Source organism: Eubalaena glacialis, chromosome 8 (genome assembly GCF_028564815.1).
Source record: "Eubalaena glacialis isolate mEubGla1 chromosome 8, mEubGla1.1.hap2.+ XY, whole genome shotgun sequence".
Taxonomy (NCBI): Eukaryota; Metazoa; Chordata; class Mammalia; order Artiodactyla; family Balaenidae; genus Eubalaena; species Eubalaena glacialis.
The window spans coordinates 119476957-119549045 of NC_083723.1; positions in this window are offsets into that span (position 1 = coordinate 119476957).

A 72089-nucleotide genomic window follows, 5' to 3' on the forward strand; every position below is an offset into this window, starting at 1 on the left:
TCTAAGATAGTGTTTGGGGACCCATTGCTGATCAATCTCACATGATCTGTCTGTAGAAATGTGCATGCCATTAAAGTACTTGCTACATCAGAGGATAAGTGAACCTATGGCATAGTGTGCCAAATATGTATCCTACAACAGGCAGAGAAAGGAATAATAGCTTGTCCCATGTTATTCCATTTGTAACCTTTATCAGAAATAATAAAGTCTTGTTTTAAGAGTATGGATATCAAAGCATACCCTAGAACAACCCATGTGATAGGTTGGGGGAGGAAGTGAAGTTGCACCACTGGAAAGACAAGTATGCCTCCGTTTTCCTCTCTGGAAGGATCTGTCATTGAATCTATTGTCAGAAGTTCAGGAAAGCCACAGTGAGAAAGCTCACTTGAGAATTAGTGGCTATGAGAAATGCCCAGGGTCCTCAGAGGCACCACTAACAATAATGTTTGGAAATCAGACAGGGGCTCTTTCTGAATGTCTCCTACACATGAACTCAGCTTCTTCAAAGTGACCAATATGGTTCCTACCCTTGACATACCCCCCCCCCAGTTCACAGCACCCCTCGCCAAACACACATACTTAGCTGCCAAACCCAGGATTCCTTCTAGAACAGATACTACAAGCTTAAACTAAAGAACTAAGTAGTTATGAAAAAATTGCTTTAAACTTTTTGAGGAACCTTGTTCATTCATTTCCCTCACTCTCATTTTGTGAAAATTAGGCAAGGCAAGATGTCTTTCTTACAAAAATTAACATCAGATCCTGAGTGAAATGCACGTATATATATAAGCTGAACATATAAATTACATATAAGTGTATATGTTTAAGTGAACTCTTAATATTTTGTGCAGAAATGGGTGTTTATATTTGAAATGAAGCACAGAATAGCATATCAGAAGCACTGATCTATAATAAGGATGGGACTGAGCCAAGATACCTAGAGTATAAATTTTTCTTCTACTAAATATTTTTCTCATATAGCAATAAGATGAATAATTTGGACTTTGTGACCTTGGGTTCTTTTTCTAGTTGGTTTTTATAATTATTAGATAGTAAAGCGGACAGAAGAAATGATAGAAGTAGTGAATAGCTTCATATGGGATTTCTTGTTTACTGCATAAAGCCCAATAGCTTTTCTATTGATCAGAATAAAGTCTGAAGGCCACATATAAGTAGTTTCATTGAAAATAAAGCCATAGTTGTATTTTACTCATAAAATGCATAAGCATTTAAAGTAACGCTGAGGTGACCTTGAAATCATCAAAGGTTTAAAGTTTCCTTCCCCACAGAGATGTTGGAAAAGTTAATTCCAATTTTTGAGAACTGGGAATTCTAAAAGTGGAAAAATTCAGTAGAGCACAGACAATTTTTGATAAAACTCTAGGCTGTTTCTTTTTTACCACCTGGAAGTCATTAAGAAGTTTAAGATGGCAGAATTCACCTTCTTATACCCTTCTTTTAAGTGATTTAAGTGGAAACAGGTGTTTGTATCTTATCAGATGTAAATGACCCTTAGCAAACACCTGCCAACTGAAACCCTGAGTGATCCCTGAGCTTTGCTTTGCTACCAAAACTTATCCAAAAAGTTAGTCTATATTTAGTATTTTCCAGTTCATCTAACTCTCTATAGATTTTCATCAAGTGTATGTGAGAAAAATGGCTAAACATCCATGAACGCATCCAGCAGACTCTGGAGTCATTGAACATGTCTGGAAAAATCATCCTGTTGTCGCCAGAAACCCACAAACAGGAATTCTGTACATATGGATAAATCATTTTTAAAATGCATACTTGATGGTAAAAACTATTAAAGTGATGAATAGGCCACATATTTAAGTCTGTCCACATACACTCAATACTGAAAAACCAATTAATCAAGAAATAGTCACTGAACTACTATAGGTAGATTGCTGTACTCAAAGCCAAAATGTGTTAAGAATAGAAAATATGTTAATTTGAACAATGCCAAAGAAATTTGTAAGGAACTTTTATCTTTACTCTGCAATTTTATTCTCATGATTATCTAAATCATGGAAAGTTATATATAGATAAAGATATGGATACAGACATAGATATAAATATATAAACCAATGTATACAGAAAGAGACTATCTAAATATATCACTTTTCTACAGTCTGTTTTACCATGCTCTACAAATATTATAATATTTTGGGTCAGCCTAGGTTACAAGGGTTTTCAGCTCAGTAAGAGGATATAAAGGTCATTTTTTAGCTATACGATAAATCAAAATCATTCTGCCATAAAATGCCCCCAGGAGTAAATAGAGAAGTTGTCACATTTGAAATTTTAAACTTCACATACTCAACCCCAGTTCATTGCTAATTTTATTTAATTTTTAATGTATTAACCAAAATGATTTAATTTTATGTTTTAAATTTTAATACTAGATGTTTACATGTTAGGGCTGATGTATTTCCATACTCCTCAGTGCCCCTTCTAGTGAAAAGCTCCACCGCTGCATTGACGACAACTATTCAAATTTCTGTTCCCATTACAAAATATTTGCCTATTTTTGAACTTTACATATGTGGAGACACATAATACGTATTCCTTTGTGTCTGGCTTCTTTCATAATTTATAGTGCTTTTGAGATTCATCCATGTTTTTGCATAAATGAGTAATTCGTTTTTCTTATTGTTGAATAGTATTCCACTGAGACACCACAACTTGTCCAGCCATTCTCCCATGGATGGATATATGGGTAATTCCTAGGTTAGGTTCTTATGAATAAAGCTGATTTCATTTTATATGTTTCTTTTTGAGGATATAGGCTTGGTGAATCTAGGATTGAAATTGTTGGGTCACAGGCTTAGCATATGATTAATTTCATTAGCAACTGAAAAATACTATTCAAAAGAAGTTCCATTATTTTGAATATGTACTAGCAATTTTTGAGATCCATGCCTCTACCATATCCTTCCCAGCAATGGATATAGTCAGTGTGAGTGTGTATTTTTAATTTTAGCAATTCTAGTGAACGTGGGATGGTATCACATTGTGGTTCAACTTTCAATTTCATGATGATTAATGATGTTGAGCACATATTTAGTTATGTATTTGGAATTCCGACAACCTTTTTTTTTTTTTACATAAAGTAGATGTTAAAGGTTTTTGTGCATTTTTAAATTGGTTTATTTGATTTTTATGATTTGTAAGAGTTCTATATATATTTTGCACATGAGTTCTTTGTGAGATAAATGTATGATATGTATGTCACAGATATTTTCTTACACTCTATTGCTTTCATTTTCACTTTCTCCATGGTGCCATTTGCTGAGAAAATATTTTTTCAATTTTGATGTGAGGTCCAATTTATAAATTTAGGGTATTTTTTCCTGTTATGGTTAGTATCTGTATTAGTTTGTTCGCGCTGCCATAACAAAGTGTCACAAGTTGGGTGATACAAGTAAGAGAAATTTATTTTCTCACAGTTCTGGAGGCTAGAAATTTGAGATAAAGGTACCAAAAGGGTTCATTTCTTCTGAGGCCTTTCTCCTTGCCTTATACATGGCTCTCTTTTTTCTGTGTCCTCACATGGTCCTTCTGAACATGTCAGTTTCCAAATTTCCTCCTCATATAAGGACATCAATAATTTTGGATTAGTGCCCACTCTAATGACCTCACCTTAATTTAACTAATTACATGTGCAAAAACTTTATTTTCAAATAAGGTCAAAATCTGAGGCATTGGGGATTAGGACTTCAACATATGAATTTTAGGAAAGGGGACACAGTTTAATTCATAACAATGTCTTCTGTGTCATAACAAATCTTCGCTTACCACGGTTTAAAAAAAATATTCTCCCATGTTTTCTTCTTAATGCTTCAAAATTGTAGCTCTTGTGTATAGGTCAAGATTTATCTCTAACAATTTTTTGTTGGTTCCAGTTAGAAATTAAGCTTCATTTTTTTTCCATAAAATATCCAGTGTTACAACACCATTTGTTGAAAATAATTTTCTTTCCTCATTGATTTCTTTTGGTGCTATTGTCTAAAATTAAAATTAATTAGCCATGTTTATGATATTGTCTAAAATTAAAGTTGGCCATATATTTGTGAGTCCCTCTCTGGATTCTCTGGTCTATTCCTTTGAGCTATTTTTCTATCTTTATGTCAATAACCACACTCTCCTAATTGTTGTTTTACACTATAGCACAGTAGCTTTATAGTAAATCTTGAAATCCTCTTCATTCCCATGTCTTGTAAATTCTAGCTGCTTTAGCAGTTCCTCACTCCATTCTCTGTTTTCTCCATCTACTGAGATTGCTCTTGTATTTTATTTCTCTGCATCAGAGTTTAGAAAATGCTCCCAGGCAAAAAGCTGCAGTAAACGTGGAGCTTATTCCATTTCTCTTAAGACTTGCAGTCCTGCAGGATCTGCTGTATAGTAACTGTGTCTTCATAAATTTTTCCAGTTGTATAATTGTTTACCTTTGGAGGTAATCTGAAACCGGCTACTCAGTTGCTAGTCAGCCTTCAGTTGCTTTGATCCATCAATTATTCTCTTCCAACAACTTCAGGAAATAGATTTTGTTTGTTAACAAATAATAGATTTTGTTTGCTAACTCTGCATTCTTACTTCCTACCTGGAGTGACAACCTTAGAGATTCCTCTTACGCTTGGACCTTCTATAGTACTAAAAAATGGGTGTGATTATTAACCAGATTGGTGTAGCAATACAAGCTCTCAGTAGAGAGACTCAGGCTAGGTGGATGTGTTAGGCATTCAGTAATTTATTTGAGCAGAAACACACCCATCGTGATCACACTCTAGATTTCAACGAATAGAGAGGCCTTATACATAGATAGCTTGCAAGGGCTGTTTTTTGAATAACTTTTTTTTTTTTTTCCATGAGTGATAATGCAATGAAAAGAGCAAGTCTTTGGAGACATACAAACCCTGTAGAAACCAAGTTTGAGGCTTTGTTACATCTACATTATAACCACTCAAACTATCAATCTCCTCATGGGTTGAAATGATATCATAGTGATGTTTTTTAATGTTGTTTCCAGGATTAAAACAGTTAATCCATGCAACGTGTTTATCAAAGCATCTGGCTCTGACCGTCTCCTTAATAGAACGCTAGAAGTCAACAAATGCCATCGCCTCCTGGCAAATATTCAGAATGGCCTGATCATTTAATGACGTGTGCCAGCACATTAAAAGGTAACAGAGAAACAAAAGAATTACTTGGAGGTAGGTGTCAGGGGAAGAAAAAACCAAAATTCACCTTTGGTCCCAAACAAACACTGGTATAGTTTGAGAAAATGATCCATATGAAATTTACTTTTCTAGCATAACATAAATTCCCTTCACTTCCTGTATGACTCTAACTTATATCTGTAGCTATTGAATGAAAATAGGAAGAGAAATTTAACATATTGAATGTGTGGAATATCTGTATGAATATGCATAGAATCAATACATGAGTAGTTTTGCATTCTTGTCAATTTAATATTTATCAACTTTTCCACTTCAAACTGGTATAATTTAATCATTGAATACAGTGCATCTTAAGAATCACAATGTTATTCTGTGGTTGTAAAAATTCTCTATCCCCTATGTTGTTGGGAAACTTTTACACAATAATAGGAAAAATATACTGCCTTAGAATCTTAGTAAGGTTTAAAGACCGAGTAGATGAGGGAATGTTTTTAAATCACTTGACGTTTCTTAATAATAATGTTTAATTTAACAAAATATTTAGTAAGTATTCACATTTTTCTAGGCACTCTTAAACACACACACAAACAAAGAAGTGTAATATACTATACCAGGTTCCCGAAGGTCTCACACTCTTGCAAGGAAACTTACCTGTGAAACCACTGTAAAATGTATTGCTAGTGTAAAAAATTTTTTTAAACCCAACAGTACCTATTTTCTTTTCTGGAAACGTTAGCAGTGGGCTCACAGGGAAAGTGGCATTCTTGCTGTGTCTTAACATATCTGGTATATTCTCTTAGGAGGTCAAGTAGGGGGAAGAATCTTCTAGGTCAAGAAAAAAACACAAGGAAAGGCACAGAATTTTTAAAATGTATGCCACATTTAGAAAATAGGTTAAGAGCATAAATTTTATGGAAGAGAATGACAGAATGTGATACCAGAAGGACAGGTTGGGAACAGATTATGAAAGGTTCTAATGTCATCCATTCTAAATCTGCTTCAGATTTTTTTTAATATGAGATATGAAATATTTATAGATAATATGTAATATAACATAAAATATATAACAATATATACTGTATGTACTATCGATATTATATTATAAAATATTCTATAGATAATTTTTGATATTAAAAAATTTTTAATTACTAGGATTTGAGCAACATGCATTTATTTATTGCATGGAGAAAACCATAAAACCACGACTTTGTATCATTAAAATTATACATGCACTATATGTCTTAAATCTGGACTGAGGTATCTTTATGACTTTAATTTTTATAGATCAAAAAGCATTTCAATACAATACTTTCTTCTGTATTGCCTAGATTTTTGTTTCAGCATCTTGAAGGTACAGAGTGGATACTGTTTTTATTTCTCTATATTATATGAACGATTTACTGATGTTTGGGGAATTACCCATCTTATAAATCTTGAGCCTGTCTCCCATTAGCAAAGCTATGTCTCTGGACAGCTCGGATTTACAGGTGACCTAGGTACCTGCCTAGAATATTGCTTCTGGAGTCAGTAACCAAAAAACACAAAAAAGCAGGGACAAAGAGATTTACGGTAGCTGTTATTTGTTTGTTATATTTGAAGAGGTGTAGTAGTTTCTAGAGGAACAGCTGCAAAAGTGTACCAGCAGTGGTGGTATCACTGGACTGCTTCCTGAACTGTGATGTTTTGACTGTGGATCTGACGTGACAGCCTCCCTTTTTTCTGTTCTCTGAGCCTAGTTCTCCCAAGTGAATAGGCTTTCAGAAATGCTTTGAGTCACCCAAATTTTTTGCAAACATTTACTTCCTGCATATGCCCCACACAGACACATTTTGTTGCTTGCAAATCAGATCTCAAATGCGAGGCATGTCAGCTCTTTGAGAGTAGGAGTGTTGTTGCTACCTTTGCAATCTTTAGCACAAAATCTGACAGTAGTAGTGTAACTGTTATTGAAAACATATGTTTAATAAATGAATGAAGAATGGTAAGCATTTAAATGACATTTATAACTTGAAAATTATGGATAACACTTGCAGGCTGCTTTACTAGAAACTTGGAATGCTTTGAATAAAAGAATGTATAAAGTACTTTTGGGTCCAAGGAGATATCTAAACGCTTCCAGAATTAAAACAGCATCTTAGAATGGAAGACCTTTTGATGAGCTATTTAGTTCTGATTAGTCTTGTTCTACATAATTTGAGTTTCACTGTGAGGAAGTGCCATATAGTGTCGGTAAATAAGTCTTCAGCGTGTTCACTTATCTTCTGAAATGTATATAAGAAGGTCAATTATCTCTAATTGTCCCAATTTTTTTGGTAAGGATGTGTGCATTTTTCTAATCAAGCACCCAGGGAGGTTACTGAGTGTTTCTACATGGCTGATTAAGGACATGTCAAAGATATGAGTCAGGAGAATAGTTGAAATGCCTTGATCTCTTAAAAATTATATACTGGGGTGTTTTTCATATTATTACCACTCTTTCATCTACTTCTATTAAAATCTTCTTATCAAACCCATATACCTCTCCTCACCTAGGTTGATAGAATATAAGAATAATCTAGAATAGGGTCATGCTACATCCCTTCCTAAATCCACAAGAGCACATGGAATGAGCTAAGAAACAGTCCTTGAGAGAGGAGAGCAGGTGCAGGCTGTAGGGAATTAAATCACACTGGTGCCAGGATGGAAAAAATGGGGCTCTCAAGGAATCTAGGGGAGCACAATTGTTTTGTGTTATACTCCCATTGCAAGAGCTTAGGGAAAAGAAAATCACTTCATTTTAAAATATGCAATAGAAAAGGGTTGCATTCGCCCTGATGTTCATAGCAGCACTATTCACAATAGCCAAGATACGGAAACAACCTAAATGTCCATCAACAGATGAATGGATAAAGAAGACGTGGTACTTATATACAATGGAATATTACTCAGCCATTAAAAAGAATGACATAATGCCATTTGCAGCAACATGGATGGACCTAGAGATTATCATACTAAGTGAAGTAAGTCAGACAGAGAAAGAAAAATATCATATGATATCACTTATATGTGGAATCTAAAATACAACACAAATGAACATATCTATGAAACAAAAACAGACTCACAGACATAGAGAACAGACTTGTGGTGGCCAAGGGGGCATGGAGGAGGGAAGAACTGGGAGTTTGGGATTAGCAGGTGCAAACGATTATATATAGATGGATAAACAACAAGGTCCTATTATATAGCACAGGGAAATATATTCAATATCCTGTGATAAACCATAATGGAAAATAATATGAAAAAGAATATATATATATGTATAACTGAATCACTTTGCTGTACAGCAGAAATTACCACAACATTGTAAATCAAATATACTCAAATAAACTTTAAAGAAAAGAAAAGGGTTGCATTCAAACACCATATTAAAATAGGCTAGGAAAATTTGTATACAGACAATGAAGGAATGCCAGAAAGCATACTCCACAACAAATGAAAACTATGATTTAACATTTTTTTAAATGAGCTAAAATAATTAAGTAAAACAATAGACGATATGAAACCACTGCAAAATCCTATTTAGAAAAGTTAAGAAATGCCACAGTTAGGCAGGAAGAAAGATTGAAAACAGAGCTAAGAGAACACAGGGAAAGAATAAGAAATTAAACTGTATTACATAAATTAAAACTATGTAACAAAGAATAAACTAGAAGCAGCACAAGAGTGGATAAGACATGATAAACAAAATAATGCCACAAAAATACAAAATGAAAAAAAAAAAAGAAAATGCTCAACATTAACAAACAAAGAAAGACACAAGAAGGATTAAAGGAAATACAGAGAAATAAGAGACAAAAAATGAAGAGAAAGAATAAAACTAAAACAATAGAATAAAACAAACAATAACACAGAAATTCAAGAAATACATTCTGAAATAAAATGAGACTTAAGGCGTATATATAAACAACAATAAAAGTTTTCTATTGGAAGAAGGAAAGAATAGAGTGAAAGGAACAGGAATAGAAACTAGAAATTGCTGAATATACCATGTTTTTAGATTCGACTTTGGATATATGTAAAAGAAGTGACAAAAAAATTAAGTTAAAAAATCAACCCCTAATAATAAAAGACATTAAAAAACCACGTTTATTTAGTTGGTAGCATATATATCCAAAGAGAATCTATGCCAAGTGATTTTACACACAAGTAGGTTTACTGTACATCTCTTGATAGGATATGCCTTAGAATAAACAAAAAGTACTGCAAAAACCATTATACTGATAACTATTTCTGACAATACATGATTGATGGTACTGTTGATAGCTTTAATTCAAGACTTCTTTTATGTGTATTATAAAAGAAAGTTAATGAGTATTATGTTTATTTCATTGAGACTAGGGATTAGGGCAATGGAAGAAAGATGGTACAAAGGTAAGATTGTTGAAATTAGCTTAATTTTTTTTTATTTTAAAAATTGTCCTCCTGATTTTACATCAGAAGCATCATCATGAACTTATATTGTACTTTTTTGAAAAAGGAAAAACCACATACTTCCTAGCCCTCTCCACTAAACACATTAAAAAACAATGACAACACACTGAGCTCCCCAACAGCCATACTGCTGACTCTGAATAGCATTTTATAGTAAATAAACAAGGACTCCTCAGAGAATATGTCTCATTCTACTTACAGGGAAGGAAATGTGTTGGATGAGTTCAGATTATTCTGTCATTTCAGAAAGCAAACAAATATTACAGATGACAGGGAGGGAGTTCCCTGGTGGCCCAGGGGTTAGGACTCCACACTTTCACTGCCGTGGCCCAGGTTCAATCCCTGGTTGGGGAACTAAGATCCCACAAGCCCATGGCAAAAAAAAAAAAAAAAAAAAAGGTTAAAAACAGAAAAAATGGAAAAACCCATGGTGGTTACTTGGCGAGAGGACCACAGTGTTCACAACAGCTGAAATGGCAGGACTTCCTTTGAAAAACAGGAAGGCATCACCATCAGATATGAGAGATTGGTTCAAGATGGCAGAGTAGAAGGATATGCGCTCACTCCCTCTTGCGAGAGCACCGAAATCACAACTAACTGCTGAACAATCACCAAAAGGAAGACACTGGAACTCACTAAAAAAGATACCCCCACATCCAAAGACAAAGGAGAGGCTGCAATGAGATGGTACCAGGGTCGCAATCACAATAAAATCAAATCCCATAATTGCTGGGTCCGTGACTCACAAACTGGAGAACAACTATACCACAGAAGCCCACCCACTGGAGTGAAGGTTCTGAGCCCCACGTCAGGCTTCCCAACCTGAGGGTCCAGCAATGGAAGAAGGAATCCCCAGAGAAACAGACTTTGAAGGCTAGCAGGATTTGACTACAGGAATTCAACAGGACTGGGGAAAACAGAGATTCCACTCTTGGAAGGCACACACAAAATAGTGTGCACATCAGGACCCAGGGGAAGGAGCAGTGACCCAATAGGAGACTGAACCAGATCTACCTGTTAGTGTTGGAGGGTCTCCTGCAGAGGCAGGGGGTGGCTGTGTCTCACCATGGGGACAAGGACACTGGCAGAAGAAGTTCTGGGAAGTACACCTTGGCATGAGCCCTCCTGGAGTCCACCATTAGCCTTACCAAAGAGCCTATAGCCTCCAGTGCTGGGTCACCTCAGGCCAAACAACCAACAGGGAGAGAACTCAGCCCCACCCATCAGCAGACAAGCAGATTAAAGTTTTACTGAGCTCTGCCCACCAGAGCAACACCCAGTTTTACCCACCACCAGTCCCTCCCATCAGGAAGCATGCACAAGCCTCTTAGATAGCCTCATCCACCAGAGGGAAGACAGCAGAAGCAAGAAGAACTACAATCCTGCAGCCTGTGGAAGGAAAACCACATTCACAGAAAGACAGAGAAAATGAAAAGGGAGAGGACTATGAACCAGATGAAGGAACAAGATAATACCCCAGAAAAACAATTAAATGAAGTGGAGACATGTAACCTTCCAGAAAAAGAATTCAGAATAACGATAGTGAAGATGATACAGGACTTCAAAAAAAGAATGGAGGCAAAGATCAAGAAGATGCAAGAAATGTTTAACAAAGAACTAGAAGAATTAAAGAACAAACAAACAGAGATGAACAATACAATAACTAAAATGAAAAATAAACTAGAAGGAATCAATAGCAGAATAACTGAGGCAGAAGAACGGATAAGTGACCTGGAAGACAGAATGGTGGAATTCACTGCTGTGGAATAGAAAAAAGAAAAAAGAATGAAAAGAAATGAAAACAGCCTAAGAAACCTCTGGGACAACAAAAACGTACCAACATTCACATTATAGGGGCCCCAGAAGGAGAAGAGAGAGAGAGAAAGGACCAGAGAAAATATTTGAAGAGATTATAGTCAAAAACTTCCCTAACATGGGAAAGGAAATAGCCACCCAAGTCCAGGAAGTGCAGAGAGTCTCAGGCGAGATAAACCCAAGGAGAAACAAGCCAAGACACATAATAATCAAATTGACAAAAATGAAAGACAAAGAAAAATTATTGAAAGCAGCAAGGGAAAAACAACAAATAACATACAAGGGAACACCCATAAGGTTAACAGCTGATTTCTCAGCAGAAACTCTACAAACCAGAAGGGAGTGGCACGATATATTTAAAGTGATGAATAACAGTCATCACTTTAAATATATAGTGATATATTGGTTGTAGGTTGTAGTAATCTTGGTTGTAGGTTCACCCCTACAACCAAGATTACTCTACCCGGCAGGGATCTCATTCAGATTTGACGGAGAAATTAAAAACTTTACAGACAAACAAAAGTGAAGAGAATTCAGCACCACCAAACCAGCTCAACAACAAATGTTAAAGGAAGTTCTCTAAGAGGGAAACACAAGAGAAGAAAAGGACCTACAAAAACAGACCCAAAACAATTAAGAAAATGGTAATAGGAACATACATATTGATCATTACCTTAAATGTGAATGGATTAAATGCTCCAACCAAAAGACACAGACAGGCTAAATGGATACAAAAACAAGACCTGTATATATGATGTTTACAAGAGACCCACTTCAGAAGATGGTGGAGTAGAAGGACATGCTTTCAATCCCTCTTTCGAGAACACCGGAACCACAACTAACTGCTGAACAATCATCAACAGGAAGACACTGGAACTCACCAAAAAAGACACCCCACATGCAAAAACAAAGGAGAAGCCACAATGAGATGGTAGCAGGGGTGCTATCACAATAAAATCATATCCCATAACCGCTGGGTGGGTGACGCACAAACTGGAGAACACTTATACCACAGAAGTCCACCCACTGGAGTGAAAGTTCTGAGCCACACGTCAGGCTTCCCAACCCGGGGGTCTGGCAATGGGAGGAGGAATTCCTAGAGAATCAGAGTTTGAAGGCAAGCGGGATTTGACTGCAGGACGTCGGCAAGACTGGGGGAAACAAAGACTCCACTCTTGGAGGGCACACACAAAGTACTGTGTGCATTGGGACCCAGAGGAAGGAGCAGTGATGCCATAGGAGACTGAACCAGACCTACCTGCTAGTGTTGGAGGGTCTCCTGCAGAGGCGGGGGGCAGCTATGGCTCACCAAGGGACAACGACACTGGCAGCAGAAGTTCTGGGAAGTACTCCTTGGCGTAGGCATCCCAGAGCCTGCCATTAGCCCCAGCAAAGAGCACTGGTAGGCTCCAGTGTTGAGTCTTGTCAGGCCAAACAACCAACAGGTAGGGACCCAGCCCCACCCATCAGCAGACAAGCGGATTAAAGTTTTACTGAACTCTGCCCACCAGAGCAACAGTCAGCTCTACCCACCACCAGTCCCTCCCATCAGGAAACTTGCACAAGCCTCTTAGATAGCCGCATCCACCAGAGAGCAGACAGCAGAAGCAAGAAGAACTATAATCCTGCAGCCTGTGGAAGGAAAACTACATTCACAGAAAGATAGACAAGATGAAAAGGCAGAGGGCTATGTACCAGATGAAGGAACAAGATAAAACCCCAGAAAAACAACTAAATGAAATGGAGATAAGCAATCTTCCAGAAAAAGAATTCAGAATAATGGTAGTGAAGATGATTCAGGACCTCGGAAAACAAATGGAGGCAAAGATTAAGAAGATGCAAGAAATGTTTAACAAAGATCTAGAAGAATTAAAGAACAAACAGAGATGAACAATACAATAACTGAAATGAAAAATACACTAGAAGGAATCAAAAGCAGAATAACTGAGGAAGAAGAATGGATAAGTGACCTGGAAGACAGAATGGTGGAATTCACTGCTGTGGAACAGAATAAAGAAAAAAGAATGAAAAGAAATGAAGAGAGCATAAGATACCTCTGAGACAACATTAAATGCAACAACATTTGCATTATACGGGTCCGAGAAGTAGAAGAGAGAGAGAAATGACCCGAGAAAATATTTGAAGAGATTATAGTAAAAAACTTCCCTAACATGGGAAAGGAAATAGCCACCCAAGTCCAGGAAGCACAGAGAGTCCCATACAGGATAAACCCAAGGAGAAACATGCCGAGACACATAGTAATCAAGTTGGCAAAAATTAAAGACAAGGAAAAATTATTGAAAGCAGCAAGGGAAAAACAAAAACTAACGTACAATGGAACTCCCATAAGGGTAACAGCTGATTTTTCAGCAGAAACTCTACAAGCCATAAGGGAGTGGCATGATATACTTAAAGTGATGAAAGGGAAGAAACTACAACCAAGATTACTCTACCCAGCAGGATCTCATTCAGATTCCATGGAGAAATCAAAAGCTTTACAGACAAGCAAAAGCTAAGAGAATTCAGCACCACCAAACCAGCTCTACAACAAATGCTAAGGAACTTTTCTAAGTGGGAAACACAAGAGAAGAAAAGGACCTACAAAAACAAACCCAAAACAATTAAGAAAATGGTAATAAGAACACACATATCGATAATTACCTTAAACGTGAATGGATTAAAAGCTCCAACCAAAAGACACAGGCTTTCTGAATGGATACAAAAACAAGACCCATATATTTGCTGTCTACAAGAGACCCACTTCAGACCTACGGACACATATAGACCGAAAGTGAGGGGATGGAAAAAGATATTCCATGCAAATGGAAATCAAAAGAAAGCTGGAATAGCAGTACTCATATCAGATAAAATAGACTTTATAATAAAGAATATTACAAGAGACAAGGAAGGACACTACGTAATGATCAAGGGATCAATCCAAGAAGAAGATATAACAATTATAAATATATATGCACCCAACATAGGAGCACCTCAATACATAAGGCAACTGCTACCAGCTCTAAAAGAGGAAATCGACAGTAACAAAATAATAGTGGGGGACTTTAACACCTCACTTACACCAACGGACAGATGATCCAAACAGAAAATTAATAAGGAAACACAATCTTTAAATGACACAATAGACCAGATAGATTTAATTGATATTTATAGGACATTCCATCACAAAACAGAAGATTACACTTTCTTCTCAAGTGCATACGGAACGTTCTCCAGGATAGATCACATCTTGGGTGACAAACCAAACCTCAGTAAATTTAGAGAAAATTGAAATCATATCAAGCATCTTTTCTGACCACAACGCTATGAGATTAGAAATCAATTACAGGGGAAAAAACATAAAATACAAAAACACATGGAGGTTAAACAATACGTTACTAAATAACCAAGAGATCACTGAAGAAATCAAAGAGGAAATCAAAAAATACCTAGAGACAAATGACAATGAAAACACGACGATCCAAAGCATATGGGATGTAGCAAAAGCAGTTCTAAGAGGGAAGTTTATAGCTATACAAGCCTACCTCAAGAAACAAGAAAAATCTCAAATAACCGATCTAACCTTATACCTAAAGGAATTAGAGAAAGAAGAACAAACAAAACCCAAAGTTAGCAGAAGGAAAGAAATCATAAAGATCAGAGCAGAAATAAATGAAATAGAAACAAAGAAAACAATAGCAAAGATAAACAAAACTAAAAGCTGGTTCTTTGAGAAGATAAACAAAATCGATAAACCATTAGCCAGACTAATCAAGAAAAAGAGGGAGAGGACCCAGATCAATAAAATTAGAAATGAAAAAGTAGAGGTTACAACAGACACCACAGAAATACAAAGCATCCTAAGAGACTACTACAAGCAACTCTATGACAATAAAATGGACAACCTCGGAGAAACGGACAAATTCTTAGAAAGGTATAACCTTCCAAGACTGAACTAGGAAGAAATAGAAAATATGAACAGACCAATCACAAGTAATGAAATCCAAAGTATGATTAAAAATCTTCAAATGAACAAAAGTCCAGGACCAGATGGCTTCACAGGTGAATTCTATCAAACATTTAGAGAAGAGCTAACACCCATCCTTCTCAAAGTCTTCCAAAAAATTGCAGAGGAAGGAAAACTCTCAAACTCATTCTATAAGGCCATCATCATCCTGATATCAAAACCAGACAAAAATACTACAAAAAAAGAAAATTACAGACCAATATCACTGATGAATAGAGATGCAAAAATCCTCAACAAAATATTAGCAAACAGAATCCAACAACACATTAAAAGGATCATACACCATGATCAAGTGGGATTTATCCCAGAGATGCAAGGATTCTTCAATATACGCAAATCAATCAATGTGATACACCATATTAAAAAATTGAAGAACAAAAACCACAAGATCATCTCAATAGATGCAGAAAAAGCTTTTGACCAAATTCAACACCCATTTATGATAAAAACTCTCAAGAAAGTGGGCATAGAAGGAACCTACCTCAACATAATAAAGGCCATATATGACAAACCCACAGCAAACATCATTCTCAATGGTGAAAAACTGAAAGCATTTCCTCTAAGTTTAGGAAAAAGACAAGGTTGTCCACTCTCACCACTATTATTCAACATACTTTTGGAATTCCTAGCCACGGCAATCAGAGAAGAAAAAGAAATAAAAGGAATACAAATTGGAGAAGAAGAAGTAAAACTGTCACTGTTTGCAGATGACATGATACTACACAAAGAGAATCCTAAAGATGCCACCAGAGAACTACTAGAGCTAATTAGTGAATTTGGTAATGTTGCAGGATACAAAATTAATGCACAGAAATCTCTTGCATTCTGATACACTAATGATGAAAAATCTGAAAGAGAAATTAAGGAAACACTCCCATTTACCACTGCAGCAAAAAGAATAAAATACCTAGGAATAATCCTACCTAAGGAGACAAAAGACCTGTATGCAGAAAACAGTAAGACACTGATGAAAGAAATTAAAGATGATACAAACAGATGGAGAGATATACCATGTTCTTGGATTGGAAGAATCAATATTGTGAAAATGACTATACTACCCAAAGCAATCTACAGATTCAATGCAATCCCTATGAAATTACCAATGGCATTTTTTACAGAACTAGAACAAAAAATCTTAAAATTTGTATGGAGACAAAAAAGACCCTGAATAGCCAAAGCAGTGTTGAGGGAAAAAAAATGGAGGTGGAGGAATCAGACTCCCTGACTTCAGACTATACTACAAAGCTACAGTAATCAAGACAATATGGTACTGGCACAAAAACAGAAATACAGATCAATGGAACAGGATAGAAAGCCCAGAGATAAACCTATGCACCTATGGCCAACTAATCTATGACAAAGGAGGCAAGGATATACAATGGAGAAAAGACAGTCTCTTCAATAAGTGGTGCTGGGAAAACTGGACAGCTACATGTAAAAGAATGAAATTAGAACACTCCCTAACACCATACACAACAATAAACTCAAAATGGATTCAAGACCTAAATGTAAGACCGGGCACTGTAAAACTCTTAGAGGAAAACATAGGAAGAACACTCTTTGACATAAATGACAGCAAGATATTTTTTGATCCACCTCCTAGAGTAATGGAAATAAAAACAAAAATAAACAAATGGGACCTAATGAAACTTAAAAGCTTTTGCACAGCAAAGGAAACCATAAACAAGATGAAAAGGCAGCCCTCAGAATGGGAGAAAATATTTGCAAACGAATCAACAGACAAAGGATTAATCTCCAAAACATATAAATAGCTCATGCAGCTCAATATTAAAAAAACAAACAGCCCAATCCAAAAATGGGCAGAAGACCTAAATAGACATTTCTCCATAAAAGACATACAGATGGCCAAGAAGCACATGAAAAGCTGCTCAACATCACTAATTATTAGAGAAATGCAAATCAAAACTACAATGAGGTATCACCTCACACCAGTTAGATTGGGCATCATCAGAAAATATACAAACAACGAATGCTGGAGACGGTGTGGAGAAAAGGGAACCCTCTTGCACTGTTGGTGGGAATGTCAGTTGATACAGCCACTATGGAGAACAGCGTGGAGGTTCCTTAAAAAGCTAAAAATAGAATTACCACATGACAGCAATCCCACTACTGGGCATAAACCCAGAGAAAACCATAATTCAGAAAACACAGATGCACCCCAGTGTTCATTGGAGCACTATTTACAATAGCCAGGTCATGGAAGCATTCCATTGACAGACGAATGGATAAAGAAGATGTGGTACATATATACAATGGAATATTACTCAGCCATAAAAAGGAATGAAATTGGGTCATTTGTAGATACATGGATGGACCTAGAGACTGTCATACAGAATGAAGTGAGTCAGAAAGAGAAAAACAAATATCGTATATTAACGCATATATGTGCAATCTAGAAAAATGGTACAGATGAACCAGTTTGCAAGGCAGAAATAGAGATGTAGAGAACAAGCCTATGGACACCAAGACAGGAAAGTAGGGGGTGATGCGGGTGGTGGCGGGATGAAATGGGAGATTGGGATGACATATATACACTAATATGTATAAAATAGACAATTAATAAGAACTTGCTGTATAAAAAATAAAATAAAATAAAATTCAAAAAAGAAAATGAAAAGATGACAGCGATAACGTCAAAAGAACTCTGGGACCAACTTGAAGCTCCTAATAGTCAATGCTGGATCAGTTTGAGCATCATTAGGAATGAGAACTACAATGTATTAAAAATTATCAAAATGTTTAAATACATGAATTCACAATTATTATATGTATATTACATAAATAATGGATCATAAATTCCATAGAATATTTTGCAGCATTAGTAATGATGTTTGGAAGGTTAGTCAACAAATTGGAAATGCTTATGGTTTTATCTTAAGTAAGATAATAAGCATTCTGACTACTACATGATTGTATATAAAAGGTAATATACGTGTATATATGTACATGTACAAGAATACAAATGTGGAGAGAGAGGAGAGACAACCAAAGATGCATTTTATAAAATGATGAAATTGTGAATGTTTTTTCTTCCTTGTGATTTCTACTTCATGGTTTCAATGCATTTTATTCTATGAAAATATTTTAGTGCAATAAAATCAAATTATAATTAATTGACATTTAAAATATTTTGCACCCTGATTGACCTCCTTTTCCCTTCAATGAGGACAGTATGACATGATGAGAACAAAGTTCTTAAAGTCAGTCATACCTGGGTACAGATCTCAGATCTGCTATTATTTTAAACCCTGGTGTCACATCCTAATATAATTTAACCCTTTAATCACAATGAATTTCTTTAGGAATTCTTTGGCAGGTCATCTGGTATCAAATTGTAGATCAATACATTCTTAATTCTCTTTCTATTCCCTTGTTTGATCCTCAAATTTGAGAAACTTCTGTCTTATTTTCTACCATTTACAAAAAATCTGTTAAGATCAAACCAAGTTATATTTGAGATTCAAGTGAAAATGTTTGCATCGATTCAATTTTCTTTCACGAATCACTTATTGATACTTTATTATTTTCTATACACAGACTTCTGCATGATCTATAATTCATTTTCACCAGATGCCCCTTGCAGTCTTTCTGATATTAGGAAACATATTAAGAACAGTTACATTCTTGGTATTCATTTTCTGCAGTGAAAATCCAATTTGGTGTCTAAATACGGTCTTTTTATTCTTTATCATTTCAGTGTTGAGTAAATTACAGCTGTCCTCATCCTTTTACCACATTAAAATCCCTCAGCCTGTCTCTTTTAAAGGACAAATGATAGTTTGCAACATAGATTTTGCTTTGGCTACAATTTAATCAGCCCCCTAAATCCTGCCATTCACCTTCGAACTAAAACACCTCTTCTGTTCAGATCAAAATATCACCTTTAGTGCCCGTCTATCATTTCAAGTGCAAGCCATTGCAAGTCAAGACGGTGTCCTTTGTCCCTCTCCACCCTGAGAGGATTTTAAGGAGTTCTTGATTGTATTCTGCTGCTTGCATTTCAGACAACTTCAGACTACTTAAAACGACCTCTCGTTCTGAATTCAGTACCGACTTACTCTTCTCGAGGCCCTGTGATTGGCTCTCCGTAAGCAGTCCAGGACACTTCGAACTCATCCTTCTCATCCCAATATCTTCCTCTTCACCTTCCTCTTCATATTTCAAGGGCTACTTTCAGATCTGCCTCGGAATGCCATTTTGCAAAAACCCTGTACTGTATACACTGCCTTCAGTCATATATTACAGATCTGGGCTCCTGGCTGAAAAATTGGCTAATAAGTACTGATCACTGTTAATTAAACTAGATGGTCAGAGCTTAATTCCTTACTTAGCTTACTTCCTACAATTTCCTGGAAATACTGCATTTCTAACTAAATTTGAGTGTTTCAATTCATAGGAATATGTGTTCACAAATTAATTACTGATCACCCTTTCCGTGGAATCTGTGTATTTCCCCTTTGACCTGTACTCCCAGTCTTTCTATCCTGCCCTACTTTTTCTTTTTTCCATAGCATTGTAACATCCTAGATAATGCTTTTTGATTAGGCTAATTTTACATGGTCTTCTCTCTGCTAGAAATTATGCTTCTCTAGGGTAAGGGTCTTTATCTCTTTTATTCACTGATATATGCCACGTGTCTAGAGCTGCGCCTGGCACATGGTAGATACTCAACACTTCCTATCATGGAATCAATACATATTTTTTTCTTTGTTTTGTTTTGTTTGATAGGGAAGAGGATACAGAATGTTGTATGTGTACACTGTGTTTTCTTTCATTCAGATTACTTGGAATCTGTCTTTCCATCTACTAACGCATTTGTAGGAATGTTACACTCACATGTACACTAGGACCTGATCAGATGATCCCTCACGTGAGTTCCATGATTTGTAGTTATGGAACTGAACAGGATGGAACAGCCAAGGTGATGCACAGTACACCATGCTCATGGATAAAGGTATCACACTTCATATAAAGGAGGTAATTAACTCAAATAAAGTCTTGAGCAAAATTTTAATGGAAGGGTACCTTGTCTTGGGCTTTCTTATCATTCCTCTCTCCGGCTCTTTGCCCCTTTGGCATTGCTCTCTTCTTTCACTCACATACATTCAATTATTCTTCACTATACAGACTCTCAGAAAGTGCTTTTAGATGCCCATGCAACACAAGGCTGCAAAAACTGGTAAAACTTTATCTGTAACTTCTGCAAGAAGAAATTGAATTTTCATATAGAACAAAGCATTCAACTAAAGAGATGGAATGGAAAAGTTTATTGATAGAATTTGAAATACATAGATGGGAAAATCAAAAACATTTTGGCACAATGACCATTCCTTTGACCTGACATCATTTAAGTTAGAAAACAACTATTGCGATTTTGACCCTACCAAGCCCCTCCCCCCAATCCCCAATACAACTTGTAAGAAGTATTATGCTCCTATACTTACTAAGAACCTTATTTAACTGTACTTGGCAGGATCATTTTCTTCATATACACATGAAAAGCCAATCTCTGGCAAAACCCTAAAGGAGAACCAGCATGTTTCTGCAACCTTCACATTCGCCCTTTTAGGATCCACTAGGAAGAGGGAATGAGGAAATTCAAAGTGCTCTGTACTGTACTCAGCATCCCTACTTCTTTTAAATAAACCTATTTGCTCTAAGCAGACAGTCCAATAGTCCATTATTAGTTAAAGTCACTAAACCTTCCAGATAGTTACAAATTTAGAGAGCACTCCTGAACAAGGAGTTCATTTTTAATAGTGAATTTTTCAGAAATGAGTAAGAATTTTGGGTCAGGGTGTCTACAGGAGTCAAAAGGGCTATTAAAATTTAATTTGTTCTGTGAACCCGGAGAAAAGAATTAATTCAATGTATAGGAATTCTTTTTCATTTTAAATCAAGAATTGCCTTCCCTATAAAATGTAAAGCACTATATACATGTTGGCTACTATTACTAACAATAATTACAGTGTATCTGTAACTCCGCATCATGTAGTATTTTCTCAACCTCTGATATCTACCATACCTCTTTTTAGCCATTTAAAGAGCTCTCTTTAAATGATGGTATTGGCATTTATTTAGCTACTAAAATTATTTACAGCATTCTTTTAATTGATAAACTTTATTTCTTAGAGCAGCTCTAGGCTCACGGCAAAACTGAGCAGAAAGCACAGAGTTCTCTACGGTTAATACAAAGGTTGCTTTGTTTTAATTTGGGCTTTTCTTTTCGATGTATCAGAATTTTATGAAAATAGGGTCCTGATGGCACTTGCTAAAGAGGCACCAGCTTCTGCTTTTCTCCCATGTATCCTGTTGGTATTTATTCCACAAGCATAAAGTGGGGCAGATTAAGGCAGCATACATTTAGGTGCTTCTGTAGGCTGGAAGTATTTTTACGTAATGGAATACTGGAGGTGTTTCTTTCATAAAAACTTCCCAGGAAAGGTTCTATAAGTTAACCACTCATAATGCTGGTGGGAGTGGCCTTTAGTCCAGCCCTCCAAAGGTTCATTTGAAGAAGCACACCTCCATAAGGAAGCTTCCTTCTTCTCTCCAAGATGATGGTTTTTTCATTGTCTAGGTGCTTTTCTTTGTAGAACTGTAGTGGAATCAGTTTACCACTACCTAGAAAAAACTCCTTACGTTCACAAACAGCTGGGTTAAGGCAGGAGGAGTAAATTTAAGTTATTCAAAATAGAGAATTCTCTAAGGAAACATTAGGGTTAATTTAATAAAAGAACAAAATACAGGGGCTTCCCTGGTGACGCAGTGGTGAAGAATCCGCCTGCCAATGCAGGGGACACGGGTTTGAGCCCTGGTCCAGGAAGATCCCACATGCCGTGGAGCAACTAAGCCCGTGCACCACAACTACTGAGCCTGCTCTCTAGAGCCTGCGAGCTACAACTACTGAGCCCGCGTGTCACAACTACTGAAGCCCATGTGCCTAGAGCCCGTGTTCCGCAACAAGAGAAGTCACCGCAATGAAAAGCCCGTGCACCACAAGGAAGAGTAGCCCCCGCTCACCGCAACTAGAGAAAGCCCGCGAGCAGCAACGAAGACACAACACAGCCAAAAATAAATAAATAAAATAAATACATTCATTTTAAAAAAAGAATAAAATACAAGTGCCAGTAGATATTGCATTATAATGCTGTTTCTGATAGTGGGTATTGACTTACTGACATTAATCCCAGGATTGTCTGTTCTTATTTTTAATATAAGATTCTGTACTTCATAAACAACCATATATTAACCAACTTTCTTCATATCTTTCATCTTTGGGACATTTCTGTGATCCAGCAAATGTCATTCTTCCTCCTGATTTAAACCTTGGTTATTGAGGTTTTATCAATACCCTAAAAATGGGATTGGGAAATACTTTAGCCAGTCAAATGTGATAACTTAATTAGGGTTTCACACTTATAGCTATATCATCAAAAAACCTGCTTTAAACTGTGAGGAAAATGGTAGTTTACAATTGCATTAAAAATACCAAAATGAATGAATCCATTACTCAAGACACAGCCATGGCAGGTCTGTAGTTGCTATTATTCCAAGTGCCTGGCAATGTTATCTGTCCTGGACTTAGATTCTACTATTGGCTGCCTGAATTAACTCCTTCAGTTCCAGCTCCAGATGAAACACCATTTCAATTTTAATGTGCTCAAAATTACAACTTTCTTGTTTTTAAATTATAGTTGAAGGGGAATGGTTATTCTTTAAAGAAAGAATTTCCCCTGATCCTGTTTTTCACCTTCACATTTATATACTCTGAAGTATACAACAGACAAGTTAATAGGTTAATAAAAGATCTGAAAAATGACATTTGAAATCTGTCTTTTGGATTTCATAATGGACAACAAAAACACAGCTCTCTCTGGAAGACCCATGAAGATGTGCCTTTAAATAAATTTTTTGTTAATAAATATAAACAGGTTTCTTAATGCACCTTTTAAAAAAAGTTTATTCTGGAGTTAGGCTGCCGTGTGTTGAATCCTAGCCCAGTTCTTTTTAGTTGTATGATTACTTGCTACTGACTTAATCCACAGTGGCTCATAATCATAATCTGTAATTAGTAGTTATATCATAGGGTTTTGTTTCAAATACTAATATAAATTAACATGCCTAGAAGAAACATATTCTAAGCCTCAATGTGTATTTTTTTAAATGGTGCATCTAACCTTAGGGTTTACCAGCCACAATGTTTGCAAATGCCTGTTTTGATTTTTTTGATATGTTTTGTCTTATCCTAATAACCCATTTCAAAATCTAATATTGGTAGAGCTTTTATAGTTTACACACTGTTTCACATAATTTATGTTCCTCTTAATGTCATGATCATGACCACTCTGAGGGATAGGTATTATAATCCTATATTACAGAAGAGAAAGCTGAACAAGGGATGCTCTAGCATGAAAGTATCAATATACCAAAAAACATCTTGCCCCATTTCCCTCTGGTTGTCTACAATAGGCCTCTTCTTTATAAGAAAATGCAATGAGTAACACTAATAGTAATTACCATTGACTAAGTTAGATATTATCACGCATAATCCTTTCATCTTTGCAGCAACTCAGTAATTTTAATTATTATTATGACTACCTTCATAAAGATGAGGAACCTGAGGATTTACAGAGAGTAATGGATATACCCCGTAAGTGACTGGACTACAATGGAAACCCAGATACCTTGATTTCAGTGCAGTGATCTCTACCTTCATCCTCTACTGCACCTAAATGCTTTCTAGTAAAGAAGATGAAAGATTCGTGTAAAACCAATTTAGTGGTTCAATTGCTATTGCAGCTTATTAAGTATGTAGCTTATTATGCCAAGGCATAATAAGTATAATTCTTAGTAACTAAGTACATTTATCATATATAGATGAATGATTTCCAATATTCTTAGACATTTATTTCCTGCAATTCTGTTATTAATTGGGGGATTTGGGACCATGACCTTTTCTAATGTTTTCCCTCAAAAGTGTGGATATCAACAACTGTCTAATATATGCATGAATAAAATGCTATCAACTAAATATAAATATGCATAATTATATGCCATTCACCATATTATAATATACTTGCCATGTTTGCATTGGGAATTCTGTGATACCTTGTAGTTGTAATTCTAGTTCTATGTACATGTAGGCAATAACATATATAGGAATTAACTATTAACACAGCATATCATATTATCCTCAAGTATTCATTTTAAAGTACTTTCCACATATGAACACTTCTAAACATTTTAAACTTTTAAAATAAGATAGTTATAAAGAATTCTTTTGAGGAAAAAAAGAAATTGATGTTAAACAAAGACAACAAGTACACTGAAATTTTTAATTCAGTTGATCAGTATTAAACATTGATCGAGAGAGGATTCACAGCACCTTTAGTTTTAAATAGACCTGTATTTCCAATGTGTATTGTTTATCAAAGCAACCCCCAGAATGAAAGGAACTCTAAGACTGAAAATGAAATTTTTTTAACTTGACGTAATTTAAATATTTTAAATACAGTGGTGGGTGAGAGAATATTTTTGCCAATCTTTTTTTTTTTTTTTTAATTTTTATTTATTTATTTATTTTTGGGTGTGTTGGGTCCTCGTTTCTGTGCGAGGGCTTTCTCTAGTTGTGGCAAGCGGGGGCCACTCTTCATCGCGGTGCGCGGGCCTCTCACTGTCGCAGCCTCTTGTTGCGGGGCACAGGCTACAGACGCGCAGGCTCAGTAGTTGTGGCTCACGGGCCCATTTGCTCCGCGGCATGTGGGATCTTCCCAGGCCAGGGCTTGAACCCGTGTCCCCTGCATTGGCAGGCAGATTCTCAACCACTGCACCACCAGGGAAGCCCCTGCCAATCTTTTTAGTAACAGAGATTTCTCAGTTATGCATTTAGTCAAATGATTAGTTTCCCATGAATAATATTCATGTAACTATAATACCGTATTGACTGGCCTTACATTTTTAGACTCATAAAGACAAAGAAAAGATCCAATTATGGTTACAAAATAAAATGTAAATGCTACAAACCTTGACATTTTAAAGACCTTAAAATTGCCAACATTTAGAAAAGAAGATGTTAGAAATAGAGAATAATTTCCTCATCTTTTTGACTTGGGAGTTAAAAGCACAATATCTGAAGTTGGTGACTCATAAAACATATTAAAAAATCATGAAGTATACCAATGGAATAAAATGATTTAAATGAAAAAGAATGAAGAGGACTGAGTTGAAGATAAAATTGTATTTATTCCTATTCTTTAAAATGAGGAGTCAACCAAACTCAACACAAGTTGATAAATTAAGAAATTGACAGATAAATTATTTAAATTTATAAAGATAGCCACTAGAAGAACCCAACCCTAAGCACTATTAAAAATGGTTACTTTTGATGAAGAAGATTGGAGGAGGGGACAAAAGTCAGAGTATTCAATTTTGACAATTCTGCATAAATTTCTGTTTTGTTCTTGTTTTTGTTTTAGACGATGGTAGGTAACTTTTAAATTAATAATAACAGTTTCTCCTTCCAAATGACTTTCTCTACGTGAGTTAAACCACATTAAATAAGATTACTTTTTTAAAAATTCTCCAACTATCCCTCTTTTTTGGCTCTATAGAGAAAAGCACAATAAAACATTGGTTTGAAGTAGCTCACTTATAAATATCAGAGTTCTAAAAATTTATGAATTGAAAGAAAATGCTTTGCTATTATGTTTCAATTATCACAACAACTTTATGTGATATGTTTCTTTCCTTAAAGCATACATGGTAGACATATGTAAATTTGTAGTTATCTATTAAAGATCATTTGAACCCCCTGTGGGCTACTTAAGAAGGATGCTGATTAGCTTATGCAAGAAATAACTGCCTAACAATAGTTTTTTTTGAGGTCAAATTCATGTAACATAAAATTAACTATTTTACAGCATCCCATTGAGTGGCATTTAGTATATTTACAGTGTAGTTCAACCACCTCTATCTAGTTCCAAAAACTTTTATTCATCCCTCACAAAATTCCCGTACCCATTAAGCATTAACTTCTCATTCGTCCCCTCCTCCCAGCCTCAGGCAACAGCCAATCTGTTTTTTATGTCTATGGATTTACCTATTCTGGACATTTCATGTAAATGGATTCATACAATATGTGATGTTTTGTGTGTGGCTTATTTCATTTAGCATTATGTTTTTGAGGTCCATCCATGTTGTAACATGTACCACAGTACTTTATTTCTTTTTATTGCTGAATTGTATTCCATTATACATATATGCCATATTTGTTTATCCATTCATACACTGATGAACATTTGGGTTGTTTCCACATTTTGGCTATTTTCAATAATGCTGCAATGACCATTTTTGTACAAATATTTGTTTGAGTACCTGTTTTCATTTGTTTGGGATATATACCCAGAAGAAAAATGGCTGGGTCAAATTTGGGAGTTTTTCAGCCATTATTTATTTAAATATTCTTTATGCCTCTTTTTGTCTTCTCTTTGGGAACTCAGATAATGCTTGTGTTGGTATATTAGATTCTTCTCCATAGGTCTCATTGACTCTCTTCATTTTTCTTCATTATTTTTTCTGTCCTCACATTGAAAATTTTTAATTGTCTAATCACTCAGTTCACTGATACCTTCTTATACCTGCTTAAATATGCTGTTGAACACTTCTAGTGAACGTGTCATTTCTATTATTGCACTTTTAAGTTCCAGAATTAATATTAGGTTCATTTTTTTATCTCTTTATTGATATTCTATGTTGGTTTGGTTCATAGATAGTTCTGGCTTCCTTTAGTTATTTGCTTAAAGTTTCCTTTTGCTCTTTGAGTATATACAAAACAGTTGATTTAAAGATTTTATCTAGTATATCCAATGCCTGGGCTTCCTCAGAGAGGCTTTCTGCCAATTAATATTTTTCCAGTGAATGGGACAGTCTTTCCTGTTTCTTTTTATGCCTTGTTTTGTTTTGTCTTGCCTTGTTTTTTGGCTGAAAACTAGACATTTTGAATATTTTAATACAGTGACTCTGGAAATGCGGATTCTCCCCTCTCTCCAATGATTTTTGTTGTTGATTGTTGAGGTTTGGAGTCATCTTTTTATTTTCTAAAGTGACTTTTCCACACTATTTTCACAGAGACTGTATTCCTTTTCCTGTGTGATCACTGAAGTCTCTGTTGCATTATCTTAGCAGTTACTCAGTGACTTGACAGGGATGTTTTCAAAGAGCACAATTTAGCAGTCAGTTTCTTCATTAAGCACTCCCCTGATGCTTTAAATTCTTGATTAGATTTTAGAGTTCTGATAATGTTTATTCCTTCAGGTTTTTTGTTTGCTTGCTTGCTTTGGGTTTTTTGTTTTGGTTTGTCAATTTAACAGTTGCCTCAATGGAGGTTCTATTCTTTCTCGTCTACAATTTCCATGATGCCACTCCCCATACAACAGTTTGGGATAGAATATTGGTGGTGGTGGTGGGCTTGGTTATGAGAAAACTTAAAAATTGTATTTATTTTTTTCCTTGCTATCTTTGTAACCAACTCTTCTTTTAGGCTTCTTAGTTTAATTATTCAGAGAAGTAGAAACAGAGAGAGAGCAATATAACATAGTTTTGTATCAAAAATAAAAGATTTGATAAATAACATAATGAAAAAGTTTTCTTGGGAATTTTTTTTGTGAACAATTAATTTATGCATTTATTCCTCAAATATCTATCCAACACCTGTTATGTACCAGGTAACTTCTAGGGTACAGTAATAGAAAAAAATATTTCCTTCATTTTATTTACACTCTAGTAGTAGAAGACAAATCATAATCAAATATAACAGTAAAATATAGAGTATATCAAATTATTTTAAGTGGAAATGAAAAATAAACCAATGAAGGAAGATAGAAAGTGTAAGGATAAGAGAAATGCAACTTTAAATCACTAAGAAGGTGATTTTCAACAAAAATCTAAATAAGACAGGTGACAGGCTGAGTCATGTATAAATCTGAGGAAAGGGTATTTCAGGGAAATCACAAGTGCAGAGAGCTTGAGGCAGGAACTTTCCGGGAGAGAGTGGAGTAGCACCAAGGAGTTGAGTGCCTAGAGTGTGCTGAGTAAAACGGGGGTGGGGGGGGCTTAGTTTTAAGACACAAAGTTAGATGGAAAGGGGTTAGATCCTATGGCAACATGTAAACCATTAAAACATTGCATGCAACTTGGTTTTAATACAGGTGAAATGAGAATCCATTGGAGAGCCAAAAGCCTTAAAATCATAAATTATGATCAGACTTTTGGTATTAAAAAATCACTCTAAATGAACGAGTTGACTATAGAGTTCAAAAACAAAAGTACAAGTAGCGAGCATATTTTAGAAACTATTGCAAAAATCCTTCGGGAAAACTGATAGTGCTTTGTTCCAGTAGAATTGGGGATGAGGAGAGGTGATCAGAATCTGGATATATTTTTGAGAGCAGAAGTACAATTTATCCTGGCACAGTAATCCCATTTAAGGAATCTCCAGTCATACCTTCTTTTATTGCACTTCATTTCATCACTATTCACAGATAATGCATTTTTTTTTTACAAACTGAAGTTTTGTGGCAACCCTGTGACTAGCAAGTCTATTGGGGCCATTTTTCCAACAGCCTTTGCTCCCTTCACGTCTCTATATCATTTTGGTAATTCTCACAAAATTTCAAACTTCTTTATTATTATTTTTGTTATGGTGATCTGTGATCAGTGACCTTTGACGTTACTATTATAATTATTTTGGGGCACCATGAACTGTGCCCATATAAGATGGTGAACTTAATTGAGAAATGTTTTGTGTGTTCTGACTGCTCCACCTACCAGCCGTTCCCCCATCTCTCTCCCTTTCCTTGGGCCCCCCATTCCCTGAGACACACAATACTGAAATCAAGCCAATTAATAATACTACAATGGTCTCTAAGTGTTCGAGTGAAAGGACCAGTCAATCAATGCGGGACACTTCATTGTTGTTTTAGTTTAAGAAATGGCCACAGACACCCCAACCTTTAGTAACTACCTGATCAGTCAGCAGCCATCAACATTGCGGCAAGACCCTCCACCAGCAACAAGATTATGACTCATTAGTGGCTCAGATGATAGTTAGCATTTTTCAGCAGTAAAGTATTTTTTTAGTTAGATATTGGTTTTTTAGACATAATGCTATTGCACCCTGAATGGACTACAGTATAGTGCAAACCTAAGTTTTATATGCACTGGGAAATCAATAAATTCATGTGACTCGCTTTACTGTGGTGGTCCGGAACAGAACCTACAATATCTCCGAGATATGCTGCTATTATATGGAGATAATCTTATGTCATCAAGTAGCTTATCAGTAAGTTTTTTCCAGGATATTTACTGACTCATTACTTTTACTAGTACAAATGGTAACAACCTAAATAAACAATGCACATTCATTAAATATTAATTAGACATTTCTATCCAAAAACTGAATAACTTCTCACACATAGATTATCTTTGATCTGTTGTCCTCTTAGTGTTAGGTTTATAATGACTTTTATTAAAAGAAAAATCTTCCCATGGATCCTCTGCATCAAAATATCCATTCCAGTACCAGACTTTCTTAATGTAAAATCAGTTTCTCCATTGATTGTACAAATGGTCAAAGAGAACACGAGCATTTGGAAGCAAAATGTTGTTATTGCCATAGATTATTCTTTATATGTAAATCCAAGAAAAACCTGCTAAAAATTAATGACATTTCTGGAGTTTCCCAGTGGGATGCTGGAACCAATTGGCATCTGCTGTAGAGGGCCAATTGTTAGATATCCAGGAATTTTGCAAGCCAGTTGTGGCACTTTGGTAGCTTGAAATCAACCATGGTGGGAGCATTTACACCACAGAAACTGGTAAGCATGACAAATCAGCACCCGCACAGAGCCAGTTTTTAAACATTCTCCAGCACACTACTGCGTTTAGGTTCTTAATTCTAAATATTAAAAAGACTGAGAAAATAGATTTAGCACAGAAGGAGCCTTGGATTAAAATATAGCTCGAAATAAATACATTTTTAGACAGTTTATGTCTTAAAACGAGTTTATATTCTAAGAATGCAGTAACGATATATCATGTTTTTGAGAGAGATGTTATTTGCTGCCATATATCACACACTTCTGAATACGCCTCCTAATGAAAAGTAAAACTTGTGCAAAATCTAAATATTTAGTGACATGAGAAATTAGCCAACCAAACTTTAGAATTTGCAACACATTTTTTCTTCAAAATATTTTACAAAGCAGCATGCAATTATCAAATACAACAGAAATGTTCTTATTTACCTGGATATCTGTGATGATCTTTTAAAGATCGTGGGCAAAACTGCTTATCAACAGGACTTGTAGCGACCAAGTCTGCAGACACTGAAAGAGAGAATATACAGCAGTTCTTTTAAAAATATCCATCACTTGTTGGTTTTCCCTGGTGGCGCAGTGGTTAAGAATACGTCTGCCAGTGCAGGAGACACGGGTTCGAGCCCTGGTCCAGGAAGATCCCACATGCTGTGGAGCAACTAAGCCCGTGCGCCGCAACTACTGAGCCTGCGCTCTAGAGCCCGTGAGCCACAACTACTGAGCCCGTGTGCCACAACTACTGAAACCCGCGCACCTAGAGCCCGTGCTCCGCAACAAGAGAAGTCACCACAATGAGAAGCCCACGCGCCAAAACGAAGAGTAGCCCCTGCTCGCCGCAACTAGAGAAAGCCCGCGAGCAGCAACGAAGACCCAGCGCAGCCAATAAATTAATCAATCAACTAAAAAATATATATATATATATCCATCACTTGTCACCTGCTTGCTCTTGCTACAACTTTCCTTTTCAGATTTCTCTTTCATCACATATATCTGGTGTCTCTCTCGTTCAGTTGTAAATTGTCTTTGTTCTACGAAATTTACAAGATTTTCACCACATAAAATAGTCTCTGACAGAATCATTTTTGATCTGTCCACTAGGATTTGGCCAGATAGATCTGCTGTGATGCCTCAACCAGCCATGCTCAGCCTGGCAGATCACACTTTCAGCACAAGGGGCATAAAAGAGCAAATCATCCATCAGTTTTAGTGCAGAGATTTAAAATATGAATCATGGCTGTTTTATAAACCACTTCAGAAAAAAAATCCATACTTGAATGTTTTGCGGTGCTTAGCCTTGCAAATAAGCAATTACCCGTTATATTTAAACTATATGTCAAAATGCTTACATGTAGCTTGACAACTAAATTTATAGTAGCATCTCTGAGACAGACACGACTCTTACAAATTGTAGTCTTTGTATCCGTGCGGAGTTGTATGCATTCCTTCAGTCTTCACATAGGGACCATTTCTATTCCCTCAAGGCATCATGCTCCCAGTTAAGGTAGAAAGCTGCCTGGCTTTGACCTGAGAGTTCTTCCTTATAGATAAGGGATGCTATAGTGTTGTGGATAGGACCAACATTGGTAGAGGTGGACCCAATGTTCAAATACCAGCTTTACTTCACTTTAGCTATGTGAACATGGGTGAGTTACACAACTGTATTCTCAGTTTCCTCATGTAGAAAATCCAAGTAAAAGTGAGATCTACCCCAAAGGATTTTGTTGTTGCTGTTTTTTTTTTGTGTGGCAGGAGGGCAGGGCTGAGAGGATGAAAAGACATCATGCATATAAACTAAATGTGCTATACGCATTTGTTATCATTGTTACTAATGTTATTAAGATATTGGAAAAATTGTGCTAAGAGAATAACTATTACCCAATAACATAGTGCACATTGATTTTTCCTCTGTCTGAATGACTACATTATTGTCCTTTCCCTCCAAAAGTTATGTTTTTCACCACCCTCTTATCCTACTCACTGAATATTCACTTTCTTGGGGACATAAATGATTTCTTATAGTTCCCTTTTATGATATGGCATGATATCTCAGAACTTCACAGAGTAGTTGCTTGTCCATCATAAGAAATGTGGCTGGAACCAGGATCATGGATCCCTGAAACCCAGAGCATCTTGTTTGTACCAAGTTCCCGAGGGAATAGTGCAGGGAAAATCACATCCTGATTAAAAGAACTTAGAACTTAAATCTTGAAATTCGTGTTTCTTGGTGATCTATGGGTTACCTGCCTCATTTTGACTTGGGATTATGGTTAAAATCAGATTATCTGTGCTCCACCTCAGACACACTAAATCAAGAGTCTTGAAACGAGAGGCCTGGGATTGTGCATGTTATTCCAATCCCCCAGGTTATTATTATTCCCTTTAAGGTTTGGAAATTTGTTTTCTTACCTCCTACCTTTTCAACTAGGCAACTGGGTCCCGCTATTGGGTCCCACGGAATTTTCTTGCTTATTTAGAAAAACAAAAACACTAAACAATTGGCCTTTTTTGTATTCCCTGAGCTGCATTCTTTGGAGTTTACTATATAAGTAAACTATATTATTGTATTTACTGATTTTGTATGCCATAATAATGATGCATAACAAACAGCCACAAAAACCTTAGCAAGGCATAATAACAGACATTTATTTAAGTCAAGGAAATGAGGTCAACTGAGGCTTGGCTGGTTTAGACTGGATTTGGCTGGGTGGTCTGGCTCGGCTAGGTTTGTCTCCTCTTTCTGACAAAAGTGTGTTAGCTCAAAGAAAATTATTCCCTTAGCAATAGCAGAGATGCCAGAAAACAATCCCCAAAGTGTAGACAGATTTCAAGGCTTTGCTGAGTCATGTCTGCTAATATTCCATTGGCCAAAGCAATCAATGTATCCACATCCAACATGAACAGAGCAAGGAAATATATGTTTCCATGGCAACAGTGAGTGAGTGAGTGTGGTCTTTCTGGAGAATAGTCTAACTGACCACATTGACCTAAGGCACTTTCCATTGTTTTATTTTCCTAGTTACTCCTTTGGCCTTCTGCTTTCTCCCAGGTAAGGAGAAATTAAGACAGTCTCAAGAAATAAATCTCAAACTAAGACAGTCTCACCATCACTACTGCATTCAACATTCGAGAAAGAAACAAGGAAGAAATATACAAATGCAGTTGGTGCTATCAGGTTCTAGAAAAACATTTCCTTTTTTCTTTTTCCTATTAGAATTCTTATTCCCTATGTAGTAGTCTAAGACCTCTATCCTTCTTGCTGAGTAAGGCATAGGGACTTGAGATTATATGAATGAGATAGTGCTCAATTATAACTTTCAGTTACATTGCTCTATTCTCCATAGTTTACATACTATTGCTATAGCATTCAATACGAGAAATGATTCAGGGAAAACCTTTTCAATATTGTTAAAATCCAACATTAACTTGAGCATTTATAATGATCCTGCTGAAACAATTTGATAAATAGGACAATAGTAAACACTTTCTTTTTATTTAAACATAAATGTTTATTTTTAAATGTTCATATTGGTCAGAAATCTTGTGTTCCTTAATCTGGTTTAAAACGCACTCAAGATTTTAAAGCAAATCTTTTGAACACTTTTGAGCATTAAAATACTATTTGGGATGTGACATATTAAGCTGTTATATTTACACTAGCTTATATTGCACATGTTTTTCCATTTAGAGGAAAAATTCTGGCTCTGGTTTCAATAATTTAATTCAATACAATAATTACAAATCTCTCAGACACCTGCAGAGGTCTGGATAAATAAATATTACTTCAACAGAGTCTTTTTTAATATTCTGGGAAGATAAAAATGATTTTCAGATTGCCTTATTCATTGTTATATCCCCAATACCTAAGTCCTAGCAGAGGAGATGCTTTGTAAATATTTGTTGAATGGCTGTTGACTTTAATGTAATAAAAACTATACTAGTAGTATGAACACGTCATACGATCAAAAAGAAAAGAACTTCTGCTGAAAATCTGAAATAGATCCATGCAGATTCTAGATAATTAATTTTCCATAAGCAATTTATCCCTGAGAAGAATGTAATTCCAAGGATAATTTTATGATGCTTGTCACTTTTAGGTTCCTTTAAAAAATACTCAGAAAAAAAGAGTATGTAGTCTTTTGTGATTTGGGGGTCATCACCTTTGATAATATAACAGCCTCCGGACCATTTCATAAAATATCAATTTTCCTAAAATACCATTTGCTAAAAGTCAATGTACATGCAATTTTCATGAAATTTCAGGGTTCCCTGAACCCCTAAAGCCCATCCACATGTCATAGGGACCCTAGTTTAAGAAATTCTGAGTCACAGTATTACCAAGCAAAGCTCCTAATGGTGTGGAAAATATCTCATAGTCATCTTCAGATTACTGGCACACTTCAGATTCCCCTGGGAAGTGGAACAGTACGGACAGTTGGACTTAAGACTTTTTGACTTTACAGTGTTGCAGAAGCAACATGCATTCAATAGAAACCATATTGCAAATTTTGATCTTTTCCAGGGCTAGCAACAGGCAGTACAAGACATACTCTCTCATGATGCTGGGGAGCAGCAATGCCGAAGCTCCCAGGAAGCCTCAAGATCAAGAGGGTAAATGACCTATGCACTTAAGACCATTCTGTACCCAGACAACAATGCGATTTCTCACTTTACTTTAGTAGAGTATTCAATATATTGGATGAGACTTTGAACACTTTATAATAAAATAGGCTTTGTGTCAGATGATTTTGCCCAACTATGGACTTGTGTAAGTATTCTGAGCATTTATAAGGTAGGCTGAGCTAAGCTGTGATGTGCAGTAGGTTAGGTGTATTAAATGCATTTTTAACTTACAATATTTTTATGGACGTAACCCCATCATAAGTCGAGGGAGATCTAGACTAAGCTACATGAAATCCTAGGAGTCTCCATCGGACAAAGTTTAGACCAGGTAACACTAGGTGTTATTCAGTGCTTTCCTCAGATGGACGTACCCTATGTGGACATTCATATATTTCAATTACTAGGTGATAGCCTTGTTTAGTAAGTGGGAAATGAGAAAAGGAAGAGCACACGAAATAGGGAAATTACTAAGACCGCAGACAGCTCTGTCCCCTCAACAAGAAAACTAGAGTGGCTGAGAATTGAACTGTTTAGTTTTGGCCTAGTTAAGAAACTATAAAATGACACTGCCTTGCACAAATGAGAAAAGGATAGATGCTCTATAAACTGCAAATCCAACAAGAATTTGTAGTTCCTGAAGCTTCTGAAATGGCGTGGTCCTTTATTCCAGCTAGTGTTTGAAACCCAGAGCAAATCAAAGCCATCAGCAGACGTCCCTCGGTGACCCATGACACACCTGCTTGCACTCACCATACCCTTCCTCTTTCCTATTCCAGGGGAAGAAATGTCCCTTCACCATCGAAAGCAGACCTTTCTTATTTTTCTTCAAACTGTCCTCCACTGATCCAGTTTCCTTACATCACCACCACTCTATCACCCTCAAATCTTTCTTTTTACAGAGAAATTCTGAAGGAAAAAGAAATGCATTTGTACATATATACTCTATATATACTCCCATCCATCCCACTCACTCCTCAGTATAATCCTGGTCCAAATTTTGCCTCTACGCTGAACTCCAAGGCATGAAGGCCAATGGAGCCTGTCAGTCCTCCTTTTGCTGGAGCTCTTATGTGTTTTAACCATGTTGAATATCCCCTCTTTCTTGAAACAGGCTCACCTCTAGATAAAGTACTATGTTTTTCTCCCCCTTTTTTTCCTAGTCACTATCTCCTTTGGAGGATCATACTCTCTCCCTAAGCATTAGAATCTGCCTTTACTCACTTCATTCTTGGCCCTCTCCTGGTTCAAAACCTTCTGGGTTTCTAATCTCTCCTTTTTTTCCTTGAAGCAACCTATGTGTTTAAATGATTTAAAATACAATTATAGATTGATGTCTCTCAAATGTTTCTCTACCTAGATCCCTCCTCTGGATTCAAGCTCACATATCCAACTCTTTACAGAATACCTACAATTGGATGACACACAGATACTACAAATTAAAATGTCCAAAACAATAGCTTCTCCTCATGTCATTAAATGTTGCCAAGAGCCATATAACTTTACTTTGAATAGTCATTTGTTATAAAAAATACTATAAGCAATAATGTGACAATAATAAATACATAAAATTCTGGAATTATATAGAGCTTAAAAATTTGCTCTATCAAAAATAGAAATTTCAGAGGGCAGATAGCAGAAGCAAGAAGAACTACAATCCTGCAGCCTGTGGAACTAAAACCATGTTCACAGGAAGAGAGATGAGATGAAAAGGGAGAAGGCTATGTACCAGATGAAGAAACAAGATAAAACCCCAGAAAAACAACTAAATGAAGTGGAGATAGGCAACCTTCCAGAAAAAGAATTCAGAATAATGATAGTGAAGATGACCCAGGACCTCGGAAAAAGAATGGAGGCAAAGATCGAGGAGATGCAAGAAATGTTTAAAAAAGACCTAGAAGAATTAAAGAACAAACAAACAGAGATGAACAATACAATAACTGAAATGAAACATAAACTAGAAGGAATCAATAGCAGAATAATTGAGGCAGAAGACCGGATAAGTGACCTGGAAGACAGAATGGTGGAATTCACTGCTGCAGAACAGAATAAAGAAAAAAGAATGAGAAGAAATGAAGACAGCCTAAGAGACCTCTGGGACAGCATTAAATGCAAAACATGCACATTATAGGGATCCCAGAAGGAGATGAGAGAGAGAAAGGACCAGAGAAAATATTTGAAGAGATTATAGTCGAAAACTTCCATAACATGGGAAAGGAAATAGCCACCCAAGTCCAGGAAGTGCAGAGAGTCACATACAGGATAAACCCATGGAGAAACACACCGAGACACAAAGCAACCAAATTGGCAAAAATTAAAGACAAAGAAAAATTATTGAAAGCAGCAAAGGAAAAACGACAAATAACATACAAGGGAACTCCCATAAGGTTAACAGCTGATTTCTCGGCAGAAACTCTACAAGCCAGAAGGGAGTGGCATGACATATTTTTAAGTGATGAAAGGGAAGAACCTACAACCAGGATTACTCTACATGGCAAGGATCTCATTCAGATTCGATGGAGAAATCAAAAGCTTCACAGACAAGCAAAAGCTAAGAGAATTCAGCACCACCAAACCAGCTCTACAACAAATACTAAAGGAACTTTTCTAAGTGGGAAACACAAGAGAAGAAAAGGACCTACAAAAACAAACCCAAAACAATTAAGAAAATGGTCATAGGAACATACATATCAATAATTACCTTAAACGTGAGTGGATTAAATGCTTCAAGCAAAAGACACAGGCTTGCTGAATGGATACAAAAACAAGACCCATCTATATGCTGTCTACAAGAGACCCAATTCAGACCTAGGGACACATACAAACTGAAAGTGAGGGGATGGAAAAAGATATTCCATGCAAATGGAAATCAAAAAAAAGCTGGAGTAGCAATTCTCATATCAGATAAAATAGACTTTAAAATAAAGAATGATACAAGAGACAAGGAAGGACACTACGTAATGATCAAGGGATCAATCCAAGAAGAAGATATAACAATTATAAATATATATGCACCCAACATAGGAGCACCTCAATACATAAGGCAACTGCTACCAGCTCTAAAAGAGGAAATCGACAGTAACACAATAATAGTGGGGGACTTTAACACCTCACTTACACCAATGGACAGATGATCCAAACAGAAAATTAATAAGGAAACACAATCTTTAAATGACACAATAGACCAGATAGATTTAATTGATATTTATAGGACATTCCATCCAAAAACAGCAGATTACACTTTCTTCTCAAGTGCACACGGAACATTCTCCAGGATAGATCACATCTTGGCTTATAAATCAAGCCTCAGTAAATTTAAGAAAATTGAAATCATATCAAGCATCTTTTCTGACCACAACGCTATGAGATTAGAAATCAATTACAGGGGAAAAAACATAAAAAACACAAACACATGGAGGCTAAACAATATGTTACTACATAACCAAGAGATAACTGAAGAAATCAAAGAGGAAATCAAAAAATACCTAGAGACAAATGACGATGAAAACACAATGATCCAAAACCTATGGGATGTAGCAAAAGCAGTTCTAAGAGGGAAGTTTATAGCAATACAATCCTACCTCAAGAAACAACAAACATCTCAAATAAACAATCTAACCTTACACCTAAAGGAACTAGAGAAAGAAGAACAAACAAAACCCAAAGTTAGCAGAAAGAAAGAAGTCATAAAGATGAGAGCAGAAATAAATGAAATAGAAACAAAGAAAACAATAGCGAAGATCAATAAAACTAAAAACTGGTTCTTTAAGAAGATAAACAAAATTGATAAACCATTAGCCAGACTCATCAGGAAAAAGAGGAAGAGGACTCTAATCAATAAAATTAGAAATGAAAAAGGAGAAGTTACAACAGACACCACAGAAATACAAAGCATCCTAAGAGACTACTACAAGCAACTCTATGCCAATAAAATGGACAACCTGGAAGAAATGGACAAATTCTTAGAAAGGGATAACCTCCCAAGACTGAACCAAGAAGAAATAGAAAATATGAACAGACCAATCACAAGTAATGAAATTGAAACTGTGATTTAAAATCTTCCAACAAACAACAGTCCAGGACCAGATGGCTTCACAGGTAAATCCTATCAAACATTTAGAGAAGAGCTAACATCCATCCTTCTCAAACTCTTCCAAAAACTGCAGATGAAGGAACACTCCCAAACTCATTCTATGAGGCCACCATCACCCTGATACCAAAACCAGACAAAGATACTACAAAAAAAGAAAATTACAGACCAGTATCACTCATGAATATAGATGCAAAAATCCTCAACAAAATACTAGCAAACAGAATCCAACAACACATTAAAAGGATCATACACCATGATGAACTGGGATTTATCCCAGGGATGCAAGGATTCTTCATTATACGCAAATCAATCAATGTAATATACCATATTAACAAATTGAAGCAGAAAAACCATAAGATCATCTCAATAGATGCAGAAAAAGCTTTTGACAAAATTCAACACCCATTTAGATCGAACTCTCCAGAAAGTGTGCATAGAGGGAACCTACCTCAACATAATAAAGGTCATATATGACAAACCCACAGCAAACATGATTCTCAATGGTGAAAAACTGAAAGCATTTCCTCTAAGATCAGGAACAAGACAAGGATGTCCTCTCTCGCCACTATTATTCAACATAGTTTTGGAAGTCCTAGCCAGAGCAATCAGAGAAGAAAAAGAAATAAAAGGAATACAAATTGGAAAAGAAGAAGTAAAACTGTCACTGTTTGCAGATGACATGATACTATACATAGAAAATCCTAAAGATGCCATCAGGAAACTACTAGAGCTAATCAATGAATTTGGTAAAGTTGCAGGATACAAAATTAATGCACAGAAATCTCTTGCATTCCTATACACTAATGATGAAAAATCTGAAAGAGAAATTAAGGAAACACTCCCATTCACCACTGCAACAAAAAGAATAAAATACCTAGGAATAAACCTACCTAGGGAGACAAAAGACCTGTATGCAGAAAACTATAAGACACTGATGAAAGAAATTAAAGATGATACCAACAGATGGAGAGATAGACCATGTTCTTGGATTGGAAGAATCAATATTGTGAAAATGACTATACTACCCTAAGCAATCTACAGATTCAATGCAATCCCTATGAAGTTACCAATGGCATTTTTTACAGAACTAGAACAAAAAATCTTAAAATCTGTATGGAGACAAAAAAGATCCCGAATAGCCAAAGCGGTCTTGAGGGAAAAAAACGGAGCTGGAGGAATCAGACTCCCTGACTTCAGACTATACGATAAAGCTACAGTAATCAAGACAATATGGTACTGGCACAAAAACAGAAATATAGATCAATGGAACAGGATTGAAAGCCCAGAGATAAACCCACGCACCTATGGTCAGCTAATTTATGACAAAGGAGGCAAGGATATACAATGGAGAAAAGACAGTCTCTTCAATAAGTGGTGCTGGGAAAACTGGACAGCTACATGTAAAAGAATGAAATTAGAACACTCCCTAACACCATACACAAAAATAAACTCAAAATGGATTAGAGACCTAAATGTAATACCGGACACTATAAAACTCTTAGAGGAAAACATAGGAGGAACACTCTTTGACATAAATCACAGCAAGATATTTTTTGATCCACCTCCTAGAGTAATGGAAATAAAAACAAAAATAAACAAATGGGACCTAATGAAACTTAAAAGCTTTTGCACAACAAAGGAAACTACAAACAAGACGAAAAGACAACCCTCAGATTGGGAGAAAATATTTGCAAATGAATCAACAAAGGATTAATCTCCAAAGTATATAAACAGCTCATGCAGCTCAATATTAAAAAAACAAACAACCCAATCCAAAAATGGGCAGAAGACCTAAATAGACATTTCTCCAAAGAAGACATACAGATGGCCAAGAAGCACATGAAAAGATGCTCAACATCACTAATTATTAGAGAAATGCAAATCAAAACTACAGTGAGGTATCACCTCACACCAGTTAGAATGGGCATCATCAGAAAATCTACAAACAACAAATGCTGGAGAGGGTGTGGAGAAAAGGGAACCCTCTTGCACTGTTGGTGGGAATGTAAATTGATACAGCCACTATGGAGAACAATATGGAGGTTCCTCAAAAAACTAAAAATAGAACTACCATATGACCCAGCAATCCCACTACTGGGCATATACCCAGAGAAAACCATAATTCAAAAAGACACATGCACCCCAATGTTCATTGCAGCACTATTTACAATAGCCAGGATATGGAAGCAACCTAAATGCCCATCGACAGACGAATGGATAAAGAAGATGTGGTACATATATACAATGGAATATTACTCGGCCATAAAAAGGAACGAAATTGGGTCATTTGTTGAGACGTGGATGGATCTAGAGACTGTCATACAGAGTGAAGTAAGTCAGAAAGAGAAAAACAACTATCGTATATTAACGCATATATGTGGAACTTAGAAAAATGGTACAGATGAACCGGAGAGAAATTGAGACACAGATGTAGAGAACAAATGTATGGACACCAAGGGGGGAAAATGGTGGTGGTGGGGCTGGTGGTGGGATGAATTGGGAGATTGGGATTGACATATATACACTAATATGTATAAAATGGATAATTAATGAGAACCTGATGTATAAAAATTTTTTTTAAAAAAATAGAAATTTCAAATAGAGCAAGAAGCCTTAAATTTAAAGGCTAAACAAGGCCATCTACTCACCCTTTTTGCCAAAGGGATGCACCTCACTCATTAGCCTCCAGTCGCGCTAAGGTTTCAAGGCTTCAGATGCACCCGTCTCATTCCTGCTTCAGGGCCTTGACATTCCCTGTTGTTTCTACATGATATACCTGCCCTCCTCACCTGTCCCACCTCTATTATCCTCCAAATGTCACCTCTCATGGTACTTCCTAAGGGATTCTCTCCTCCATCGCCCTAGGGTACCCTCCTCATTACACCCCCCTCCTAGAACACCCATTCTTCTTTATCACAGATTACAATTGTTATTAAAAATTTTTTTATTATTATTTCCCTGATAATTTCATATTTTTTATAACTGGAATGAGTTCTCCCAGTGAATTCCTGGTATCTATTATTGTGCCTGGCATAGAGCACTTGACCCATAAAAAGTTATCAAATTAATAAATGAGTGAATTACTTCTATCATTTCATCTTTTATTTCTGTACAAAGTTAATGAGCGTACATCCCATTCAGACTTGCAAGTCATTGACTGAAATACTAAATGATATTTTGTGACCTGAAAACATTCTGCTTGTTGGATGGATGTTCACTTAGCAATAACGATCAATCTTAACCTGTTCTCAACTGTGTTGAAAAGAATATAAAGGTAGATATGTAACTCCATTTCATATCACTTATTTCCTTTCCCTGTGGATTTTTATTCTGTTATATACGCTATTGGTCTGATATAGTTTCTTTCAAAACATGTTCTTTTCAAGTCTTTGACAAATGAAATGATTGCCTGTTGTTTCATTCTAGAATCTCATGTAATTTAACATTAGTGTCATCAGCATATAATTTCCAAACTCATTTGAAAGCTATTTTGAGATATATTACACACACACACACACACACACACACACACACACACACACACGTTTTATCTGTAACTTTCCGACCACTTTTTTAACTTCAGTGAATTGGCAGAAATAATCACTAATGGCTCTGTAATAACATCAGCTATTTCTTAAATGCTTTCAATGTATGCCATCAAGTTATTTTTAAAAGCAAACTTTAAAAGTAATCTGATGTAAGCTGTTATAAATAGAATGTACAAACAACAAGGTCCTACTGTATAGCACAGAGAACTATATTTAAGATCCTACGATAAATCGTAATGGAAAATAATATAAAAAAAAGAATGTGCATATATGTATAACAATCACTTTGCTGTATAGTAGAAATTAACACAACATTGTAAATCAACTATATTTCAATAAAAATAAAAATAAAAGCAAGCTGAAAACTTCCCTTCCCTATGTCTCCCATCACAAGTAATAGGCTCTGATTATGTGATCACATTTGTAAATACATCCTATATCCATTCAATTAAATAAGGGCATATATGAGAGTCCATGTGGCAGTGATGGGCAAATATATCTGAAAGCAAAATCTGCTGCCATCCTCAGCAAATCTCTTCCCAAAAGCAGAATAGAAACAAATCCCTTTTGTTATTGAATAAGCATTAAACCAGGATGGGATGAACATTACAGGCAATCCACTAAAGGGATTGCAGAGGAAAGAAATCTCACCCTGTTATATAACCAAGCAGATAAAACCCATTACACACCTGTTCTCAGGATAAACAATAACTAGTCTACAAGTAAGAGAACTTGACAGCACCCCTTGTCACCCACAGTTCATGATAAATTCATTTTGGAAATGGGGTAATCACCAGTCTTTGCTAATTGTCTTTAAATGAAAAAATAAATGTTTCATATCTTTATAACCAGAAGGGGGTTTGCAATTTGGAGCCATACACCAGCTGAAGTTGGGCTACTCTCCAATCAGGTAACTGGGAGGTAGGGGCTCCTTGCTTCTTGATGATTACATTTCAAAGGGATGCCTCCCAGGTCCTTGAGGAAACAATCCTGGGATGCTTATTTTGTCTTTAAAAACATACATTTCAAAGAGGCAAAGAAAGTACCCACAGGTTTTCTAAAGTAAATGCTCTAAGGAAAAGGAGGGGAGGAAAGCCTTCCTTTATTTTCAACAGAGAGAGTCAAGCCTCTTATTTTGAATTTGTATTTGCCCTTTCAGTAGACTCAAAGTTAAAGGGAGGTATGAGGTATTTGTGGGTTTTAAATAAAGACTTTTCTTTCACTGATTTTAAAGATGAAGGAAAGGTAGAACAGGGGCAGATATGGAAGAGAGAAGGCTAACGTTGTCCTTGTTAGTTAAAGGGCTCTTGCGCAAAAGAGGAGTGAAACTTGCTATGTACAAATTCAAGAAGAACAACAAATTCAAGAATAAACAGCTAAGATCTGTAGGGAGACAGGTTTCAACATAACATAGGGAAATAGCTACCTAACAGATTGACTATGCAACAGTACCTCCTGCTTGTTGTTTCCTTGAGTTTTCCAAGCTCTGGCATAATGTTTGCTCAGTGAGGAAAGTACAGAACTGATCCAACATCCGTTGAGTGATTGGACATCAACAAGGTGATCCTCAGGGCTTTTTCTAATACTGAGATTCTGTGATATATTTACATATTTTTTAGATAAGAAATGTGTCCACGTTTCTAAATGTGTACTCAGAGAAATACTGAAAAAAATAATGACTCTAACATTTTTGCATGTGGAATAAAGACCAGGTTCAATATGCCATGAAAGTCATATAAGAGAATAACAGTTCTGAAAGAATTGAGAGGAGTGAGCAGGGAAGATGAAAAGCATCTTAAGGAGAAAAAAGGGCTTCTAAATACTCTAAAAGAAGTAGCAGTCAAAGAGATTCCTTCAGGGCCAGTCCAAAAATGACCTTGATCAAAGGATACTGGAAAAGCTGAGAAACAGGTGAAAAATTCCAAAAGAACTTGGTGCTTCTCTGTGGAACATGCCCAAATAATTGTGCCATGATTTCTTAAAGACTTCAGTTAATAAATTAAAAGGCTAGAGAGTTCACCGTAATATTTGATTAGCAGGATTTACTTCTTTATTTTCTCTGGTTATTAAAGTAAAAAATGCTCATTGCGGAAAACAACTTAAACTGCAGAAAGATTAAAGAATAAAAATCAATCTTCTGCACTGGCGCTATTCATCATCACCGTTAAAATTTTGTATTCTGAATTTTATGCAGGATTTTTGCCTCTGTTTTTAATGCAGTGTATTTTAAGTCAATTGCATAAGCTCAAGAGAGCTTAACATTTCTGTATTACAAGGAGCTACGCTTTCATAATTTTTACCAGTTTATGGAAGCTTATCTCCTTGTCATTCATAGTAATAACACCTGGTTTGGAATATCATGCAGAATTCTGACAGTATCTGTACACCAGTTCTTCTTTTTCTTTTCTTTTTAATTTTTTTTTTCAGTTTAGCTCTTTTGTAAATAGAAAACATTGTCTTCAAAGTTTTTACTGTCTTTCTCCAGGACATTTTTCATGATGCACTGAACAATATAGGCCATAGAAATGAATGACATTAAATGCTATAGATCTACAAAGGAAGGAGATCCGAGAAGCCCTACTGTGTGCCAAATGCTGTAAATACATGTTTTCATTTCATTCTCACAGAAGCATCTATTTACTACAGATTAGAAAACTGAAGCCCAAGAGGTTACTTGTCTGTTATATTTTGTTTAAAATAATTTGCAAGAATAAGAATCATAAGTCACTTCTTCTAAGTAATACAACTGGTCACTGCCAAAATGTCCTCAAAATTTTGCAAAGCAAGTTCTTAGAAGATACCATTTCATGTATCAGTAACAGTGAAAACATATTAAAAATGCATCCCACACCACTTTTCCTAACATCATCTTCAGTTGGTGGGTAGCATCTTCATTTTTCCAGATTTGCTCAGGCCAAAACCCTTGGAAGACAGCCTTGATTCCAACACAGCAGCAAATTCTAGCACTTATATCTACTTCTAGAGCCGCCTGCCTGTTGAAGACACCATCATCTCATGCATAGAACATAGCCATAGTTTTCCAATTGCTGTCATCGTTTCTTCCCTTAGTCCTCACTACCTCAGTCTATTTTCAACACAGCAGGGTGATCATTTTAAAATGCAAGTCAGATTGTTCCTCTTTTGTTGCCAAAACTTTGCAGTACTTTCCAACTTTCCTCAAGGTAAAAACTAAATCTTTACAATGGCTGCTGAGACCCTGTTTGTATGTCCAACCATATCCTCCCTTCCAACTACCTTGGAACTCGGCTTCTAGACCATCACTCACTGGCCTCAGCCAGACAGGTATGTTAAGCACATCGTCGACTCAAGGCCTTTGTTCTTGTTTTCCCCCTGCCTGGAACCATTTCTCCTGCACTCTGCCCTCTTCCATTTTCAAGATCCATTCTCTTTTCCTTTAATTCTTTGGCAAATGTCACATTCTTGGGGAGGTATTTTCTGAATATCCTAATTAAATCACAACTCTACACCCATGCCCACGTCCCCAATCCTCTTTCCTGCTTCATATGTTCACAGCACTTACCGCACTAACTTACAGTATTTCTCTTTGCTTGTATGTCTCCCCCAAAAGACTATAAGCTCCATGAAGACAAGGATTACTTGCTGTCTATTCATTAATTTATACATATTACCTGAAACAGTTCGTCTCATAGTTGGTAGTCAATAACAATGAATGAATGAAAGAATACGATTCATGTAGGAATAGTTTTAATTGGCTAAATGCCCTAACTGAACACATTTCCCCAAATTATTAAGTAATAGCCACACCATTTTCATTAAAAATATTTCAAAAACAAAAGAACAAAAGAACTTGAAGTTTTGCCTTTTCCCCAAGGCTTACTAAACAGCTAAAAACAGAACTGAATAGGTAAATCACAAAATAATAACTGGTAACTAGCAATACTGAAACCTAGTTAACTCTGTTACCCAGATAATCAAGTTATCCAGAACACTTTATTCACCAAACTCGATGGAGAAATGGCATCTGAATGTATTTATAATGCACCCCTGGTGGACTAGAAAATTCTGGCATAACGTCTATACATTTCTGTTGGTGACAGATACTCTCAGCTTCTTTTTGTCTAAAATGATGTTTTTTTCCCTTTATTCTTCAGGGATATATGGGTATAAAATTGTTGGTTGATAGTTATTTTAGCAATTTAAAGAAATCATGCCTGGCTGCCATGTTTTTTTGGTTGAGAAGTTAGTGGATAAACTTAATGTTGTTCATTTGAAGGTATGATATTTTTTTCTAGCAGTTTTTAATATTTTCTCCTTAATTTTGGTCTTTAGTAATTTTTTATGATATGCTTAGGTGATTTTTCTTTGGATTTACTGTTTTTTGAGGTATGCAGTTCTTGAATTTGAGGTTTGATATTTCTCCTCCATTTTAGGAAATCCTCTTCAAATATTTTGCCTGCCGCTTTTCTTTCTGAGTCTCCAATTACAATTGTCTTAGACTTCTCCACCATATCCCATATGTCCCTTATAATCTTTTTCACAATTGTCTCTTTTTGTCTTCATGCCAAGACTATCTATATATTTTACTAGGATCTATCTTTTAGTTCACTAATAATCACTTGAACTGTGTCTCTTCCACCATTACATTTCTGCTTTAATTTCTTAATTTCAGTATTGCATTTTATCACTTCTAAAATTATCTTTATATAGTTTCTATTTCTCTGACAAATTTCTCCACCTTGTCTTTCAATTCCTTGAATTTATTGTTTCTGACTATTTTAAAAACAGTGTCTGATAACTTAGTCATCTTCATTTCCTGTGTGCCTTTTTTATATTTTCTGGTATTCCTTTGTTTTATGTCATTTCTTCTCTTCCTGTATGTCTTTTTATACTTGTGCAGGACAACATATGATAACATTTATAGAGATATGCTGAAGCTCTTAATGCTATTATCTTCCCCTAATGAGGATTATTTTGGCTTCTGGCAGATAGCTAGTCTAGAGGATTCAGTCACTGTGAGCACTGTTTCATGCTCCTTGGATGTTACCCTTTTAAGAAATAAAACTAAAAGCTGGGAATATTTACCAGACTCCTCCTTCCTAGAAGGCTTTAAATTTTAATTTTTATCAATATTATCCCACCCCTGTAATACAATAAAATGTATAATCACTTACACTTTTAAAATATTTTCCTGAAGAAAAACAACGTTATTTTTCCATGTTCATCAAAGACACACTCCAGATTATGACAATAATTGATATAGTAATGTAAAGCTCTTTGAAACTAAAAGTATGCAGTAAATGGCCAGTGATATTATTAACTTTGGAAGTGGTATTATTGTTGCTTTGTGTTACTCTCAACAGTTTTGAATTGCTAATATATAATCGGCATGATATGGAAACTGTAATTGTTCATTTCAGCATCCTTTTATCTAATTGGGAATTTCCTAAAACACAATATCTTCTTAAGTAGCTTTTAAGAAACTCTATTTAGGGAATTGAATAGGGTTTATTATTAAAATATATTTATTATTAATTGTTTTGGAAAATATGCTACAGATTTTGTTTAACAAACAATAGTCCATACAGCTATACACACTAGTATAAATATGATATTTTGTTATAAGAATTCAGGTGTAAAATATACGATTATCCATTTAATCTTTCTGATCCTCTCTCCACAATGTGACTAGTATCACTTTGCATATATGTCAAATAGCTTTATATGTATAGAGTCAATGTAACTTCGATTTCCTTGGGCCTAGGTCATTCTTCATTGAAATAATTGCATTAATATAATACGTAAATAATTTAAATGACAAGTATTTAAAACAAAATCCACAGTACTATAAAGTACAGACCAAGACCTTTGTTTCTATGTGCTGTTCTTAACCTATATGTCTTTATCCAGACCATAGTGGGCAAAGGGGTTCAGCTCCTGACCAATTCCAGCTGATGGTGAATGGTGGCCTAGAACACTGTTTTAAAAGAGCATCTGAAGTTTTATCCATATTTCTGACATGGATACAGGAGACAGTAGTTTTAAACTAATAAAGGTGTATATTCCATCATTGAGTTCTTCCTCAGGATATTTGCCATTTGTCTTATTTCTTAATCTATCCAAGTTCAGGCAGAAATGGTTCCCAAGAAACTCCTCTCATACATCTTATCAACTTATTTTTGCTCACCCCCTACTCTCTCGTTCCATCTCTCAGACAGAGACCACTTGTGCTGTGTTTTCATTCCGTGGAGTTGACCTTAGGAGACCTTTGAAAGGGGAGATATATAATAGTTTTATATCGGAAGCTCAACTTCATACTGGTCTGTCTCCATCATTTTATAACTCAACCTCTGAAATTAACTCTTATAAATTACTTTCTTCTTATCTGAACAATCTGGCACATTAAATGGCTCTAAACAATTAATTTTGAAAGGGAAAGTGCAGACAGTGAGCACACAGGAGTATGGAGACAGAGCCGCAGCCTGGTGTGTGACAGAGAAGGATCTAATGAACTCAGTAGAGGGCCCTCCTCTGCACATGAATCCTTACCAAGCCTGCTCCCTTCGAGCAAGTTCTCCATGGACCCAATCTCTGTCTTGCTCTCTCTCTCTCCTCCTACTCTCTTTTTCTGTAGGTATCTTTACCTTTAGTAAAATCATAATCATTCTTATTTCCTTTGATCTCCACTGATTTCAATGTGTGTATGTGTGTGAGTGTGTGTATTCATTAATATATATTAGATAAAATGTACGTATATATTCTAATATACGTATTAGAAATCCCATATAATTTGTTTGATTTACTAAACACTTCTCAATTTGAAATTCTTAGGTGAGAAATATTTTTAATTTGTGTTTTGTTGCTGGTATGATGGGGGGTTTTGTTTGTTTGTTTTTCAGTATTTCAGACCCCACCTGAAAACCAAAAATATATAATTAAACAAATTTAATAGTTAATTCTTAAAATAACACTAAGATGACAGTGTGCATCTGTGTGTGTGTGTGTGTGTGTGTGTGTGTGTCCAGTTATATATTCAAAGGGTTTACCTTCCAAACAACAGTGGAAGAAAATAGAGTTGAATCAGTACACACAGGAAGACTGTAACGAAAGAAAGCTGCTTGCAGAGTGAACGTTACAGCAGGTGCAGATTTGGACATTCTTCTTTCCAGAGAAGAACATGTTAGCAGCCTTGTTTTGCTGAGGTAATCACTATGCTTTGTTTCCTGTAACAAGCTGCTGTTTATTTTTAATTGATAGCAATAGAAGATGCAAAGGTTTCAACAAGTGATATCAAGATTAACTGACCTCTCTTTGTCTATTTCCCTTTCATCCTCTAATTACTTCGTCCCTCCTCACTGATCTCTCTTTATTTCAAATGTGTTCTTCAGTAATTTGGCTAACTTTATATTTCACATTTCCTGCTCTACAAGAAATAGCTCTGTCCCTTAAAGCAGAATGTGCAATGACATTTTAAAAACACACAAGTCCAGCAAACAATTAAACATATTGAAAAGATAACTCTTTCTTTGGCAATGCTCCCAAACTTGGATGGAAGTATATTTCCACTACCAAGCATACTGTTTTGTTTTTCATCTAAAAGTAAGACTGACATTCAGGCAATACACACCATGAGAGCTGGACCAAATGTTTAAAATCTGAAATACTTTAATATTTGTTAATAAATAAGCTGCTCCAAACCTCTAGTGGTCCCTGCCATCTTGCAGCTCTGCAGCTTCCTCGGTATAATCCAGACCTCTTTAATCAAACAGCGAGGAAAATGGTAGAGGACTACCTCCAGGAAGCCGTCAGGCTTTACCAGCTGGAGTGTATCCTACTTAGTTACTGTATAACTAACTGTTAAATAATCTGAACATGAGTCACCTCATGAAATCTTGGCTTCTCAACTCCTTCAGTCTATGTGGCACATATAGGACTTAAATTTTACTCTCCCTATGCCATTGTGTTATTACATAAATTATTCAAAACAGTAATACTTTGATTAATTAGAGCATCAGTGGATTTTGAAATTAAAGACAATCTTGATTGGAAAAAATAAATCATCCTCTGTCACAGGCTAGGAACAGAGTCTATGAAATATTAGGCCACGTCTAATAAGGGCCACAGCATTTGCGGATACTTCTCACATCTTCTTTCCTCTGTCTTCACACAATATCACTCAGCCTGCTGTCTTGAAAAATTATTAATTTAGGAGGGTATAAAATATTCTGAAAGGAAAATACCGTCAGAAATAAAAACACATGAGAAAAATCTAGCCTAAAGCAGATATTCTTTAATTATAAAATCCAATTAAAATACCTTGGAAGGGGGATCAAGACTGCAGAGTAAGAGGATATGGAGCTCGCCTCCTCCCAACAAACACATCAAAAAAAATACATCTAGGGACTTCTCTGGTGGCGCAGTTGTTGAGAATCTGCCTGCCAATGCAGGGGACACGGGTTCGAGCCCTGGTCTGGGAAGATCCCACATGCCGCGGAGCAACTCGGCCCGTGAGCCACAATTACTGAGCCTGCGCGTCTGGAGCCTGTGCTCCGCAACAAGAGAGGCCGCGAGAGTGAGAGGCCCGCGCACCACGATGAAGAGTGGCCCCCGCTCGCCGCAACTAGAGAAAGCCCTCGCACAGAAACGAAGACCCAACACAGCCATACATACATACATACATACATACATACATAAATAAATAAAAATTAAAAAAAAAAAGAATCCGCCTGGCAATGCAGGGGACATGGATTCAAACCCTGGTTCGGGAAGAGCCTATGTGCCACAGAGCAACAAAGCCCGTGCACCACAACTACTGAGCCTGTGCTCTAGAGTCCACGATCCACAACTACTGAAGCCCGCGTACCTAGAGCCCATGCTCCCAACAAGAGAAGCCACCACAATGAGAAGCCCACACACACGCACCGCACCAAAGAGTAGCCCCTGCTCACCGCAACTAGAGGAAGCCTGCGTGCAGCAACGAAGACTCAACGCGGCCAAAAATAAATTAATTAATTAATTTTAAAAAAATACATCTACATGTGGAACAATTCTTATGGAAAACTAACTGGAAACAGGCGGAAGAACTCCTATACAGCAAAGGCTACAAGAAAGATCCCACATAAGGGGTAGGACAGGGAAAAAAAGCATTGGGTTGGGACCTGTGCCCCTAGAAGGGGACTAAGAGGAATAGGAAGACTGCCCAGGCAGAAACTCACCCTGATGAGTGAGTTGGTTGAGTCACAGACTAGGTGTCCCAGTCTCGGGGTCCTATGCAGAGGAGACAACCCCCTTGGCAGCATGGAGAACCACTAGGACAGACGGAAGTGCTGGAGAAAACTAGACTCCACTCACGAGGCGTATGCAGGTACTGCTTGCCAACAGACAGGATGGAGAGAGGTCTGCCACAGTGGCTGCCACCTCACCCGCTCCCCAATCCGAACTGAGTGAACACCCAGCCCCACTCACTCTACCCACAGCTTGGCTCTGGATTAGGGAAGCCAGAACCTGGGAAAAGACTCGATCTAGTAACCTGGGGGCCTGGGGTGTGGTCCAGGTAGAGCGGCAGCAGCCATTGTTGGTACTTACTCAATCAGCACGCCAGAAGCAACCCAGACCTCTGATGGCAGCACAGCCACTCCAACCCCTGCAACCAACACACCACAATCACCACTCCCAGCCAAGCAAACGCTCTGGCCCTGCTAACTCTGCACCACAACCTTGTACTAGATCTGGGACAACCATAACAGGGGAAAAGATATGAACCTGGGCTGTGTCTGAGCAGAGCCTCAAACACCTTCACAGGCAGCACATGAGGACTCTATAAGCACACGAACCCCACTGATTTCAGCACTCTCCTCCTTTGCAGTAAAGGCCTCAGTGTGGGAGAAGGAAAAACACACACTTAAAGGGAACAGAGCCAGCTTGAGCCCAACCCTCAAGGCTTCTGCTCCAACAACTTGGGAGCAGACCCCACCCTGACAGGGCAGCTGGAGACTGCCACTGAGCAGAGAGGAAGTCCTGCCTCACACCCAGAACAGGCTGTAGATCTGCCAACACCAGCCACAACTATTACAAAGGTGATAGAAGTCAGCACACCCTGAGGCAAGACTTGGCAGGCATCCACATCAAATCCCTCACACCAAAGACATTTAACACACACAGTCTACATAGAAATGCTCCCACGTAAAAACACCCATTCAAGACCACAATAGATAACTGTTTCACCTAAATTCATAGAGACAGAGAAAATTAAGTGAAATGAAAAGGCAGAGCAGCTACTCCCAACTGAAAAATCAAGAAAAACAACCCTGAAAAAATAATGAAACAAAAATAGTCTACCAGACACTGAGTTCAAAAGGTTGGCGATAGAAATAACTGAATTAAGAAAGAGAATTGATCTAAACACAGATCATTTTAACAAGGAACTAGAAACAATAAAGAATACCCAAGCAAAAATAGATAATTCAATTTCTGAGATAAAAAGCACTCTAGAAGCAATAAATAGCCAACTAAATGACATAAGGGATGCCTGAGTGATCTTGAAGATACAATAATGGAAATCACCCAATCAGAACAGCAGACAGGAAGACAAATTTATAAAATGAAAGCAACATACAAGATTTATGGGATAATATAAAGTGTGCCAACATATACATTATAGGGGTTCCAGAAGGAGAAGAGAGAGAGGAAGGGATCAAAAATGTATTTGAAGAAATTATAGCTGAAAACCTCCCAAACCTAAGGAAAGTAACAAATATTCAGATACAGGACCACAGAGAGCCCCAAACAAGATGAACCCAAACAGACCCACACCAAGACATATCATAATTAAAATGATAGAAATTAAAGATGAAGAGAGAATTCTAAAGGCAGCAAGAGAAAAACACAGTCAGTTACAAGGGAAGTCCCATAAGACTATCAGCTGATTTCTCTGAAGAAACATTGCAGGCCAGAAGGGATTGGCATGATATATTCAAAGTCCTGAAAGAGAAAATTCTGCAACCTAGAATACTCTATCCTGCAATCATTTAGAATAGAAGGAGAGATAAAGAATTCCTCAGACAAGCAAAAACTAAAAGAATTCAGCAATATTAAACCTACCCTAAAATAAATGTTGAAGGGTCTTCTCTAAATGGAAAAGAAGTAAGAATCTATAGGAAAGGCAAATATATAGTAAGGATTGAAGGTCACTTAAATAAGCCAGTAGGTAGACTAAAAAAAAAGAAAATTGTAAAAGCAACTATAACTACAATAAACAGTAAAAGGATAAGCATGAAGATGTAAAATATGCTATCAAAATCACAAAATGTGGGGGAGGGGAGTAAAAAATATAGATCTTTTAGAATGTGCTTGAACTTAAATGATTATCAGTTTAAAGGAAATAGATATAATTATGTGTCAATATATATGAACCCCATCGTAACCATAAGTCAAAAATATATGACAGATACACACACAAAAAGAAACTCAAGCATACTACAAAAGAAAATCATCAAACCACAAAGAAGAAACAAAAAGAAAGAAGAAATGAACAAAGAAGAACTACAAAAACAATTGGAAAAAAAAGGACTAAAATGGCAATAAGTACATACCTATCAATAATTACTCTAAACGTCAATAGACTAAATGTGCCAATCAAAAGACAGAGTGGCTGACTGGATAAAAATATAAGACCCTTCAATATGGTGCCTACAAGAAACTCACTTCAGGGCAAAAGACACACACAGACTGAAAGTGAAGGAATAGAAAAAGATATTTTATGCAAACAGGAATGACAAGAAAGCAAGGGTAGTAATACTCATATCAGATAAAACAGACTTTAAAACAAAGCCTAAAATAAAGGACAAAGAAAGGCATTATATAATGATAAAGGAATCAGTATAAGAACGGGATATTACACTCATTAACATACAGACCCAATACAGGAGCACCTATATAAAGCAAATTACTAACAAACATAAAGGGAGAAACTGACAATATATAAGAGTGGGGGACTTTTAACACCCTACTGACATCAAGGAACACATCATCCAGACAGAAAATCAATAAGGCAACACAGGTGCTAAATGACACAATAAACCAGTTAAACTTAATCAGTATCTACAGGACACTACATCCAAAAAAAGCAGAATACACTTTCTTTTAAAGTGTGCTTGGAACGTTCTCCAGGATAGATCACTTACATGGTCGCAAAACAAGCCTCAACAAATTTAAGAGGTTATATGAAACATATTTTCCAACCACAACGGTATGAAACTAGAAATCAAATACTGAAAGAAAAATGGGAAAAGAGACTAAAAAACATGCTACTAAAAAAAAAATAAGTCAATGATGAAATCAAACAGGAAATCAGAAAATACCTTGAGAAAAATTAAAAGAAAACACAACTGTCTAAAATCTATGGGATGGAGTCAAAGCAGTTCTAAGAGGGAAGTTCATAGTGATACAGGCCTTCCTCAAGAAACAAGAGAAGTACCCCATAAACAATCTAACCTACCACCTAAAACAATTAGGAAAAACAGAACAAACAAGGCCCAAAGTCAGCAGAAGGAAGGAAATAATAAAGATCAAAAAGGAAATAAAATAAAGATATAAAAAACAACAGAAAAGATCAATTAAAACAAGAGCTGGGTTTTTGCAAATAAACAAAGTTGATAACCTTTAGCCAGGCTCAACAAGAAGAAAAGAGAATAAAAATAAGAAATGAAAGAAGAGAAATAACAAGTGATACCGCAGATATACAAAAAATCTTAAGAGAAATATATGCCAACAAATAGGACAACCTAGGAGAAATAGACAAATTTCTAAAAAGGTAGTCTTCCAAGTCTAGAATATAGTCTTCCAAGACTGAGTCAAGAAGAAACAGATAATTTGAACAGACTAATCACTAGAAGTGAAATAGCATCTATAATTTTAAAAACTCCCAGAAAACAAAAGTCCAGGACTGGATGGCTTCACTGGGGAATCCTACCAAACATATAAAGAAGAATTTATACCTATCCTTCTCAAACTATTCCGAAAGACTGAACAGGAGGCAACACTCCCAAATCCATTGTATGAGTCCACCCTTGCCCTGATACCAAAACCACACAAAGACACAGCAAAAGAAGAAAATTATAGGCCAATATCTTTGATGAATAGAGATGCAAAAATCCTGAACAAATATTAGCAAACCAGATACAACAATACATGACAAGTATCAAACACCATGATCAAGCTGGATTTATTCCAGGGTCACAAGAATGATTCAACATATGCAAATCAATCAATGTGATACACCACATTAACAAAAAGAAAGACAAAAACCACATGATCATCTCAATAGACACAGAAAAAGCATTTGACAAAATTAAACATCCATTCATGATAAAAACCCTCATCAAAGTGAATATAGAGGGATCATATTTCAACATAATGAAGGCCATTAACAACAAACCCACAGCCAACATAATACTACACAGTGAAAAGCTGAAAACCTGCCCACAAAATTCACGAAAAAGATAAGGAGGCCCACTATTGCTGCTTCAATTTAACATAGTACTGGAAGTCCTAAGCACAGTAAACAGACAAGAAAAAGAAATAGACTAGACAAATTGGAAGACAAGAGGTAAAACTGTCACTATATGCAGATGATAGGATACTCTGTATAGAGAACCCTAAAGTCTCCACCTAAAGATATGAAAACTAATAAATGAACTCAGCAAGGTAGCAGGATACAAGATTAATATATGGAAATCTGCTGTGTTTTTATATACTAATAATGAAATATCAGAAAGAGAAAGTAACAAATATACCATTTAAAATCACATCAAAAAAAAAAAAAAAAAAACGACTTAGGAATAAACCAAGGAGGTGAAAGACCTATAGTTTGAAAACTGTAAAACACTGATGAAAGAAACCAAAGATGATTCAAAGAAATGGAAAGATATTACATGCTTTTGGATTGGAAGAATTACTAGTATTTAAATGGTCATACTACCCAGAGCAATCTACAGATTTAATGCAATCCCTGTCAAAAACCCATGACATTTTTCACAGAACCAGAACAAATAATCCTAAGAAGACCCTGAATTGCCAAAGCAATAATGAGGAAAAAAGAATAAAGTTGGAGGTATAACTGTCCCAGACTTTAGACTGTACTACAAAGCGACAGTAATCAAAACAGCATGGTATTGGCACAAAAACAGAGTTATTGATCAATGAAACAGAATAGAGCCCAGAAATAAGCCCACACACCTATGATCAATTAATCTATGACAAAGGAGGCAAGAATATACAATGGAGAAAAGACAGTCTCCTCAATAAGTGGTGCTGGGAAAACTGTACAGCTACATGTAAAACAATGAGATTAGAACATTTCCTCACACCATATACAAAAATAAACTCAAAATGGATTAAAGACCCAAATGTAAGTTCTGAAACCACAAAACTCCTAGAAGGGAATATAGGCGGAAAACTCCTTGACATAAATAACAGCAATATGTTCTTGAATCAGTCTCCTAAGGCAAAAGAAATAAAAGCAAAAATAAACAAATGGGAGCTAATTAAACTTATAAGCTTTCGCACAACAGGGGAAAATTCGAAAAGACAACCTATGGAATGGGAGAAAATACTTGCAAATGATGCAACCAACAAGGGGTTAATATGCAAGATATACAAACAGCTCACATAACTCAGTATCAAAAAAACAAACAATCCAATCAAAATCTGGGCAGAAGACTTGAATAGATGTTTTTCAAAAGAAGACATACAGATGGCCAAGAGGCACATGAGAAGATGCTCAACACTGCTAATTGTTAGAGAAATGCAAATCAAAACCATAATAAGGTATCACCTCACACCTGTCAGAACGGTCATCATCAAAAAGTCTACAAATAACAAATGTTGGAGAAGATGTAGAGAAAATGGAACCCTTGTACACTGTTGATGGGAATGTAAATTGGTGCAGCTACTATGGAAAACAGTATGGAAGTGCCTCAGAAAATTACCAACAGGACTACCATACGATCCAGCAATTCCAATCCTGGGTATATAACTGGAAAACATGAAAACACTAATTCAAAAAGAAACATGCACCCCAATGTTCATAGCAAGCACTATATACAAGAGCCAAGATATGGAAGCAACCCAAGTACCCATCAACACATGACTGGAATAATAAGATGGTATAGACACAACGTGCATGCACGTGCACGTGCACACATACACACACACACACACACACACACACACACACACACACACAATGGAATATTACTCAGCCGTCAAAAAGAATGAAGTACTGCCATTTGTAGCAATGTAGATAGAACTAGAGAATATTATGCTTGGTGAAATGTCAGATAGATAGTGACAAATACTATATGATAGGACTTATATGTGTAATCTAAAAATAATACAAATGAATGTATATACAAAACAGGAACAGACTCACAGATATATAAAGCAAACTTGTGCTTACCAAAGAGGGGAGGGACAAATTATGGATATGGAATTAACCGATACAAACTACTATATGTAAAATAGGTGGGAATGTAAATTGATACAGCCACTATGGAGAACAGTATGGAGGTTCCTTAAAAAACTAAAAATAGAACTACCATACGACCCAGCAATCCCACTACTGGGCAAATACCCTGAGAAAACCATAATTCAAAAAGAGTCATGTACCACAATGTTCATTGGAGCTCTATTTACAATAGCCAGGACATGGAAGCAACCTAAGTGTCCATCGACAGATGAATGGATAAAGAAGATGTGGCACATACATACAATGGAATATTACTCAGCCATAAAAAGAAACGAAATTGAGTTATTTGTAGTGAGGTGGATGGACCTAGAGTCTGTCATACAGAGTGAAGTAAGTCAGAAAGAGAAAAACAAATACTGTATGCTAACACATATATATGGAATCTAAAAAAAAAAAAGAAATGGTTACGAAGAACCTAGGGGCAGGACAGGAATAAAGACGCAGATGTAGAGAATGGACTTGAGGAAACAGGGAGGGGGAAGTGTAAGCTGGGACGAAGTGAGAGAGTGGTATGGACTTATATATACTACCGAATGTAAAATAGCTAGCTAGTGGGAAACAGTCACATAGCACAGGGAGATCAGCTCAGTGCTTTGTGACCACCTAGGGAGTGGGATAGGGAGTGTGGGAGGGAGACGCAAGAGGGAAGAGATATGGGGACATATGTATATGTATAGCTGATTCACTTTGTTATAAAGCAGAAACTAACATACCATTGTAAAGCCATTACACTCCAATAAAGATGTTAAAAAAAATAGATAAGCAACAAGGATATACTGTATAGCACAATAAATTATATCCATTATCTTGTAATAACCTATAATAGAATATAATCTGCAAAAATACTGATCACTATGCCATATACCTGAAAGTAGCACATTATTGTAAATCAGTTATACGTCAATAAAAAAAATGATCCCTTATGCAAGGTAATAAAAATAAGTTTAATTAAAAAAAAAAAAAGAAGTTTTGAGGAACTTTGGTTCAAATCAGCTTTAAAATTGGTAGTTCAGGTTGTTTTAGACATGTGGAGTTTATAGTATTAAAGACTATCTAGCACAGTGCTGGGTGTCTATAAACATTTTTGGGATACACACACACACACACATTTTTGGTTCAAAAATTGCTTTAATATGAGCCAATAAACACTTGAGCCAAGGAGCTTTAGTTAATCATACACATGCCGAGAGAACTGGGGGAAGTTTACTGATGCCTGTAATTTACTTTGAAGTGCACCAAAAATAAGATGGTTTAGTACTTGGAAAGAGAAATGGAAAAATGAATATTTGGTAAAGCATTTATAGGAAAATGCTAATTTTGGAATCTAGGTGGTGACTGTTCATTGTAAAAGTTTTTCAACTTTGCTATAGGTTTGAAAATTTTTCATAATAAAAAATTGGAAAAAATATATTGTCTGTATAAAGTCTCAGTGTTCCTTGAATCCATTTTCATATTTTCCTCCCATGGCACTGATATAGAAAGATGGGCTTGAGGTCACTCTAGTTGTGTTAAAACATTTTCTCTATGCCCTTACAAAATAAAAATTACAACAAGGATGAGGCCCAGAGGAAATAGACTTAACCAGAACTGAGCTTTGTGTAATTTTCCTGATATATTTCTTCTGATAGGACTCAGTAGGGTTGACTGTTGATATTTGAAGAGATAAGAATTGAGGGAATTAGTATTTTAGCCATTCTCCACATAATATGATTACAATTGAGCGTTCAGGGCATGGTATAAAGACATATTTGTGCTTAATGACTATGATACTTGCAGAAAGCAGATACTTTAACAAAAGCAAAATGAAAGATAGAAATCCTGACAATTAAGTGAAGGGCAATGTTTTACCATTTTTGTAGTGCATATGTAAAATTTTTAAAATTTGCTTTTTATTGGAAATTTTAAGAAATTATCAGTTAACCAGTATCCAATTAAATATACAAGGTTGTTTTTATTTTGTTTTTTAGTATAATGTCCATGTCCACATTAGAAAATATATGCTTTCATCTTTATGATTCCTGAATCGTTATGATTCTGTAATTAAAAGTCAAATGAGTTAATAAGACACTAAAAACTAAAAATTTACAAATCCTAGAGATCTTTTATGAATTGAAGAGTCAAGGAAGATTCTATTACTTGAATTTTACTACAGAATAAAATGTACATCTCACTTTTTTTCAAAATTTTATTACAGAATAAAATGTACATCTCACTTTTTTTTGCAAAATTCTCTACAGCACTTTTTAAAACTCTCTTTGCATTAGAAATTTTAAAAAAAATCTACAACTGTAGCTTTTAGCACATTGCTCCTTCTACACCCCGATCTTAACTAAAATCAGATTCTTATTCAAGGACTGTGTTCCTTGGAGCTCTCAAGGAGATATTTGCTCCTATACATCATAGGAGATGGGAGAAAAGGCGCTGATATCGTTTTAGAAACCTAGACCATTACTCTTCTACTTTTTTGCCTCAAACCTTTCTCATATGAGTGTTCTGCCATGTCTGTTGTAATAATCAGAAGCCATTCTGGTCATTTCCTCTCAGTCCCTGATTATCTGCTTCACTGAAGCCCTCTCAGTGCATGGTTGGATACCACCCTGAACAACTTCAGCACACCTGTGATCAACCCAACACAAAGCTGTGTCAAATCTTTCTTATATTTTGACCAACACTCACTTCAGTCACAAACTCTCATGGTCAGACCACAGATCTTGTCATGTCCCTACACTGCAGCAAGTTTGAATCTCTATTTCTATCATAGCAAATCTCATTTTCTTACTTTTTGTCTCATGCTATTTGGAAACACAGACCTTTTTCTACCGAACACCACTTATTACAATTTTATTCTCTTACACAACCTAGAACCTATATAGTTCAGGGGGCTGACGGTTCATGATTTCAGCCACTTATTGTCAGAACCTTCAATTCCTAGGTTACTTTTCCTTCTGCTGTCCTTTCCTTACAAATCCCCAACCTTGGATTAATCCACCCAAATGCCCCTCTGCTCCTAATAACTAGGCTACTCAGCATGGCTGAATTAAAGACCACCACCAATCCAGAACACTAGTGCCACCCCAAGGTCATGGTCTCCAAGCTCAGCTGAGCTCTTGGCATTATTATGATGTTATTTTACACGATCCTGGTCAGATCTATGTCCACACGCCACGTGATTAACCAAACCCATACTTCTACATCTCAATGTATAACCAGGTTCCAAAGTTGCTGAGAAAAATTAAGACTATGATTCTCTTAAATGTCCATTCTCATTTCTAAATGTTGTCTATATTTGTCTGTGCATTTTCACTCTCTTTTCTTTGGTCCTTTGAGAAGAGCTATATCATCTTTAAGTTCACGGCATACTTTTTCACTGTGCCCCAGCCCTGGGAACTCACTGCAAGATTTCAAACCTGGGAGTCAGGAAGTCTGACAACAGTGACAAAAAGGAAGTTTCTCGAAAGAGGCTAGTTTTGAGTATAAATAACAAGTTTAGTTTTAGTCATGAATAAGCAAAGAAAGTTCAAATTATGTACAATATTTTTTAGAATATTTTCTGATAAAAGTATAGAGGGCTTCCCTGGTGGCACAGTGGTGGAGAATCTGCCTGCCAATGCAGGGGACACGGGTTCGAGCCCTGGTCTGGGAAGATCCCACATGCCACGGAGCAACTGGGCCCGTGAGCCACAACTACTGAGCCTGCGAGTCTGAAGCCTGTGCTCCGCAACAAGAGAGGCCGCGATAGTGAGAGGTCCGCGCACCGCGATGAAGAGTGGCCCCCGCTCGCCGCAACTAGAGAAAGCCCTCGCACAGAAACGAAGACCCAGCACAGCCACACAAAAAAAAGTATAGAGAAATTAAAAACTAAAAATAATCAGTTTATAAATCGCGTTATTATTGTGTTTTGCACTTTGTGAATCTATGCAAAATTTAAAACATTTTGAATATGTGTGTATGGTTTTGGCATATTGCCACTGCAGCATCAATAACAAACTTGACCTGGAGCGGAGCTTTGATTTTGACAAATTTTGGAATTTGGGATTAACCTATCAGTCTTAGGGAGCAGAGCAGTTAAGAAAGCAAGTTTCAGAGCTTGGATTTCTGATTGTAAATTCTATCCTTGACAATTACCACAATAGTAAACAATGTGAAATTAGGAAAGTTATTTAATATTGTTGTCTTGATCTTTCAGAAAAGCTCATCCCAACATGAAAAGGTGGGAACCAACATTGATAAAGGGGCTGAATAATAGCAACAAGAACTATCCAGACAATGAGAGGCTCTACAATTTGGGCATGAATTGTAATTGAAAGCATGTGTGCCTGAAAAGAATCAATGAGATGACGCTATATTAACAAGCCAAGGCAGATGGTCCATTTCTGTCTTTAGTGGTCAGATGAGATTACTGCAGTTAAAAATCATGGCATCCATTTCAGAACCAGAATTTCTAGATATTATCTCTTATGTGACATATAAAAATAAATGCATCCTTTTATAGACCAATGTTCTCATGTGGAAATAGCTATTACACATGAAATATTGTCTCTCATTATTGTTAATTATAGCACACTTTTCATGATTAGTTTACTTATTTTTTATGTAAGTCTCCACTGTGTATAAACAATGGGGTATCGGCATGAATAGAATGACCGTATCCGACTTACAACTTAAAAATTATCATAAACATATTGACGTATACCCAACTAAATATTATAAAACAATTTTATAAAGAAGCACACAAATGGAGGAAGGGGTTAATGTTAAAAAGATGAGGGTAGTTTCTACTGTGTAAGGAGGAAATATGAAGAAGTTGTTTAAACATAATTCATACAGAAGCCTAAACACACATGTATATACATATATATGAATCATTAATATTTTCCAAATCAGATGATATCCTATTTTTTATCAAACTGCTAATTTGTTTTGCTACTCAAAGTCTGCTGCAATTATTGTGAAATGAATTACAGGGGATATATTTATCATGCACCAAACACATGATCACATTGCATTAGACATATTGTATGTAATTTACATCAAAATAGTAATGACAGTATTATGATTCCAACTTTATTGGAAAATTAAAGGTCAGGAAGGTGAAATAATTGGAACATATTTCCAAAGTTATTAAATGTCTGATCTGTACTTCTAACTCAGTACCATGTGACATGAAATCCCTGCCTTATATTCACCAATGTCTGGTTATTAAATAGAACAAGACTAGGATGACAGGTAAACATCCAGTTAGCTTTCTCAATATTATTTTCATAAAGGAGCCTTATCAGGCTGATTACTGTTGTTTTAATATATGCTATACTTCAATGTCCTCTAGCTCTTTGCCAGGCTCATTCCATTCATCCTGAAAAACCAAGTTTAACTTCACCTCTGGGAATCTTCCCTGTCACCCAAGGCCAGCCTGGTGGTCTGTAGAGCTCTTTGCTCACATCTATGGCAGCACTTAATACATTTCAGTGTGATTTCCCGTTTACTCTTTCCTCTCCCACCCTAGACTATGTGCAGAGTTTATGTGAGACACTTTATAAAGTCACTCAGATATGGTAGGAAAGCAAAAGGCCCAGGCTTAGCTTGTCTTTATAGTAAGACGATCCCTCATTTAGCAGAGAAAAACAAAGTTAGGCTTTTGATCCTGAACAGAGAGTTACTTGTTAAACAACAAAAAAGACCAACGTGCTCTCTCTCTCTCAAGGCATTTTTGGTTCAGAATTTCTGCATGGTGTGCAGTATGTCGGAGCTACACTATGACTGTCTTGACTCTTCGAACCAGACTGAGAGATGAATGCACACGGCACTTCTGCAGGATCAAATCTGGAACAATTGCCTCAGATATTCTGCTGCTTGTGGATAATGATATCTATAGCACAGGTTATATGAAATACATTCTCCTAAAACCTGCTGCTTATAGCCTTACTGTATGGATTTTGTCACTTTGGATGTGGCTGCCAAGCTGCTTTCTGTTAAGTGTCTCCAGACTCAGTTTATGTCAGGCTTATAAGGACCTTGTGTACACTGTTGGATTATGACACATGGAAACATTCATGCTGAAACCTGCCTGGGAGTGGACTCTTCTGATATTAAAAAAACAAAAACAAAAACCTGTTAAGGTATGGGTTGTATAATGTTAGGAAAATGACTGAATGGCATGGTCATTAAATATATGTTGACATGGACATCAAACAGGGTCAGTTATTTAATGAGATGATTGCTACTAAACATCTACTTAACGCTGCAACAGAAGGACCTTTGGTCCAATAGTCAACTTTCATCTCTACAATATGTGCAGTTAGCAAAGGCAAGCTATTTTTCTTAAAAATAATTTATAAGATTATTTTTAGCATTCTGAATATTCCCCAGGAAGAAAATGTATATCATCCTATAGATTTCTCTAATTTTCAAGATACGTTTACTTGCAATATTAATTTCATCCATTATATTTCCAGCCAGATAGTCTAGAAGGAACCTCCCTTTACCCAAAATTATACTCTGATTATTTTTACCCAAATCCAAGCAGTGTTTATGCTTTGTCAAGATTATAAAAGTGCATTCACGGATAAAGAAGATGTGGTACATACATACAATGGAATATTACTCAGCCATAAAAAAGAATGAAATAATGCCATTTACAGCAACATGGATGGAGCTAGAGATTGTCATACTGAGTGAAGTAAGTCAGACAGAGAAAGACAAATATCATATGATATCGCTTACATGTGGAATCTAAAAAAAGGCTACAAATGAACTTATCTACAAAATAGAAATAGAGTTACAGATGTAGAAAATAGACTTATGGTTACCTGGGTGTAAGGGGGGAGAGGGATAAATTGGGAGATTGGGATTGACGTATACACACTACTATATATAAAATAGATAACTAATAAGGACCTAATGTATAGCGCAGGGAACTCTACTCAGTACTCTGTAATGGCCCATATGGGAAAAGAATCTAAAAAAGAGGGGATATATGTATACGTATAACAGATTCACTTTGCTGTACATCTGAAACTAACACAACATTGTAAATCAACTATACCCCAATAAAATTTTTTTTTTAAAAAGTGCATTCATAAGGTCACCAAAACTATAAATACTTTTAAATGAAGTAACAAGTGCAAATAAGTGTGGTGCACTGGAGGCCACATATTTTTAGTCTCCTGAAGATTTATAAACTGGACGTACATTTTAAAATATTTAAAATAGAGACTCATAATAGCTAATGAGAAAAATATTTTTTAATAAGGATTTTCCATTTGTATTAAAAAACCACGAAATTTAAAAATTAGTTTGGAACATTGGTGAAAGATGTGTGTGAGTACAAGTATGTATAAATTTAAATCCCACCCCTCCAACTCTAAAAGGTGCTTCAGCAGAAAAATAACAAGTACACATTAAAAGACTCAAAAATATACTAAAATCATGAAAACTAAAATATACTAAAATGGACCAACTACCATAAATTAAATAATTTCTGCAACTTAAAGCTTAGCAACTTTGTGCTTAGTGACAGACAAAAGGAAATAAAGCTAGTTTATTTGATACTCATTCACTGATACAAGGAAGTAAATGAGTTTTTCTGAAAATATCAGTTTCTTGACAGATAATTCTATGAAGAATTAATTTCTAAATACACACACCAAGCCACATTGTATAATATGTTTGGCAATATCTTGGAGTGAAGTACAGTTGTTTTTATGTTTGTATATTTCTTATTTTTGAATGGCCAGGTTATAAGAAAATATCGTCTCTATTATTAGAGAAGTATGTAAAATTTCCTAGGAGACAACATTAGTGGGAAGTCACTCAGGTACTATGTAAATCCAACACCATTATTTCCCAACTCTAGTGGGAAGTTCTGTGAGACGTAAAGCCTATAAAATTGGGAGAATCCTCTTTAAAAACAAGAAAAAATTAAATCTTACTTTTGTAACATTTACAAGAATATGGCCACGTGCTCACCCAGGATTTGAAAGCGTCCAGAAGGTTACGTTTTATTGGTTCCTTGGGCAGTGACTTCGGTCCCCACTTCCTGAAACATGCCCGTTTTCCTGAATTACCTTGGATAACAATCCAGATTCTCAGACCAGAAACCTAAGAGTCAGCATAAATGGATTCTTCCCTCTTACGAACACTATCTCCCTCCCACCCTTCTCACCCCACATTTGATATCCAAACATATTGGTAATTTTCATCCTTAATACTTACCTTTTCTTTCTCTGAATTGAGGCAACAAACTCCTTCTGGCCCTTCCTGATTCTAAACATTCCTCCTCATTTACCCGTGTAGTCAGCACGTTACTGCCACGTGATCTAAGCAAGCAGGTGGTTCTCAAACTAAGAGTGGGTTACAATCACCCTAATAGGTCTTGAAAAATTGAAGACATCTGGGATCCATTACTATAGATTTGTATTGATTGGTTCTAGGGGGCGCTCTGAAATCTTTTTTTTTAATAAAAATACCTGACACAATTTATATACAGATAGCCCACAATGCTCACTTAGAGAATCTGCTTTCTGGAAAATGATTATGTATTTCGTGGTTTTTTCCTTCCGTCATAAGGCACAGTATCTTGCATATCACAAGCATTTAATAAATACATAATTAGCACATGAAATGATAACATTAAAATATTTCCATGAAGTAATTTCCAGCTGGAGTTAAGCTCTAAAGAAAGGGACTGATACTTTAATTTTCTATGGGGATTAAATTTAAAGACCCTATTATGGTCCAACCATCATTAGAATCACTAGAGGTGTTGGGGAGAATTTTGATTTTCAACTATAACCAGACTTACAGACCAATCTCTGGGTAATTTACATTTTCATTAGCTCCCCAGGTTGTACCTTCATACATTTGACTTGGGGAATCACAATCCTGGAAGATTTCCTATTTAGCATTTACATGTCCTAAAGCTTTCTTCCCAAATGGCAGTTTCCTGACACAAGCCACTAGAAGTCACAGGTAATATTGTGGTTAAATTCAGAAAAAAACTTATATTTCAGATATCACTTGTACACTGATAGAACCTTATGTTAAGACCATTTTAAGGAATGATATACCCTACCTGATAGAGCTATATCTCTCCTGTTATTCCTTTATTATGGAGGGAGACCACAACATAGTAACGAAAGTGAGTGTGTATGTATGCTTAAGGGGGAAAAATGTTTTGAAATTCCTGAAGAACTTAGACAGGGATTCAGCTGAAACCCCAGAGTTCTGAGGATATTTGGGCCTCTGTGATATATAGGTCAATAGCCCATTTCAACCATTTTTTTAAACTAGATTTGTTTTATGATTTCTAGTAAAAAGTTGAAGTCTAAGAAAATATGACCCTAACACAGCACTTTAGGGCAAGGGTGACTGTTCCGGAATCCTTCTCACTGCTTTGCCATGGCATCAAGCTGGGTTAAGGATTTAGGTGTTGGAGCTAAACTCTAGGGGCATAGGGTATATTGAGGAAATCTGAGGAGTGATTCTGATGAATTCCTGTACTATCTATAATTTATCTTGATCTTCCACAATCCTATGAGTATTAAACTGCCCATACTTTTAGAAAAAAATGTCATCTTGGGAATGAGGGATTTTTTTAAAGCTGCCTCAGAAGATGGCTATTTCCGTGTCAAAGTTCTTGCTTGCTGGGAGCTTTCTGTGCTATAACATAAAATCCTTGTTGGATTCTGGTTTCTTGCTGCTTAGAGCTTTGACCTGGTCTTTCTGTTCCGGAAGTCTTAATGACTGTTGTGGGAACTTCTGCCTATACTCCAGATTCTTTTCTTCTCACTTTCCCAATTCTAGAGCCACTTGACCTTGTCTGAATTAATTGTAAGTCTTCCCTGTTTAAAACGACAGTGTTCTACCTTACTTGATTGCTCTGCAAATCAACCCTAGCACCTACACTTCAGTAACTTCCTCCTGCTAGCAACACTGACCTTAACCCCCTACATGGCCCTGCTGAGCCCTGTTATATGTTTCAGCTCGACACCTCTGCTTCTGACTGCTTCATCGGTTGTATAGGCTGCTTGTTTCTCCAGCCTTTCCTATGTCAGGGACTTTTTTTTAGACGTGGATTTGCTGGGGTGACAAAAGGAAATTTCCTTTTAGTATGTTAAGTGCAATTTTAACAGTAGCTGCCAGCAGATCAGCAGATCATCAAAAGTTCTATCCATCAAACTGTCCACAAGCACCATTTTTATTTGCCCCGTTGGAAGCAATTCATCATCATTAAATGTTGCAGGGAGGCCTTCATAAAGAAAATGTGTGTGAAACAGATTTCTGGTGTTCCTTACTAACAGCTGGTATATGAGATGATTTGCTTCAGGCACAGAACAAAATATTATCATTTCCTAATAATGTTTATCAAATTGTTTTTGGCAATGTTAGAACTAGGTAGCTTTTGAGAGTAGACAAAAAAGGATTTCACGAGTAGTGCATGAAAGTGTTCATCTCCAGATACAACACTTGTAAATATTCTGCAACGATTCTTATGTGTGTTCATTTGATGAGGCTTTTTCTCCAGCTCTGGATGTTAATAATGATAATTCCACAAAGAATAAAGTAGTTTGACTAAAAAAAGTTTGCCTAAAAATTCACAATTTCCGAAGTACTTTCACATGGATTATGTCATTTCATCACAGCAAAAGCTCTGTGATGTAGGCAGAGTAAATTTGAATGTACCCGTTGTACATCCCAAAGACTAAAGCCCACTGAGGGCACATGGCTTGTCTCATACTAACAAATGGTGGCCCAAAACATATGCTTTCCTGTACTATACCCACGGTTCCTTTGTCATAAATCTTACCTGTAATTACCAACATATGCGTCAGAGGAAAGCAAAGCTGACCAGTTGAACCTAGCAGAAAGCATGCCCAGGACTTCCGCTAGCTGAGACTCTTAATTCCTGATACTCCATATTAACACAGTTTTAAGGGAGAGGTTATGTGATCAAGTCAGCATTTAAAAAAAAAAAGAATAAAATAGGTAAAAACAAAAAAAAGAGATTACTCTGGCATAAAAGATTGGTATAAACGGGAGCACATATGAGCCAAACTCAGTATCTATCAATTCACAATAGGTGAGAGAAGCCGTAAAACTAGAAAAACACGCTGAAATATCCCAGGAGTTTTGTATGAACGATATTTAGGCAGACTGGGCACCTGGACAAGTTCACCCTAAGTGTATTCTGGATAGGATCTTTCTAACTTGACCTCATTTTTTCTTTCTAGCAATAATCATTGGAAAGTACTTTTAAGTATTATGTGCCTTCTATTTGCTTAAAGAAAAGAACTCGTGTTACAACTGCAAGTCTATTGAATATCTTATAAACCAACCCACAGACTACTCAGGAAAACGCCTAACACAATAAATCCTGGGCAACCTGCGTGCCTTATCCTCTTAAACTTTGCTTTTAGATTATACTCTGCTTCATTTAATGCATATTGTTACCATAGCACTAGAACTTGGTGTAACAGGATGAGGACTTGAATTGCTGGTAAACAAAACCAGGTTCAGAACCAGTTCTGGCAATTATTTTTTAAATGAACTTGGACCAGTTAATTATATAGATGGTATCATTTTATAATTGTAAAATAGCAATAGCAGCACTTTTTAGGTTAATGTTCTATATTTGAATTTATATATACATATATAAATCCATTTGCAGTGCCTGGAACATAATAAATAAATGCACAATTAATATTTGTCATTTCAACTAACTTCTATGGCTTCATTTTGAGCAGAAAGTCAGAAAAATGTTAACAGTGGCCTGAGAGTCAATCTGAATGACAAAACTGATCTCTTGATCTTTGAACCAGGATTCCTCAGGTATTGGTTCCTTCCAAGTTTGAGAAAGAGTAATTACAGGGTAAACCTGGAACATCTCATTGTTCCAGAAATTAAAAAGTGCTTAAAAAAAAAAAAAAGCAAGCAGGATCGTTAAACATGGCTACAAAAGCTAGTGCAAAAGGGTTCCCACTAGTCAAAACTGGGATTATCATAAAAATTAAGTACAATAATGAATTAGAAGTCATTGAAAAACCTGAAATTCATGATTTCATATTGATTATGAGTAGACAAATGAATATATACATACATGCACGCATACAAAGAGACGTAAATAAGAGAGAAGGGAGGTCTTTTGCTTAAGTAGAAAGGGGAAGGCCACCTTGTAAATGTCTAGGTGCAGGTCAATTGGGAAATCATTATTTGTCTATCTTCATAGTAGGTATTGGATCAGCCAAGAATCACCACTGAATGCTAGATCTGGGGAAAAGTTTTGATGAGAAGCAGAATATTTGCACAGTCTTAAAATTTCTCCCAACTGACTACTTACTAGTTATGAAGGAAAATAATTATACTTAAAGATAATTCTTCAAGTGACCAAAGCAAATTTCTACAGTAAGGGACAGATGAATATCATGTATCTTCAGTTAGGATACCCTGAGGACACATCACCTGTGCAATAATCCTGCTCAGAATGAAAACATCTAATCTAATCACAAGTACACACCAGATAAGCACAAAATGAGGATGTTTCTATCAAATACCAAAGAAGGGGGCAGCTGCATTTTTTAACAGGTTAATGTCATAAAAGACAGGGAAAGCTTGTGTAAATATTCCAAATTAAGGAAATCCAAAGTGGTGTGACAACTAAGTACAATTCCTGACCCTAGACTGGATCCTATACTGGAAACAAACAACAAAACAAAACTCCTATAAAGAATATTATTGTGTTATTTGACAAAACTGAAATATAAATGGATTTTCATGTATTGTTATTATATTCATGTTAAAGCTTTCGAGGTTAATAATAGTACTGTGGTTATGTAAGAGAACATTGCTATATTTAGGAAATACTTACTGAAGTATTTAGGGGTAAAGAGCCATGATATATGTAACCTATTCCTCAAGTGATTCAGGAAAAAATTACGTGTGTGTGTGTGCACGTGTGTAAATTATATATACAAGTGTGTATGTGTAAATACAGAATGAAAGCAATAAACAAATGAGGTAAAATGCTCAAAATAGGTGGATCCAGGGAAAGAATATGTGGATGTTCTTTGTACGAATTTTATTTTGGCAATTTTTCTGTAAGTTGAAAATTACTTCCAAATCGAAAGTTAAAAAAATAGAAATAGGTCCTTGGGTAGCAACACATTATTTTCATCAAAATAAGATAACTATAGTGAAGGTCCCTGAACACAAAGTCTGCTTCTGTGTTTACTTCATTGATGCATTTCTGAATGGCTTACCAACATTTATATTTTTATCCAATGGAAATGAGGATGCGTCCAAAATCATAGAAGTGAGGAAGAAGTTGCTCTGATTAGTTTGTGAATGAGCTATCTTGCCTTTCTCACAGTATTTGTTCCTGCCCTTTGTGGTTCTATTTGCTAAGCAGTCAGCAATGGCTTGTTTTTATGAATAATAAAATGCATGTGAGTTTTACTTGCAGTTTTTATGGAAGAGAAGGCGCTAAGGGCAAGGACCACATCTTATAAATTCTCCTAGTATTTTTATTGAGTTATTTTAAATTCACAGTTCTAAGGCTTTTATAGCTTGGAAATAAGGCACTTTGCCATTCTTCCTGCCTCTTTACTATGCATGTAGATTTAGTGGGCATATCTTTTTAAAATTACATATTATATGATATAGAATCTGTGATAAATTAATCATTTCACTTGTGTTACATTTCTTGGGACTTTCTCACAAATGTAGGAAGTTAAAAATATTTTCAATTATGTCTTTCCATTAATTCTATCTCATTTTATGCAACTCCAAGTTTTGTAGTTTCTTCCACATAAGTTCTGTTTAGTACTAAAGATATTTTCTTTCAATTTTTAATTCTGTTAATGATTTTGAGAAATTATCTCCAATTTCTCCTTTAAATCCTTTTATGGGTGGAGGTTAAATTTCCAATTTTACAAATTACCTTT